Raw genomic sequence first — 70,834 nt, forward strand, 5'->3', positions numbered from 1 at the left:
TTATTTCCGGTCCCCCTGCAGCTGTCCCTCCTCCCCAGTCCGCATTAAGGATGAGGAGCTGGGGACAGTCTCCTCAGTTTCCTGCTCAGTTTCCTTGTACCAGTCTTCCCTGTTTGCCACAATGAGGCAAAAGGCCGCGACTCCCTGGGGCCTCAGTTTCTGGAAGTTCTGGAGAACCGGCCCCTCTCTAGCCCTAGGAGAAGTAAGGCCTATGGTGTCAGCTATCTTAGACTTCCTTGCCTGGAGCCTCGAGCCTGAACCGGGCTGAGAGGGAGCTGGACGAAAGTTCGAATCCCCACCTCGTCAGCTGCGCCTGGCCCATCTGACCTCGCACTCCACACACAGCAAGGACCCCTTCTTCCTCTGAGAAGGTCGCTCTGCGACGCAGCACCCCGGGCTTGAAGCGGGCCATTTTGGCCACAGCTGCTGGGCGTTTGGTGTCGGGTGAGGGTGGCTCCTAGATTTGGTTTAGTCTCCCATTCCTTCTATGTCACCTCAATGCCCAACGCCTGCGCGGGAGGTGTGCGTGACTCCTAGGGCTGGTTCACGGGGTACCACGACCCCGCCAACTCCAGCACGAAGAGTAAACGGACAGAGGCAGCGGATCCGGCTATCCGAGCTTGGGCAGAGCTCTCCTCCCCCGCTGCGAGTCACTAGCGCCGCGCCCTGCAGGACGGTGACCTCTCCACCCCTTTGAATGCCCCGCCCCCTGTCCAGTTGGTCCCCACCCCACCTCTCCATCCGCACACCCGCAGACTTGGGTTGGAGCCACACTTGTCAGTAGCCTGGTTCCTGTGCACGTTCGAGTTGCCGCCGCTTACCACAGCACCTGTAGACAGTGTGTGCCCCAACTGTTCGAGTACTCCGGGCCAAGAAGGGCCATGATTATTCCGGCTGGAATCCCCGAGCCCAACTTGCTGCGGGTTTTGTTCCTGGGACTGAGTACCCTCGGTGAGTCAAACCTCGGGCCTGGAGGGTCTTTGATCAGATAGATCCCATCCTAGATCCTAGGGAGGACTTTAGGAGTGGTTGTGAGGCGACTTTTGCTTGACATTCTTGTCTTTCTTCATCACCCTCCACTTCAGGGTGTCCCTGGTTGGTGCTACGTTTTCTCCCTTCTATGGCCAAAACAGCTCCCAGCTTTGGTGTGGGGTGCGGTGTTGGGAGGGGATGGAGGCATCTCCAGACAAGACCTCTGGGATGAGTTGGGGCAGCTATTCCGGTGTCCTCACCACCCCCACTCATCTCAGCTGGATAAGCTGAGGCACCAGATGAAACGGTGACTAAAGAGCTTAAGGACTTAATTCCACCCCCCCCCCCCATTCAAGCTGATATGAAAGATCCCTGGGGGAATGTCTGGTCCTCTGCCTTGATGCAAGTACTTCAAGTCAGTACTTTACGTCACAGCATTTCCCCCACCACATTGCTTTCTTTCCCTCCTGCTTCCTGCCCTGGAAATCAAAGGAGATGCCCCTAAAGCCTGACCATGAGGTCATTTGGACACAGGAAATTCGGGAAGAGGTCAAAAGCGGAGACTAGTAACGCAGCACATTCTCAGGTCTACCATTATCCTTATCTTTTCTCGGATGGATTGGAAGGAACAAGGAAAACAGGGAAAGGGTGCTAAAGTGTCCAAGAGGAAGGAAACTCCTGAAGCCAGAAGTGCTTGGGAGAGCTTCCTGGGCCATCTAGCAGTATTTGATGGTGACCCAGTGCTCTAGCTGGAGAGAAAAGACCCAGTAGGAACCAAGTTCACTATTAGTTATTCCCTGGGCTATTTTGCTATCTGGGTTTGGCGTCCTGGGCTTTAACACCTTTCTCAGGCTAGAGGATGCCAGAGCGAGCAAGACCTGGAAGAATGTGGAGTAAAATTTAGTTACATCGCTGGCGATCCCTTTGTTCCTGCCCACAGCCTCTCAGCCTGTGTACCAGGGGTGTTGAGGGCATGGGATCTTAAGGACCCCAGATCCATGAGTCTCATGAACTTCCACCCTCCCTAACCGTCCAAAGCTTAGAGAATTTCCTGCTCCTTCAGCTTCTCCGTTCTACTTTTGCATCTTCAACCTCAGGTTCTGTTTCTTTTCTACATTCTTTCTCAACTTGACTCTTCTGTGTTGGAAGGGGCAGTGTCAGTCTCCAAGCAAGGGAGAGAAAAAAAATCTATACTGGATGCGTGGGCATCACAGACATCCTCTGCAGGTCACTCGTGGGCCCCTCCCCCCTTTCAGCATTGAGGCTTAGTTTGTCATATCAAAGACCCAGAGCCTAAGTTGCTATATAATGTCATGGAGGCTGCCCTTCTTGGCCTCTGGAGGGTTAAATGGGCTTGCCGCTCCTAGGGAAGGCACAAGGCAACAAGGCCCTCCTGCCCCAACTGCTCCTTCGTGGCTCATAGCTGCCCCTGGAGCGTGAGAAGCCCACAAGGGGAGTTTCTCAGAGAAACAGGGAAACTAAAAATAGTAGCCCTGGGGAGCAGGGCCCATTCGCTCTGCTTAGGCCCTTCGCCTGTTCTCACTCTGGTCTCAGACTGGGCCAAATGATGCTATTCTTGAGCTGATCCAGAGTCCATCACTGGAACCCAGTAACTCCTCATTTTCCTCCATGTGGCACCCAGTTACCAAAAGGTCTGACCAATTAGGGGTCTTCCGTTCCAAGTGACGCCAGAGCAGAGGGCTGGGAAATCTCAGGACCTCGTGCACGCCTAGTTTCCCACTGAAAGAGTGTGTCCATCACTGCATCTCACTCCCGCTCCCCTACCGCCCCCCACTTTGCAAACTGCAAATGCAAAAACCTGGAGTAGGCAGATAGTGCAACTTTGGCGAGCCAAGCTCGAGTCCATCTGGGCACAGACCATTTCCCCTCGTAACTGGCCTTACAGCGAGTGTTTCTGAAAAGGCTAGGAAGAGCCATCGCCGCCAGGAGTCTTCAGGTGCGCCAGCAGGCAGTCTCTGGGGGAAGTGGAGCTTCTCAAGGCGGGGTTGTTTTTGCCTGCAGAGCCTCCGGTTTAGGGGCCCTGGCTTCATTGTCTTCTGCCTTATCGGCGGGTGCAAGTTTCCTGCTCCTACCGCAGGGACTCGCCAGGAAATGTAAGGGGTGGGGGATGCCACGAAGGACAAGGAATAGGGGTGGGGTCCTGGGTTAAGAGGAGGCCGGGAAGCGATGGGGGAGGCGCTCATCCTGGCTCGGTGGGTTCAGAGTCTCCCGAGCCTTCCGCCCGGCTCTGCCAGCACAGTCGGTGTGCGGCTTCTGAGCTATTGCCGCCCGCTCAGCTTCTCCAAGGTGGCAGCTAGTTCCGAGTGCCGACGAGTGTTCTGATCCCGGGAGAGCAGGGCCCGGGACCAGAGCCGTTCGAGTCCCCAAGCTCGGTTCTGTACTCATTCAAAGTTATTTTTCCAAAAGCTTTAACACTGCACACCCTCTCGCCCCTCCGAAGATCAAAAAGCAAGTGTTCTTGGCATTGGCGTGCCATCAGTGTTTCCCTAACTGAAGCTGACTGACACCCCTGTTCACCCGGACGCAGGATGCACTCACGGGGAGTTTTGTACTTGTGAGAAGATTGTCCTCACATCCCTCTCTGAAATTCCCTGCAACTCAGCGGCACTTGCTTTGATAGCCAAAAGTCTTCTCGAGGATTTGGCTGGGTCTCAGTCGTGCGTTTTTCTAGCGGAGCAGACTCCATGGAACTGAGCGGAGGCCTGGGATTCCCCTAGTCACCGACAGGCACGGGAGCTGGGAAGCGCAGAACTCGTGCTCACAATCGGAGGTTCAGAAGGAACCGCAGGGTTAATGAGTAACTGCTCAACCTCCCGCGCCCTGCCCCCCCCCCCCATCTGCCCTTGGAGTCTGGATGACCTAGACCAGCACGTCCTTTCTCCCTTGCTTTTCACCAAGGAGATTGGAGGAGCAAGTGTATAACATGGTGTGTGGATCAAAAGTAGATCTGCCTTCCCTTCTGGAATCGCCCCTCCCCGACATGGACTCTGCTAAGATTCTGTATCTCTGGATTAGAAAGAAGACATAGAAATGTGGTCTCATTCCCACTCTAGATGCAATACTTCAGAGTGAAGAGGAGCCAGGACCTTGGGAAACAGGTCTCCGGATACTCCTCCAGGCTTTGTTCCTCCTCGAGGGATATTACTCCCCGCCCCCCCTCCATCCCCGTCAAGCTACTGACGTTGGTCAGGACCTTTGGGCTGACCAGGGAGCTAGCCCTGGGAGATCACACCTCCTTGCTCTGTTTTCAGCTTCCATCTCACTGGCTCAGCTAGAGCTGCACGTGCCCGCCGGCCTCAACAAATTGGAGGCAGTAGAGGGAGAGGAAGTGGTGCTCCCGGTCTGGTACACGATGACGCCGGAGCAGTCTTCGTCCCACCCTTGGGAGGAGCCCCTCCTGATATGGTTCTTGGAACAAGAAGGGAAGGAACTAAACCAGGTGAGGGGAAAATCTTAGTCAATGACAACCTATGGATGTAGGGATGAGATGTTGGAGAATGAGGGTGGAAGTCAAATGTATAGGGAAGAGCAAGCGATCTCGCAGTATTAGTGTTGGTTCTCATTGTGAAATCCAGCACATAAAACCTGGTTAAAGCACAGAGGCAGGCATGCATGCGTGCGTGCGGGAGGGGGTGCGGGGGGGCGCTAGAAGGATGCAGGGTGAGTAAAACATAACTGTTTTCTTTTTGGAGACTCGGTCTTACCCAGTAGATTCAGCTGGCCTCACACACACCTCCTGCCTCTGCCTCCCTAACGCTGAGGTTAAAGGCAGGGGGCATCATGGCCTGCATCACCAATTTTAAAACTATCACATGCTGTGTGTTGATATTTTTGGGGCTTGAGATGTTGTCAAGTACAGGCCATATCTCTTCCTGAATCCACTTGCCTTCCACACATCCCCTCCCCTTTTCCCCCAAATCATCATCATCATCATCATCATCATCATCATCATCATCATCATCATGATGTTTGTCTATGTGCGGGTTTGTATGTGCCACAGTGCTAGTACGGAGGTCAGAGAACAACCTTCAGGAATCAGTTCTTTCCTTCTATCTTTATGTGAGTTCCAGGGATTGAACTCAGATCAACAGGCTCGGTGGCAAATGCTTTTATCCAATGAGACATCTTGCCTCCAAGATGCTTTTATCCAATGAGACATCTTGCCCCCAAGCTATATCTATGGAAGACAGTATGGCCTCCTTCTACCATTTGGCATCTCTGTTCATCCACTGCACAGGACTGGCACTCAGTGGCTCTTTTATCCAGTAGTTGGTGCCAGATTCTTGCTACTTGCAGGGATTCCTTGCATGGTCTTGGAAAATGTATTCAGGGAAGTCATTTGATCTTGCTATCTTGTCTTTTGTTTGTTTTTTTATGTTTTTTTGTTTGTTTGGTTGGTTTTTGATGCAAAGTCTCTCCATAGCTCTGGCTATCCTGGAACTCACCAAGTTGACCAGGCTAACCTTGAACTCCTAGAGATCCTCCTGCTTCTTCCTTCCCAAGCAGGAAGGTCATTTTTTAACCAATGACCTTCCTCCATCATTTCCCCTTTTTTTGTTTAAACAAAAAAAGGAAGGCTTTAACTTTAACATAGCAAAATTACATATAACAAAACAGTTATCAAGTAAAAATTACAATATTTACATTTATTTTATCTTTATCATAACTAAGGAAAACTATAACTATAACTAACTATTCTTCAACTCCATCAAAGACTCCAGAAAGATACAATATTACCTAAGCAAACAAAAAATAAGCAACTTTCAAACTCTAGAAATGACAGAGACATCTCGCTGCCTTGACAGTCACCCAAAGTTTCTCTGTACCGTTGGGGCATCCATCTTCGGTCTACAGGCCCATAGTTTCCAGCAGACATTTCAATGAAGCAGGAAATTTCAAAGTCAGTTCAGTCACTATCTGCTGTGTCCTGCAGAATGTCTCGCAGACTCCTTCATGAACCAGGAACCCCAAAAGGTCATCTCACCTTTAGGCAATTTCAGCAGTCCTCTCTCTGAGGGTTCTCTGTGTCCAGTTTATGAAATAGTCCAGGCAAGAACAGTTTCTTGCCCAAATGGCTATCAAACTCCATAAGGATCCTCTTCGATGCCCATCTTCCTCTTAAAGTAGATTGGTGCTGCCAGGAGCAGAGTGTCTCATTGTCATGAAAAGTCCTAAGTTATTAAAACATTAAATAGCATATTCCGTAGTCTTTGAAAGATATGAAGAATGCCTATCTAAAATATATCTATGTACATCTAGAAAATCTAACTAACATGACTACAAGCTTGACTATTATTGATAATTATCCATTAACAACCTATATACATTACATTTTTAAGTGAACTACACAATCACAATACCTTAATCAAGATCAGAAATGCATATACATAACAAAATTGACCTTAAATTTATATCAATAAACCAAGATTCATATCAATGCAAATTACTCACATCTATATCATCTCTCCCTTTAAATGTAAAAGAACATCTATAAACAATATTTGGGAATATGGATGTAGTTATTTCTCTCCAAACTGCTTCCTGCTGAATGGGGGCGCTGTTAATCAGATATTTCAGGGTATAACCTGTGTGCTAGGTTCATCTCAGCCGTCAATTGAGTGAAGTAATTTTTTGAAAATGTTCACAGCAACCTTTCAGGAGGGCGTGGTCTATCATACCATATTGGGATGGAAACAATACACAGGGTCTCATCGTCTGTGAAAACAAAAGAAGAAACTCTTTTCCAAAGTATCATATCCTTAGATCCAAATTCTGAAGTCAAGGTATTTTCAAAATATCTATGTTGGATTAGTTCAGTGACATTTATAAACAAATATCTTTTAGCATCTGTTGCTCCTTCCTCAGCATTCAAACAATTCAAAGAAAGCATAATAGCATAAAGTATCAAAATTCTCTGTGTATTTTCCATCTTTGTGCAGCTTTATTTTAACTCTATTTTGTTTATTTTTACTTTTTGAGACAGGTTTTCTGTATATCTTTGTCCTGGAATAACTCTGTAGACCAGGCTGTCCTTGAACTCTCAGAGATCCACCTGTCTCTGCCTTCCAGGCATTGGGATTAAAGGCGCGTGCTGCCACACCTTGAAGTCACAGAGGTCAATCTCCCTCTGCCTCCCAAGTGTAGTAAAGGTGTTTGCTACCACGCCTGGTCTTGCTTTGTTTTGTTTGAGATTGAGACTCACAGTCTCTGGCCTTAAACTTCCGATTCTCTGGCCTCTATCTTCCATGTGCTGGAATTAGGCTGGTATAGACCTACAGATTCCTGCACAACACATGGGTGGGGCAGGGACTCTGCCAACTTAGCTTCTCATTCAGTCCCCCATTTGTGTATGTGCCTGTTTGTATGTGCGTGCATGCTAATGTATGTACTTGTGTGTACATGCTCATGTACACAAGCATGTAAGAGTCAGACGTCAACCTTGGCATCATCCTTCAGGCACTATCTACCTTGTTTTTGAGAAAGGGTCTCACACTAGCATTGGAGTGCACCCATTGGACTAGTCCCAGAGACCACTTTTTGTGACTTTCCAGATTCAGGGTTATACGCGCTCCACTGTGCTGGGATTCTTTGGTTGTTTGCTTTGATTTTAAAGATCTTCATGGCTGTAAGACAGGCACTTCAGAAACTGAGCTATCCCTCCCAGCCATACCATTCTTCCTCCCCTCACCCTAGAGCACATAGCCCTGGCTGTCTTGGAACTCACTCACCCTGTAGACCAGGCTGTCCCTCGAACTCAGAGATCCGCCTGCCTCTGCCTCCTGAGTGCTGGGATGAAAGTCATGCATCACCTCCACCTGGACAGCCATAACTTTTAAAATTAAGAAATAAAAATCTTTTCTCCTTTTTAAAAAGATGTGTTCTTCAATGGTAGAACTTTCACATCTTAAATTTCTTTCATACACACTTCCTCTTGCATTGAATGCCCCTTCTTCTCCCATTGTGGTATTCACCTAAAAAGCCACCATACAAGCGAAAGAGATGGTCTGTACATGGGAAAGGAAAACTGCCATGTGTCGTGAGAGGGTGCGTGGGAAGATGGGTAAAAGGAGGGTGGTTCACATGAGGAAGCCGTTAGGAAGTCCATTTTGGAGGAGGGACACAGGCTGAGCCAGATGTCCTGTCCCCACTAGGTGTTGTCCTATATCAATGGGGCTGTGTCCAGTAAACCTCGAGTATCCCTTGTCCATTCTATCACCACGCGGAATGTGTCCCTGAGGCTGGAGGCCCTCCAGGAGGAAGACTCTGGAACCTACCGCTGTTCTATCAATGTGCAAGATGGTGGAAGCACAGTCATGGATCACAGAAGCAAAAGCATAGAGCTCAAAGTGCTGGGTGAGTAAGGAGGGCATATCTCTGGGTCCCTTCCCACTCCAGCACAAGGGAGGTCAGAAAGGTCTCCCTCTCAAGTGACTGAGTATAAAACCTGGGGATGAAATGTGGAATTACAAGAGATTGCTGGAGGGGAACCTGGGGGTTCTTAAGGTAAGGGTTGTAACCTATCTTCCCTTCTTTAGTTCCTCCAGCTCCTCCATCCTGTAGTTTCCAGGGTGCACCCTATGTGGGGACCAATGTGACCCTGAACTGCAAGTCCCCAAGGAGTAAGCCTACTGCACAATATCAGTGGGAGAAGCTGGCCCCATCCGCCCAGGTCTTCTTTGGACCAACTTTAGGTAAGGGGATTTCTAGAGGTCACTGACATAGTGACTACAGATGGGGAAGGACGAGAGGTCTCTCACGGACTGGGGTGACAAAGGTAGGCATTGCAGAAAAGGGCAGGAGATGTGGAAAGAGGGCGAAAAAGATGTCATATTTGGTATAGGTGCTATGCTCAATGCTTCCAAGAACTTTCGCATGTAGTGGTACTGAGGTCTGAAGCTAAACTGCTTGCTGCTTCAAATTCCAGTCCTGCCACTCAATAAACTTTGTGACTATACTCCTATTCCCTTATTTATAAAATGAGATTTATACACACCAGGTATAAAAAATATTTGGGGGAATGTGTGTGTGTGTGTGTGTGTGTGTGTGTGAGAGAGAGAGAGAGAGAGAGAGAGAGAGAGAGAGAGAGAGAGAGATGCTGGCAATTGAACTCATGATCTTGTACATAAAAGGCAGACACTCAAACACTGAGTCACACCCCAAGCTTCTTTAGTTTTTTTCACAGAGTCTTGCTATGTAGCTAAGGTTGGCCTCAAACTAATGACCCTTCTGCCTTAGCCTCTTGAGTGCTGGGATTACACTACTATGCTCAGCAACTGGAATATTTTAAGTATAAGTATTCAATAACTTTAGAAGATCATTACTAATTGCTGAGGCTTTGCAATGGTATTTTGATTGTATAAAATAACAGGGTTTCTTTCGAGACAGCATCTAGAACTCACTATGTAGACCAGACTGACCTTAAACTCCCAGAGATCTGCCTGCCTCGGCCTTCAAAGTGCTGAGGTAAAGCTGGGCATAACTGCACCCAGCTTAATGGATATTGTTTTTGAAGATATATTTTGAACTATGATTTTAAATATTTTAAAGACGTTATTAATTATCATTATTATTGTGCGTGTGTGAATGATGGGTGTGTGAGTGTTTGTGTGCAATGGCACACGATAGAGGACAACTTTGTGGAGTTGATTCTCTCTTTTCACTTTTGGGTGGGTTTCAGGGACTGAATTTAGATGGCCAGGCTTGTGTGGCAAGTGTTTTTACCCACTGAACCGTCTCATTGGCCCCAAAATATTACTTTAAAATGTCAGTGGGAGAAGAGGAAGAAATAACATAAGTAAAACAAAGTGTTAATTGCTGGGTGTAGGTCTGGGTATAAATATTTTCTTTTTTCCCCTTTTCTACTTTTCACTGAACCTATATATTTTTATTTTATTGGTGTATGGATGGAGCCCAGGGTGTTTGACACTCCAAGGATCAATTTTACTACTGAATCAAACCCCTGAGGCCCGTTTGACTTTTCTCCTCAAATAGAAATTGAGTGTGTATGCTTGAGCACGCGTGTGAAGGCCACTGTCACTTGGTGTCACTCTCAGGGGCTATCTGCCCTAGGGTTTGACACAGGGTCTCTTATTGGGATCTACCTTTACTGATTTGTCTGGCCAGCACTTTGCTGAACTATTTCCTTAGCCCCACATTTGCGCATTTAGTAAGTATATAATAATTCAGAAAGGGCTCAGTGAATAGGTAGTTTTTGTTTGATAAACTAGTACAGGTAAAGAACTCAGGCTGGACTTCAGCACAGTCAATAGTCAAATGATCAGAATGGTTAGTCTATACAATCTTCTTAACCCCACCAGGTAAGGAGCATTATCCCCACTTCACAGACAAAGAAGTGGGGACCCACAAGGCTCACATAGGGTGTTTGGGATCCCAACATTTCTAGTTCCTAGTCAAATATTTTTTTCTGCTCCCTTTCTCCCTTCACATTTGTTGCCTTTCAAAAACAGATGTCAAAACAATGCTTTGGATTTCTGTGTGGCACTTCCTGTTAAGACATCAGTCGGAAGTACCGAGTATAGAAATGGAGCAGGGGGCTGGAGAGATGGCTCAGTGGTTAAGAGCATTGCCTGCTCTTCCAAAGGTCCTGAGTTCAATTCCCAGCAACCACATGGTGGCTCACAACCATCTCTAAAGAGGTCTGGCGCCCTCTCCTGGCCTTCAGGCATACACACAGACAGAATATTGTATACATAATAAATAAACTTTAAAAAAAAAAGATTAAAAAAAAATAGAAATGGAGCAGGGGTTGAGTTAGCCTGTGCGCAGAGCCCAGAGTGTTGCCACATTCTTCCGAGTCATAAGGCCATGGATAAGCAGCGACTTTCAGAGACTCAAAGAGGGCATTCCAGAAGTAGGACACAGTGTATATGTTTTCTTAATGGAAACGTTGGCCCTTGGACTGATAGCTAAATTGTGTCCGTAGATGCCGTCCGTGGATCCTTAAAGCTCACCAACATTTCCACTTCCATGTCTGGAGTCTATGTCTGCAAGGCCCAAAACAGAGTGGGATTTTCCAAGTGCAACGTGACCCTGGAAGTGATGACAGGTCAGTGAGGGGTAAGTGTGGTGAAGAAATGTGGTCAGTGGGTGTCTTTGCAGGAAAAGAAGAAGCCTGTCTCCTGAGGCTTCTCACTGAACCATGACTGGGCATTGAACACCGTCAAAGCCAGGTCAATGTTTGGTCAGTGTCTGGCCATTTTCTACCCCCATCCTAACAGAGAAAAGGGCGAACGTAACAGTGATAGTTGAGTAGTGGAGCATGAGTGGACAAGGAATGGAAAAGTGTCCCTCCCCCTGACACTAAGGATTTTTCAGGGTCTAAGGCCGCTGTGGTTGTTGGAGCCGTTGTGGGCACTCTGGTTGGGTTGGTGCTGCTGGCTGGACTGGTCTTGTTGTACCAACGCCGAACCAAGACCCTGGAGGAGCTGGCCAATGATATCAAGTAGGTGTCCCTGATCTTTGAGGAGGTGGGAACTCTTCTGACTTTTCTCTGGAGCCTGGGATTCAGGCCTCTGCCATTTTTAATGAAAAGGTGAACGAGAACCATAGCAACATTCTTGAGAGAAGACTTAAAGGAAGAGAGAAAGGGAATTGGTGTATGTGTGTGGAGGGGCAGAAAGACAGACATATAGGAACTCTTTCCCCGTTCTCCTTTCGGCTTCTGATGTGTTGCTTCTTTGATGATCAGGGAAGATGCCATTGCTCCTCGGACCTTGCCTTGGACCAAAAGCTCAGACACCATCTCCAAGAACGGAACACTTTCCTCCGTCTCCTCAGCACGGGCTCTCCGGCCACCTAAGACTGCTCCTCCAAGACCTGGCACATTTACCCCCACACCTAGCCTCTCTAGCCAGGCCCTATCCTCACCAAGACTGCCCAGGACAGATGGACCCCCGCCTCAGACAGTATCCCTGAGCCCAGGTGGGGTTTCTTCTTCGGCCCTGAGCCGCATGGGTGCCGTGCCTGTAATGGTGCCTGCTCAGAGTCAGGCTGGGTCTCTCGTCTGATGGTCCAGGCACCCATTGACTAAATCTGACATCTCACCTTCCCGTGACACAGAGGACTGAATCTTGGGGGGACGACCATACTCTAGACCTCCAGTCCTCTGCCCCTACCTCCCTTTTATTGTTGGAAAACTGGGCGTCAGTAAGATCAAAGTCTGGGTCAAATGAGAAACAAAGGAAATGGGCCTGAGATGGGGGGTGGACTCCACCTCTTCCCTGTGAAGCCAGATGAATGTTGCTGAGACTGGCTACCCTCCAAGGGCCCTGGAGGAGACTGCCGGTCAGTGAGGCCCCTGGCTCTGTGGTCTGTAAAGACACCCTGTCGAATGCTGTCCTTTGCTTCCCACTCCAGCTCCCTGTATTAATATAACCTGTCCTGCTGGCTTGGCTGGGTTTTGTTGGAGCAGGGGATAGGGAAGGTGTTTTACAAACTAACTTGAAATCAGTGTTTTTGTTTTTATTTTGCAAATTTCAATAAAGATACTTGGCATTTTCATGGACTAGTAATCCAATCACTTTTGCTAACTAGGGCTTCACAGAACCTGAGTTGCGGGAGGCTGTGCAGTAGATCTTACCTGTTCAGGCTGTGCGTCCCGAAGACTTTATACGACCACAGGGCTTAGTGACTTTTAGTTTTTTTTAGAGTTTGTAGAAGGGTCATTCACTGTCGTATGGAAAGAGAAGGTGCCAAAAGCCCGAGGTTGAGGAGCCCCTAACATAACCTGAGCAACCGGAGGTAGGGGGGGCGTGGAGAGGTGGGAGGAAGATGAAGAACCAGGGCACTTGTTGTTAGTGCCCTGGGTACTACATTGCTTTGCTCTTTGTCTCCCGGGCTGAGGAGAGGAGCCTCACTTGCATTCTCTTTCCCATGCCTCTGCATCCATAAACAAACGCACCTTCCTACTCTTTGGGTAGCTATCCCCTTTGCCAGTTGAGGGAAGACTTAAGATGTGGTGCAGTGGGGGATCTTCAGACCTCAGTTCCTCTGTCCTACAGTGGCTCTCAGATGGAGATGTGGGTGTAGCTTCCCTGAAGAGACTCTTATTTACCCTTGTCGGTGGTGGGAAGGAAATCTCTGAAGAGTCCAGGACCCCCTTAGCTCCCAGGGATGCAAGCTTGCTGTCTATGGCCCCCAAGGTGACATCTTCGGACAGTGGGTATCAGAATGCCTTCTCTCCCTCCAAAGACACTTTCCTTGCAGAGTTCCGATTATAAATCCTTGTCTTTGCACTACCCAAACCCCGTTCCTTCTCCAGAGCCTGGAAACTTCAGAAATTAGGGGGAAATTAGGGCGGAAGAAGGATCCCAGAATCGGGCCTGGTGGAGGGAGGAGCATTTCCCTTACTTGGGGATGCCCGCCTCTGCCCTTGTTTGCTCTGAGATAGCCAGTCTCTCTCCTGCCCAGCACAAGGCGCAGCCCTTGGGCTTTCCTAGACTCTTCGGTCCTCCAGACTTACCAGGAGACAGCCGTGATCATGGCCTGCGCCCTGGTGGGGGCTTTCCTCTGTGGATCCTTGCTGGGCTTCGTGTGCCTGAGCGGTGAGGAGAGGCTGGGAGGGCTGAACCTAGGCAAGAGCGAGCTGGGGGCAGGGCGGGGCTTACCTGGCCAGCTCGGTTCATTAGGCCAGGAGCCATTGTGCCAGGCTGGGAAGGGGCCATTGAAAGCAGGGAAGGAGGAGCAGGGAGGCAAGCTGGCCGGCTAATGAATTCAGCCTCTCTCACCATCTAAGGATTTACTACCGCAGGGCCTTTTCTTGTTTCCTTTTCTGTCAATACATCCTCATACCTGGCCCAGTCTTGGACCTTTTACACACAAAAACCGGGTTGGGTCATGGGTTCCTCCTTCCCGGAAACCTCAAGTTTCAGGAGACAAGGGGTTGAATTGAAGGAGGTGTTGCGCTGTGGCAAGGGAAGCCCCAGCTTCTAAACAATCACGGTAGTGTGAGACGGACCCTCCAGATCGGTGGGATTGGGTTCCACAGTCCCAGGGCTAGCTGTGGAGGTGACCGTGCCCACTGAGCCACTGAGCATGCCCAAGGGCAAGACAGCAGAGCTGAGCTGCAGGTACAGCACGTCCGTGGGGGACAACTTCGTCTTGGAGTGGAGCTTTGTGCAGCCTGGGAAACCCATCTCTGCATCTCTTCCTGTGAGTCGAGGGCAGCTGTGTCTGCTGGGATTGGCCAGGATGAAGGGTGGGGAGGGCGTTTACCTCCTGGGGCTTTAGCTACTTTGGCCCTACATTCTCCCTTCCTTTCCACAGCTCTTGTGTTCAATTCCCCTAAGCAAGCATAACCCATTTCAGTTAACAAATTCATGGAACCCGAGGTGGTGTGGTTGATAGTATAGTATACATAGGGGACATGAACTCCTTGGACTTCTTCTTAGATCCTGTACTTCACCAATGACCACCTGTATCCCACCGGCTCTAAAGCAGATCGGGCCAGCCTTCTCCACAACCCCCCCACAGGAGGAGTGGCTACTCTGAAACTGACTGACCTCCACCCCTCAGACACTGGAACCTACCTCTGCAACGTTAACAACCCCCCAGATTTCTACACCAATGGGTTGGGGTTAATCAACCTTACTGTGCTTGGTAAGGCTCCTACCTTCTAAGTGTGCACTGACCCTGCCCAACACCCCCCCCCCCCGTCCTGATTTGAAGTCCAAGTCTAAGTACACAGCTGCACTGGGAGCCTCCAGAAAATGTTACCCCCTCCCAAGACTTTTAATCTAGATGGTTATACTCCAACTCCACCCTTAGGGCCTAGTATCAATGTGTGGGGGAGGGGAGGAGGAAGAGGGAAGGAGAGGGAGACAGAGAGAGAAAGAGAGAGAGGAGAAACACATATAGAAAGAGAGGAAAACAAAGAGAGAGAAAGAGAACCAACTATGGGGGGCTCAGCCATACTCCACTCCCACCATTCATTCAGAAACCTCATATTTGGATTCTGTCACACCCAATGTCAGTGACAAAGAAGGAAAGGGGCTATTAGAGGAACAAAGCCTCTATAACTGAGTACCATATTGTGTTCAGAGCTTCCATCTCACCCTAAGTCAGAGCCTGTTCAAAGCTGAGCAAGAAGTTTTGAGAGCAGACAGGGATGTTTATATAAAAAAGAGAAGACCTAAGATACGGTGTGTGTCCTGTATATTCAAATATCTGAAGGGACTTCATGTGGAGGAGAAACTGTAATTTCTCTATTTATGGGCCCCAGTGGCAAAACTGTAATTAATCAGCGCCTATTGTATTAACAATGTGCTTGGGCTCAGAATGAGGAAGACCTTTCTAAAACTCAGAATCCCCGGGAGTGGAAATCACTCCCAAGGAATGAACCACAATTTGGAGAAGATGTTCAAACAGAAAATGTTGACCTCATCAGGTCTGGGATGGGAGGATCACTGAGGTTCTTCTGTGAATTTTGCAGTGGCCCCCAGTGAGCCCGTATGCAGCCACAGTGGGCAAACCTCTGTGGGAGGTTCTGTCGCACTGAGATGCAGCTCCTCTGAGGGAGCGCCCAAGCCCGTGTACAACTGGGTCCGGCTTGGATCTTCTCCTACACCTCCTCCTGGTAGCATGGTTCAAGGTAAGAGTGCAGGGCATTGGGGAGATGGGGTTGGAGACCTAAGATCAGGTCTCTAAACCCCACACCCCACACCAGTTCATGACTAAGGCTCTTTCCCCCCTTCCTTGTATTCATGCCTTCCTGTCTTTCTTCCTGCTGCTGCTGCTGCTTGGGAAATACTTCTAAATATCCTGATAGCCTGGGAGAGTAGGGGGCAGGGAACTGTCTTCCAGTTCCTATCTGTCCAATCATTGGGGATTTCTTAAGGGGTCATAAATTGCTTCCAAACCCCTTAGAGGAAGGGAGAGAGTAACATGGACCACCTGTAACATTTGATAGGTTTCTCTGGAGAGGCTTAGTTTCCTTTCGTTGGTTCCAGATGTCCTGTTTCATTCTGTAGCTACCATCCCAGTAAACCCCTTTATCCAGCAAATTTCCTCCCCTAGTTCTCTGCCTTCTGAGGCAGCGGAGTTCAGAAAAGCAGTTGGGTCAGCTTACGGCTATTCTAGAAGATGGATGTTTAGTTATTAAGACTTTTGCTACTACTCAGAATCTGAGCTCATCCAGTAAACACCCCACCTTGCATTTCACCTTCCTGTACATGTAGTTTCTCCTCCCCTAAGAAAGCAGCTGTATGGGGGTGGCAAGGTTGCAGAAGCTGTACTGGCTTTGGACTTCCTCTCTGGGTCTTCTCAAATTACTCCCGTTGAGCCAGGATTCCCTCCAATCAAAGGGGTTAGACCTTTCTTGGTAGACTGTTTTAAGGACTGAATGCATTGAGCTTTTGTAGTGGTAGCATGGCCTCCTGTGAGCTGAATGCATGGTAACTCACTTCCTTCTCGTTCTCTAGATGAAGTGTCTGGCCAGCTCATTCTCACCAATCTCTCTCTGACCTCCTCTGGCACCTACCGTTGTGTGGCCAGCAACCAGATGGGCAGTGCCTCCTGCGAGCTGGACCTCTCAGTGACTGGTAGGGGATACTGTGTAGAGCCCTGTGGGAAAGGTTTGGCTTGGGAAGACTACATGACATTCTGAGAGTGGACCCAAAACTTTGGCAACTCAGAAGGTCCTGTCTCCCTAGACTCATCTGAAGGCCGAGTGGCTGGGACGCTGATTGGGGTGCTCCTGGGTGTGCTGCTGCTGTCAGTTGCTGCATTCTGCCTGATCAGGTTCCAGAAGGAGAGGAAGAAGGAGCCCAAGGAGACATACAGGGGTAGTGACCTTCGGTGAGCAGGAAAACTGGGATGGTGCCGAGGGCAATGAAAGATCTTGGGCTCAAACTAGATGCCTTTAGGCTGATGTCATTGGAAGTATTTAAGTATTTGGTGCTCAGCTCTGGCACAGGATGGAGGAATGGGTTCATAAGCTAAGATAGGAATAGCTCAGTTTGCAGGACTGCCCTGATGATCCTCCTCTTCACAATGAATTTTTTTTCTTTCTGTTCGGTTCTTTTTGTTTTATTTGTTTGTTTGTTTTCAAGACACAGTTTCTCTGTGTAGCCCTGGTTGTCTTGGAACTCACTCTGTAGACTAGGCTGGCCTCAGACTTACAGAGATTCATCTGCTTCTCAAGTGCTGGGATTAAAGACTGTGCCACTACCCCTGTTTCTTTCTGTTCTTAATGTGTATACATAGATACAGAACAGACATATACATATATATGTACATACCTCACTTAATGCTTTTAAGTATGTATGTGTATATATGTATATGTGTATGTGTGTTGACACACATACTTCCAAGTGAGACACACACACATCTCATATGGAAGTACTGAAGGGAGATGGATGGTGGATGCTGGGAGTGGCATTTGTCCTGAGATTAGTTATTCTGGGAATGGCAAACACAAAAGGCCAAAGCTCTCTTTGTTATACACTTGACACTTTAGCTGCAAGGCATGGGGTCACAACAGGCATTGGTGTAGCATTTCTTTTTCTTTCCTGAGACAGGGTCTCACTAGGTAGCCTTGGCTGACCTGCACCTCTTATGTAGATTTAGGGATGACCTCAAACTCACAGAGATCCTCATGTTTCTGTTCCCAAGTACTAGGATTAACGGTGTGCACCACCATACTTGATCATTTCTTTTTGTGTGTATGTCTGCATGTGCACAAATGTATGTGTGTATGTGATCATACAGGTAAGTGTGCATGTATGTGGCCAGAAGATAAGCTGGCCTTTTTAGGAAGGTTATTCATTGTGTGTTCATGTTGTACCTGTGGAAGGGCATATGTGCTCTGTCACCCATGTGGAAGTCAGAGGACAACTTTGCTTGATGGCAAGTGAGCCCCAGGGGTCCACCTCTCTCCATCTTTCCAGTTCTGGAATTACAAGTTCGTGCCTGACTTACTTTACAAGGATTTTGGGGTTGAACTTTAAGGTCTCCTGCTTAAAAACGAAACACCTAACTCACTGAGCCATCTCCTCAGCTCTCAGGACAGCTCTTAAAATGTGGCCCTCAGATGGCCTAGAGAAATCCACTAGAAACTTGTTTTAAACACTCAGATTTAGGCCATTTTCTGTGCCTCCTTAGGCAAAGTGTGTGTGTCAGGGGAGACAGGGCCTGGACTCTCTTAATTTTAAACAAAGTTGTGCAGATGATTCTCAGGAGAGCAAAGTTTAAATGTTCCTGGGTTAGGGAATGACAGTTGCCTGAAGGATGATGTTTCTAGCCTCAGTATGTTTTTGCTTGTATCCTTCAGGGAGGATGCCACCGCACCTGGGATTTCTGAGCAAGCTTCTAGAAGGGCCGATTTCAGCAAAGGGCTCCTGGAGAAATCCCCATCTGCCAGCATGGTGACGCCCAAGTCCAAACTCTCTATGGTTGTCTGACTTCTGATCCCTGAGGGTGGTGAGGGGTAATGTTAATAATTAAAGCCGTTGGATAACATGTTACCTCCTTTACTGGTGTGGTGAATTCCTCTCCTCTCCGCGATCCAAAGAGTACTACCAGTAAGGGGAGGAATGGATCTGAAAGTTCAGAAATGATGCTCAAGCAGGAAGTTCAGCTGGATCAAAAGGATAGGTTTCAACCTAGGTGTCTTTACACACCTTTCACCCTTCAATTCCGTTTGTTTCGACTCCCATTAGAGACTTTATGCAACCCCCCCCACTTCCCATTCCCTCCCTCCTCCCACCCTGCACCCTCTGAACACTTGGACATTCCTCTTTATTGTTCACATTCCAACCCAGAATGGTAACATGCACACGCAGAGATAAAAACCTTCCAGCCACAACCCCAGGAGCCCAAAGGGGGAGGGGCTATCTGGGGGCAGGGCCGCGGAAGACTCCTCCTACCGAGCCTCCAGGCGCACGGAGGCTTTTGCATAAACAAAGGAGAGCGGGAGGGGCTGCTCTCGGGTGCGCTCGGAAGGAAAAGTGGGTGACTGGCAGGTGTGGGATAGGACTTCCCTTCCCATCAGAGCAAGGGGCATTATCAGACACCATGAAAACCCTCTTCCCCTCTTTCCTAGCCCCAGGTTTAAGGGGTTGAGGCTAGGCTGGGGTGACGGCACAAAAACTCGGGGCGCCCCCTTTCGTTGCCACAGAACGAAAGGACTTGTGATGGTTGCTTTTCTTTTTCTTTTCTTTTTCTTTTTTGAGAGTACTTGGGCGACGCATTAGGCGCCCTCTGCAGTACGCGCAGCGAAGCGCACCGAGGCTGCGGAGGCAGAGCTGCATGCTGGGCGCAGGGACAGGTGAGTGTGAAGCAAAAGGACAATTTTGCGAATATGGGGTTTGGGATGAGAGTGGGGAGAAAAGGTGAAAGGGGGCCACGTTAGACTGGAGAGCTAACTAAAAGGGTACGGACTTGGCGACGTCGCGACGAAGCCAGCCTGGAGAGGGAGTCTCTAGGACGCGGCGGGGCGAGGTGGTGGGGAGGGCTCCTGAAGCTGGCTGGTTGGTGGGAAGGAGAGGATCACAAACACAGTAGGGAAGTCTTGTCACTGCGAAGGGGACGCGGCATCCATCTCTCCTCTGGAACTGAAGAGAGAGAAGGTCTGAGAATCCGCCCCCTGCTAGAGCCATCCCCCACCTCCCTTTCGGGGTGTGTCACCCACACGCCTTCCCCTGCTCACTGAGTTGAAATTAGCCCCGGGGCTGGTACGTGAGTGAGCCTATCCTAGTGCTTATGGCCCTCGGCTGCGCTTGTGCAGTCAAATGGGGTGACTGTGTGTCTGTGTTGGTTCATGTGTATCCCTACTGCAGCCTCAGGCGTCTCGGCATACCAGAGGGTCTGCAAAGTTATGTTCCGTGACAGGGAGGGGTTAACGGCAAGCAGAGAGAAGGACTGGGCAACAGGGTCATTTCTCCCACCCAGCATCCTCCCCTATATACTTTGCGGCTTTGGAGACGTATTAATTACCTTCTAAAACGTTCAGTTCTTCGATTCAAGGTGAGGCAGAAGAGAGGGAGGAAGAAACAAGTGAGCTCTAGTCACATTAGCATCCTTGGCCTTCTCTCACCCACCTGTCTCATTGTCCTAGGTCCCCACCCTTAACTCCCTCCACGTTCTTCTCCACCCCCCCACCCCCCATCTTAGTCTTCCCAAGCTTTTTCCGAGCAAGCACAAAAACCAAGAGCCACCGGCCCGCCATGCCCCCTAGCCAGTCTCACCTGGCCTAGTCTCCGCTGGGGCCGCCGCCCGCGCCTCCCCGGGCGCCCCCAGCTCCGCCCGGTCCCCCGGGGCCCGGTCCCTTCCGGCCGCACTCTCCGCTCTTTATCTTCTTCCTTGCCATGTGGCCTCGGAAACTCGCCTGGATTTTGGCTGCAGCGGCGTTGGCTCCCGGATCATCCAGCGGGATGTCTAGAATATCGTCGTCTGGCTTGGAGCAGGCGCTCTCCTGAGGATGGGGCAAGGGTTCTTATGGCTGTTAAGGCCCACACTCCCGAGGGGATGGAATAAATCAGTGCCCTGGAAGATTGGGAGGACTTCGAGGGCGGTGGGAGAAGCAGAGCTGGAAGCCTCTGAGGGACCGGTGAGCGCACTTCCTAGGCAGCAGCTACTAAGGAGGTTCTGGGCCAGAGGACACAGGAAGAAAGTGCATGGGAGAAGGGAGAAAGGAGAAAGCCAGCTAGCTCTACTGAAAGGAGCTTTAGTTTCAGGGTGCTGTGGAGTTGAGTGAAAAGTCTGAAAAAGCAGCCGCACTCCTAAGTGATTACCCTTTGCTCTGAGAAGATGCCTCCAGCTCAGAAGGGCTCTTCTGCGTATAGGATTCTCCAGGGAGAGAACACAAATATTTGCTACAAAGCACCCCCACCCCAGTAGTACTGCACCAGCGCTCAAGACTGGAGTTTGGGGAGGAGATGGGGGTCACTGCTCCTTGATTCAGCCAGAGGCCCGGATTCTGTGTTCCCATTGGGCTTGCCATTTTCTATTGTGCCCAGAGTTGGACTCACACACCAAAAAGAGGTAAAATAACAATAACAAAAAAGAAACAGGAGGCAAGAAGTTTTTTTTTTTTGTCAGTGTCTGCAGGAGAAGAAATGTAGCCAGCAGCTTCATTTAAGCCCTTACCTTGTCCCAGGTGCGACACTGGTGTTTGCAAAGGTATTTTTAGTTCTTCCTCAACAACAAAGCTGCCACACTCTTTCATGCTTACTTGAGTTTACCATGACAAAAGTCAATGATTAGAATGTCAAAATAAAACAAAACAAAACAAAACAAAAAACCTACCTGGAGTCCCAGACAATTATCAGCTATTGGTAGATTGGAACCTTGTACGTCAAGTTCTAGAGTTCGTTTTAATGCCTAAGAAAGGAAATGCAACCAGCTGACCAGCTTAGCTTTACTCTTTGTTGTAATGGTGTGGTTTTGGGAAGTTTATCTGAACCGTCTCAGTCTTAACTCTTCCATTTGAGAAAATCAGGATGATAATAGTCACCTCTGTGGGTTCTGGAGAACAGTAAAATCACATGGTATCCAGAAAGTTTCTGGCATAATCTAGCTGATCAGAAAACAGCAGCTATGCTATGATTATCTTGGAAAAGGTGATGTAAAATGATTGGTTATGTAAGCCCAAAGTTGTCCTATAACAGTTTGTCCTAATAATATGTCATGTGCCATGCCATGGTCCGACCAGTGATACGTCATGTATATGATGGCAGTCTCTTAGGATCATACCAACTACTGATGCCACAGCCGTCCTAGTTCCATAAATACACCCTGGAATGTTTGCACCACTGTGAAGTTTGTCTAATGACACATTTCTCAGAACATACTCCATCATTAAGGAATGTGTGATATAATTAAAGCCATCTCTATGCCCCAATGTTCCTTCCCTTCCCTTTCTTTCACTTTCTCTTACTCCTGCTGTTTCTAATCCAGGGCCTTGTGCATGATAGGCAAATGGTTACCATTTAGCTACATCCCTACGGAAGGCAGCTTGTGTCCCAGGCAAGCCTTGAACTCTCAATCTTACTGCCTCTATCCACAGAGTACTGTGGGCATGTTTTCATGTCAATTTTGGTTCCTCTGTCACCTTGCTCTATGTGAGACTAAAAAGGATGAAAATCAGACATGGTGGCAGATGCCTGTACTTTCATTACTATGGAGCTATGATGTCCGAGGAAGGAAGATCAGGAGTTTGAGGAAATTGAGGAGTTTGGGCTGCCTGGGATCCTGTCTCAGACACACACAGACACACCACCACCCCGCTGCAGACAAAATAAGAATAAAGAAAGGATGAAGAAATTGATGATATCAATTTCAGAGGCTGATCATTGTAGCATCAGTAATGACAGGGCAGGGGATGTTGCTGTGATGTCAGAAGGGCATTTTCTCTTGATCTGCCTCCTAAGGCTTCTGGAATTTTGTCTTTATTTCTTGACCAGAGTGCTCACTGTTTTCCCTGTCTCTTTCTTCTCACATCAGGTGGCCAAGACCTCATTCTGCAAGCTTCTGCCTCATCCTGGCCATCAGCTATCTATCTGATAGTTAGAAACGAGCAGGATACGAGTGAGGATTCAGTGTCCTCTGTCCTTGACAGATTTGCCCTACAAACATTTTTTAATTTTGATTTTTTACCTTTTATTATTGTTACTAATTTTGATTTTTCGAGACAGTTTTCTGTGTAGTTTTGGAGCCTGTCCTGGCACTCACTCTCTCTGTAGACCAATCTGGCCTTGAACTCCTAGAGATCTGCCTGCCTCTGCCTCCTGGGATTAAAGGCATGTGCCACCACCGCCTGGCTAATTTTGATTTATGTTTTGAGACAAGGACTCACCATGTGGCCTTAGATGACAAGCAACTTGCTGTGTAGGCCAGGCTAGTCTTGAACTTCCCACAGTTCTCCTGCCTCTTGAGTGTTGAAAATACAGGTGTGAGCTACCATACCCATCCTGTAGCTTTCTACTCCAGTAGCCCAAGCCCAAGTTTACAGATGACTCCTCCTCCTCCTCATGTTTCCCCAGCTGCTCTCATTTCCTGGGCCTCAGAGTTCCCAAGTTTGTGCTCAAGATGCTTCTCAAGGAGTTGCCAAGAGGCTAATATGAGTGAGGATGGATGGGCCTAAAACACCCTTTATCTTTCTGTCTTTCTTAGCTCTAGGGCTCTGCCTGACATCTTATTCTTCACATAAAATTCAAATCAACTCCTTTAAGTTTTCTGATTCTCTGAGTGCAAGTGTTTCTTGGAATAGTCTCAGGAAATAGGCAGGCAACTCGGAAGAGGACAACAAGCACAATAACCTATTCCAGGTCCCCTCTCCTTGGTCTTGGGAACCGTAAAGGCTGCGGACTGATGCTGAGGGGTTGAGTGCTGAAGGAGTGTTTTTCTCCAACCATCCTAACCTGACCGTATCACCACCAGAATCAAAACCTGGAAAAACAAGCAAAGACACCTCCACAGGGCTAGCACAAGGCTGCCTATGATGCTCCTCCCCTGAGTCTGCTCCCTGTCCCTCTGCCTGATTCCTTAGGACAGGATGCTCATGGCTGCCCATAGGCAGAACTGGAGGCAAAAGGGAAAGGAACCCAGGATCTGCTCACTGGTCATGGTGCTTGGGCAACTGCTTCCTAAAGTCAAGACTGATTCCAGTCTGTGCCGAGGGGCTCTGAATGAACTGGGGACATCCGGGGGTGGGGAAATGCACTTGCCAAAAAGGAGGAGCCATGGATGGGTACAACACTTTGCCTCCGAGACTCTCATTTTCTTCTGTGCCAAGCAGAGCTTAGCTCAGGTGAATGGTATCCTACAGCCCCCCAAACCCAGACAGCCTTAAGAATGATGCCCGTCTGCTGACTGTTATGTGTCGGCCTTGTGCTAAACACTTGGCATATTTTATCCCATATAATCCCCATTTTAGAAGTGAAGAAACAACCTCAGAGACATTTTCTACCTCCCCCAGGTTTGCACAGCAAATAAATAGTGAAATGATCCGGTTCAGAAGCTTGCACTGCAACCACTAGCTGGGGCAGTTGCTGTTAACTGGTATGGAGTCAACTAGACTACAAAAAAAAGAAAGGAGTGAGATATCAAAACAGATCCCTTTTCCTATTAAATGAAGGCAGAAAAATAACGTATGTTGGCTATGCCAGTCAGGCACTGGAACACTGACTAATAGCTCTGTGACAAACATTCCTTGAAAAAAGAACACAGATCTGTTTTCTTCTTCCTCACTTCTGTCTAAGCTTGCTTACCAAGGGGTGGCGGGGAGGGGAGACAAGTAAGGAAAGGCTAAATTCTTCCCAGACGTCAGGTGGGTTGGTTTGGAGCGGAGTTCCAGTGTAAAAGATAAAGAGGAACATTGCTCTCTCTACAGCATAGGGCATGGGGGTGCCTGGTGGCAGCCCTGGCCTTCTCCAGTCCCCTACCCTTCTTGCCCTGCCCCCTCTTCCTGCTCCCTCCAGCACCACAGGCTGAGACTGACATCGATCTTGTGTGGCCCTTTGGTCCAGTGGACTTGGGACATGAAAACAGAAGACTGTGTCAGGGTCCATAGGAGGAGGTGCCCAGGGTCCTGGGCATTCACTACCTCTGGGTGGGCCATCCCTCTTCTTCTCAGGGGCTACTGGGTTCAGACATGCCAACCACACCCTCAGCTACTATGTAAGAGCATCAGTTATCTGTCAGGCGACTACTACCTGCCATGTACCAGTGCTTTCCTGGGGACTCGCTGTTAGGCAGCCTTGCACCAATGGCTCCCTGGATACTCATAAGCCCTGTCCAGGACAGTCAGGGCTTGCAGGCCAGGGCCCAACATCTCACCTGCCTCACCCTGCAGATTCCTAACGAAAGAAACCCCATTCCATCCCAGGCTTCCCAGAGCCTCCACTCACTCCTGTTCCTGCTGACCGTGTCTCCTGATCCCTTTCCCCATTCTCTTGCTTTCTCAGCCTGTCCTTTCTTGCTTGGCAGTACCCTCCCTGCATTGACTCATAGCTCATAATCTGCCATCTATTTACCTTCTTACTCAATGAAACATTGCTGGGGGTGAGGGGCTCTTCCTGCATTTCTCCTTTCAGAGCCAAAAGGTGATTCCTGGGCAGAGTGTGTAGCTCAGAGGCAGAGTGTATATTTAGCACGCAGAAGGTCCAGAGTTCAATCTCCAGCACCAAGAATAAGGAAGTAAGTAAATAAATATAATAAACAAGCAAATAAACTGTTCTCTGGAGAATAACAAGCAGTTTCCCTGGAACTGTCAGTTTTCTTTGAGGGGAGGAGCTGTATGTGATTGGCATGCTTCTTTTTTATAGTTTTTCTGGTCTATACATTATCTGCCATGAGCATTTACAGTAATGGAAAACAGAATACTTCAATGAGGGGTTTTGAGAGGGCAGGCTCCAAGCTCGTCAAAGATGCCTGCCTGGGGGGAAATTACATCTCTAAATCTCCGTTTGTACAACTGTAAAAGACCTACCTCACAGAACTGGCACATCGGCTGCTGTTATGGATTTTAACAAGAGTTAAAATTTCAATCTTGGTTTGCTCCTAAGTTCTTGCTGCCTTTTGCCACCCAGACATCAGGAAGTCTCACCTCTTAAAGAAATGAGCTACTCTTTCCTTCAAAACTCATTTATTTATTTATTGCACACTGTGGGTGAAAGGTGGGGGTGCCCTCGTTTAAGTACCCTCTGGCATCTTTAGCCAGGCTGACAGAAAGAGAATGCCAGGGGTTTGGAGTCGTCTTTCTCCGCAGATAGGGGCTAAGAATAAGCACACACGTTTTATATAGGTCTGGCCACTCTACTCTTTAAACCAGCCAGGAGCCAGGTCCTGGGCTGGGCGCCGTCACACAAGTCCTCTTAACAGGATCTGCTTAGGCGTTAGGCACTTGCAGCATCCAGTTTCCGTGTGGGCGCTGACACAGACACTTCCTCCCCTCGCCAGCAGGGCTCTCTCACGGTCACTAAGCCAGCACCTTCTAAAAGAGAAGGCGTTGGGGGCCGGGCCAGCTCCTCCCTAGAACCACACTGACTAGGCTCTTTGCTGCCCATCACCTCCAAGACCAGGTGGGTTCTCCCCGCCTTAGCTATATAAAGGCTAAACGATCATCCGAGGGTCGGTAAAGCTCTTGCCACGGTCCACGACGGCAGCAATAGGGTAGGAAATCATATGGGGGCAAAATATTCCAAGGGAAAGCACTTGTGTGCACCAGCAACAATTTCCAGTATCTCCCTGGGGGAAATTCCACCTGACGTTTAACCTGCAGCTTTCCTGCAGGAAAGCTCTGCTCAGCTCTCGATCCAACCTAGATTGCCTTGGCCCCTGGGCGTTCAGACGCCCCCGCGAGCTGGGGAGCATTTCTTCCTGGGGCTTGGCTCAGATCAGTCCTTCCACCACCCAATACAAATATCGCTGCACCCTCTTTCCCCACATGGCTCCTAGGTCTTCCGTACCCACTTCCATCCCTCACTCACCCTCCAGGGCTTCTCGGGCGCCCCTTGCCCCAGACCAAGCTGAGTTCAAGCATGGACTTACCGTGCAGCAGTCCATGCCGGTGATGAGGGTCCTTGTCTGGGGTGGAGCCTGGCGCAGGACAGGGGGGTCTGTACGGTACCGGGTGGCAGCTCAGGGGCTGACAGGCACTACCCGACCAGACCAGAACCCAGACAAAATCAACCTCTCTCCTCTTGGGTCCGGTCTCCCGCGCTCAGCAACTCTTGCGAATGTAACCTGAGCACTGCGGCCTCGAAGCCAATCAGGAGGCACTTTCAGTAGGGTGGGCGGGGAGAACTGGAGCGAGGACCACTCCCCTCTCAGCGCTCTCTGCCTTGCTCGCTTTAAGGCCCCAACCCCTCCGCCTACACTTCCATCCATTCCTCCTACACACCCCATCTCCCAAATTCAATCCCTCTGCTCTAAACCACAGACTGCGAGGCAGATGTATGTCGGAGTAGGCACAAGTCTCCCAACATCCAGGGCACAAACACACATCTGGGCGCAGCACTCCTTACCGCCCATACACAGATAACCACGTAACCACCCACCTCCCTAAACTTTCACAACCCAGATTCCCAAACATTGCCCCCCACTATCTCCCCTCTCTGCAAATACAAGGTCCAGAAACTGCAAACGATTTGCCCTCACCACTCTAGCTACGGAGAAAGCTGTTGATACACAGCCCGCAGGATGGGTACACTGTGATGCTGACGCTTCAAATCTCACACATCCATATATACTCCCGGCTCAGTGAAGATGCCTATCCTTCCACATACAGACACAGCAGACCCGTCAGGCAAAAGCAACCACACAGGACTTGTACACACACCCTAAGAGGCACAAGTAAATTGCAAACTTCCTGTTTTGGAATTGGGTGCTAGCTCATAGACAAAAATGCCAGCATTCCCGCTGCTGGCAATATCTGCATTGAATTGTTTTCTAGAATTTTATTTAAATCATTGTTTTAGTATATATTAATTCTACATAATGCTTGGTTTCATTATGACTTTTTCGTATGTGTACATAATGTATTCAAATAATTTTCACCTGGTTAGCCTCTCTTTCCTTCTACTCCCGATAATTCCCACCCCTTTCCACAAGTACCCCTTTCACTATCATGTCATTTTTTTGAGGGGAGGAACCCATTGAATTTTATTAGGGTTGTTTACAGGAGCGTAGGTAGGCATCTTACCAGTGACTCACCACTGAAGAAAATGTCTCTCCCTACCCCACCAACCATTAACTGCCTATAAATCTTCTGGGAGAGATGGGACCTCATGAGTCCCTCCCCTTTCCATGACAGAGTACTGATGGGCCCAATCTTGTCCAGATCTTGAGCAGGTAACCTGGATGCTGTGAGCTCAAGAGTGCAACAGCTAAGTCGTTCCTGGAAGTCAGAGTTCCGTATCTCACCTCCTTTCTTCTTTCCACCCCTTTTCCCATGACGTTGTCTGAGCCTTGGAAGGGTTGATTTTATATACATATCCACTCTATGGCTGGGCATTCAATAGCCATTTATTTTCAGTACTTTGACTAGTTTTAAGTGTCTGAAGGCCCCACTAACCAGGTATCTGTTTTGTGTCTATCTGTGATCTGTCTACCCATCTATCCATCCTTCCACTCATCCACACCAATAAAATCACGTATGCCCAGCACCCATTTTGGATGCACTTATATGCTGGTACAGACTTTGCACACGCACCCTTCCCACACTGCACACTAGACTTCCTAACGTTTTGATTCACTGCCTCAAAATAAGACAAAAGTTAGCCACCTTCAGTCTTGCTCTTTGGAAGAAAAAAGATGCTGTCAACTCAAGCAGCATAGAGGTTATCGCCAGTGCTGACCCCCTGAGCCCATGTTGAGGGAAGAGGATGGGTTGGAGAGAGGCTGGGAAGCAGAGATGTGGAAGGGATATCTGGGATAGGCAACCTGTTCTTTTTGTGACCATTTAACTTCCCAGACTGTCAAGGTAGTATAGCTGACTGTGTCGCATGTTATGCAGGTGGTTGGGACATCTCTGTGGAAACTCAAGTCCTCCTCAGCTGAGATCGCTGGAGCTACAGGGAAGGAAGGCTACTGCTTAGAGCAGAGAGGAAGGAATCCCCTATGGTTCTGAGCAGGACAGGGAACCCTATGTAGCAGAGAGGCAATGGATCCACTGTCAGAGGCCAGCCACAACAGTGGGACTGTTGAGTGCCCATCTCACTGAGTGTTTGGGCCATGACTTTCCTTGCTAAAAGGCACATGAGTGGGAGGGATATACCAGTGTCCACTTAGGTTGGGGTCAGGATTAGCCAGCTTGGGGCTCCAAGTGGAGCTGGAGGCTGGCTAGGATTCCAGAGTTGGGGTGTAGGGGTGTCTCTCCAAGCATGTTTGGGACCCACCCACCCCTGTAACAGCAAATCTGTTCCCCAATCTGTCTCTGGCACATCTCTAGTCCCCCACCTCCACCAAATGGCAGGATGTCCTAGGAACTCGGGTCCTTGCCTAAATGACAGACACATCTGGAGCTCCTGGTTTGCCAACTTCCCCTGCGCTTTTACTCAGCATCCAGAGTCGAGAGGGAATGAGGAAACTGAGGGGCAGAAAGGATATCAGGTCTGGACTCTGCTTTTCCCAAATTAGAGCTGAGGAATCTGGGATTTGGTGAGTTTGCAGTAAAGTCTCCCGAGTTGCTAGGCAACATCGCTCTGCAGGCTGTGCTGCCTCTGGGCCCTTCTTCCTGCTGGTCAGAATTGAAAGGAGGGGTATCTTCATCCCCCTCTTCCAACTCCCACACAGCACCTCCCTCCCTTCCTCCTGTAAAACACCTTTGTGTGGGGTGAGGGTGTCTGAACACTGGCAAACCCATGGGATACCAGATACGGCAACCGTCAGTTCCATCCACAAAACAACCATTTCAGGAGCAGCCCACTTGAAGTGCCCACACAGAACTGGCCTCAGTGCTTGGCCTGGGGGATGGGCAGACTTCAAGGTGAGGAAAAGACAGAGAGGAAGGCAGAGCCTTGAATGAGAAGACAGACACACTCACAATTCAAAAACACAGAGGCAAGTGACACATAGATGCAGACTCGAAGGCACGCACCACTGGCTGCTCATATATCTTCAGAAACACCCCAAGCAGGCTGTGACACTGTGACATCCACTACTTCTTCCTGTTGGACTCCCTCACTGCCTTGAGACACACACTGAGGCTGGTAGGAATCCCCTCTTCTGGACAAGGAGCCCGAACTTTGTAATCAAGGTGAGCTGATGGGTCTGTTGCCTGTGGCTTTTTAGGTGAGCTTGGAGAAGGGACGGGTGCAGTCCGGGGCCCTTGAGTGTGGCTGCATGAGTCTGGTCTTTGGCAAAGTGGTGTCAGGTCATGCTTCCCACCATAGTCTGTTTAGCCTTAGGGCCTGGTGTCAGAAGTCAAGTTTCAGAGAACTGCTTATGAACTAATTTGACTCAGGCCATCTACTTCTTAACTCTTTCAGTTTCAACTCCCCTGCCCATTTGCCAGCTATCACGGCTGCTGCTGGAGAGGACGGTAGACCTGGAAAGAAGAAGAGTTCCAGAAAGGCCAGAGTAAGGAGGGAGCCAAGGCATGTTACAGTCCTGTGCTGGAGCCAGCAGGGATTGCGGAGGTAAAGACTAGGAGGTGAGGCAGGGGGAAGAGATGGTTAGACCAGTGAGAGGATAAACCATGAGTGTAGAGCCTCTATGGTCCAATGCGTATCCTCAGGACAGATGGAGAGGGGCTTGGAGAAGATTGGTCCTAGTCAGCAGAGGGGGAAAAAGCTGAAGTGTCACATGACAATCTATTTGCCAATACTTGTGGCTTCCCCTGCTGGGAGTGGGCCCTCTCTGAACATAACATCCCCGCTCAAGCCCACAGAGAGACTCCATAATAAGAAGGGGTGGGAAAACTGGAGGCTTGTGCCTTCGGCAGAGCTGTGCTAGGGCTTCTAAGGTCAGGGTTTTACCCATTTGAGTGGAGGGAGTGGGGGTAGCAGGAAATTCAGTTTTCTCTGCAAATATTTCAGCTTTTGCTGTAGCCGTATTTTTAGCAACCTGGTTGGCAGAGGAAGAGCCTGGGTACATTTTTAAAGGGGCCTGTGCCAGACTGGAGGGCTCTTTACACCCTTAACCCACATGTCAGAAAGAAGGGGGAACAGGAGGGCACATGGCGTAAGGGACGTGTTCAAACTTAAAATTCGGGGTTGCTGGACTGTAGGTGACCATGAAGTCATCTTTATCAGCAGTCATTGCTCATCACCAGCAGCCTTACGGTCTACAACACCATCAAGAAGAACTTGTGCCGAACTTGCCCTGTGAAGAACGCTATAGGGACACAGTCTAAAACTGTATAATATGTAGTTCACACTCCAAGTCTTTGGGTCTGAAGGTATGGACTCAGCTAAGTGCAGCCTGCAAATATTCGGGAAAAATAAACTCATCTATACCGTTCAGACTTCCTTTCTTGTCATCATTCCATAATACAGTATAAGAATCATTTGCATAGCATTTACATTGAATTAAGTCTTATGCATAAGCTAGAGAAAGTTTAAAATATACAGAAGGATCTGCATAGACTGCATGAATACATGCCATTTTAAAGGACTTCTAAATTATTTAAATTTTTTATGTGTGTATGTATATGTCTCTGTGTGGGTATGTGCAAGTGAATGCAGGTGCCCATGGAGACCAGAAGAGGGTGTTAGATCCCCCTGCAGCTGGATAGGCAATTGTGAGTCAGTCACCTGATAGGAATGCTGGGAGCCAAACTTAGGTTCTCTGTAAAAGCAGTACCTGCTCTTAATGGCTGAGCCATCTTCCCAGCCCCAAATATGCCATTTTGTAGTAGAGACTTGAGCCTCTGGGAGGGAGTCCTCCTATGGATATTCAGGACAGGCTCAGAGAAAGAACCAACAGTGATGGGTGGATGCTAAGCTAAATCCATATAGTGTGTTGAGAGCGCTTCCACGGGCATCATTCAGTGTGGCACTTTAAAGAACACGCTAGCGTTTTAAATTCCCTTCTTGGGGCCAAGGCAACGTGAAATGCCCTACTTTTTTTTTTTTTTTTTTTTTTGGTTTTTCGAGACAGGGTTTCTCTGTGGTGTTTTTTAGAGCCTGTCCTGGAACTAGCTCTTGTAGACCAGACTGGTCTCGAACTCACAGAGATCCGCCTGCCTCTGCCTCCCAAGTGCTGGGATTAAAGGCGTGCGCCACCACCGCCCGGCTAATGCCCTACTTTTTGTGCAATATCAGGTCTCCAGTGTGACTCAGGACTAGGACTGCAGCGTATTGACTTTCTTCCCCAGAACACCTTATGGGACTAGGGAGAGGATGCCGGACATGCAAACACAAGGGCTTGTTTGGATCTCAGCCTTACTGTAAAAGCTGGGTGCTGGGGAGGGGAGAGATAGGTAAACGCCTTGGACTTATTGTCCAGTTAACCTACCTAGTCAGTGAGTTCCAGGTTTAGTGAGTGACCCTGTCTCAAAAATGAGTTAGAAAATCACTGAGGAAGACACGTGTTAATAAATCTCTACAAGCATACAACTCTCACACATGCGTGCATAACCCTCCCCACCCCCACCCCCCTGCACACACACAACCTCTCATATCGTATTGGGTTTGGTGTGGTAGTTGGATATGATTAAAAAATTAGTTCTGTTCACTTCTCTCTGACTTATTGTGCATAAAATAAAGGTAATAAATGACAGGAGTCAAATGAATGCCACAGACAGTAACCATCATGGGAGTTGAGAATGTGGATGATCACAGAGACTTTCTGGATGCAGCTTGCCTGGAGCAAGGTTTAAACTCACAAAAGTGAAGAGAGAGGCCTGACAGTGGGCAGTGGAGGTAGGGCAAATGTTGTGAGCCACCATGTTCATTTCATGTCACTGAACTCACGCCATCTCTTCCTCTGGCTGGAGGAACCCTGATGATGGAAGTCTTGATCTCCTTCCCTATGCTCTGGGATTTTATGTTTGAAGTTCAGTGTCTCAGTGCCATTTATGGTGACATATTGGAGCATGTTTAGACCATGAGGAGCATTACCTCGGTACTCAGCCTTACTGTTCTTTAGAGAGTTCCTCTTCCCTTCCTTCAGTTAGCTTCCTGCTTATTGCATGAGCAAAAGCTTCTGCTGCCTCACCAGTGTGTGTACCTGCCGGGCTAACATATCTTCCTGGAATGTTTACCCAATGTGAGCATTTTAATAGCTAATGTTATTTGAATAGTAAACTTCAGAACCAACCTAAAAATAACCTTGTCAGTCAGAGGTCCAGACACATGTCTGTTGTGACTGTTTTTTCTTTCTTTCTTTCTTTCTTTCTTTCTTTCTTTCTTTCTTTCTTTCTTTCTTTCTTTCTTTCGTTCGTTCTTTCGTTCTTTCTTTCTTTCTTTCTTTCTTTCTTTCTTTCTTTCTTTCTTTCTTTCTTTCTTTCTTTTTTTTTTAAAGACATAGTCTCCTGTATATAAACTTGGCTGGCCTCAAATTTGCTATATATAGCCAAGGATCTCGAACTGCTGGGCCTTCTGCCTTCACTTCCTGAGTGCTGGGTTTGCAGGCATGTGCTACCACATCTGATTTATGTGGCACTGCAAACGGAACCCACGGATTTGTGCTTGCTAGGAAAGCACTTGGTCTACTGGGTTGCATTCATAGCAGTGTTTTAATTGAAATTAAAGCTTTTACAGAAAGACTTGCTGATCTGTAATTTTTATATTATTCTATAATCCATTTAAGGACCTTTGTTTCTTTTGTCACTTAGCTTGATAAGTTAAAAAAAACAAACAAACAACCAATTCTTGATTTGAGCAGTAGTGAGTCTACTTACCCAAATGAGGGTTCTGAGCACTCACCCAGGAGATGAAGGTCCTCTGAAAATCATCCAGAGTGACCATCTCCTGGCCTGTGTGTATGTGGTCAGTGTTGCATGCCTGAACTTCACCACTGTGATGACCTCTGCAAGCTTGGAGTGGTTGTTCGGATCATACATACTTATTTTTAAAACTTGTAGTCAATCATTATAAACCAAGCCAGGGGTACAAACATGGCTTCTACCTGGTTTGCAGGCCCTAACATTCTTTCTCTGCCATGCTCCCATGAAGCAACCACCTCAGTGAGGACATCTGAGAAACTCATCTTCATGTCTCAGCTCATCAGAATGGAAGCCTGAGACCAGACTGCAGAGCCATGAAAATCTGTCTCTCTCAAGAAGACTTGCCTTCTTATTTCTTTTGTTTGTTTGTTTTGGTTTTGGTTTGTTTTTTGAGACAGGGTTTCTCTATGTAACCCTGGCTGTCCTGAAACTCATTCTGTAGACCAGGCTAGCCTCATACTCTGTAGGACTACCTGCCTCTGCCTCCTGAGTGCTGGGATTAAAGGCATGTACCACCACCGCCTGGCCCTTATTTCAGCTTTTAAAAATATTTACTTTGATCTTGTATCCTGTCATGCTTCTAAAGGTGTTTATCAGCTGTAGGAGTTCTTTGGTGGAGTTTTTGGGGTCGCTTATGTACTCTATCATATCATCTGCAAATAATGAAAGTTTAACTTCTTCCTTTCCAATTCGAATCCCTTTGATCCCCTTATGTTGTTTTATTGCTGTTGCTAGAACTTCAAGCACTATATTGAAGAGGTATGGAGAGAGTGGACAGTCTTGTCGCGTTCCTGATTTTAGTGGGATGGCTTTGAGTTTCTCTCCGTTTAATTTGATGTTAGCTGTCAGCTTGCTATAAATAGCTTTTATTATATTTAGGTATGACCCTTGTATCCCTAATCTCTCCAAGACTTTTATCATAAAGGGATGTTGAATTTTGTCAAATGCTTTTCCAGCATCTAATGAAACGATCATATGGTTTTTTTCTTTCAGTTTATTTATATGATGGATTACATTGATAGATTTTCGTATGTTGAACCAGCCCTGCATCCCTGGGATGAAACCAAAATAAGACAGTCAGTTTGATAGCTGTGAGTCTAAGCAGGTACCGCAAGAGAAACTTGCCTCAGAGTTTGAAGTCTTAGCACTTTCTCAGTTTGAGAGTCTCTTTTTAGTGATAATTTCAGAAAACTTTACTTTTATTTTTTAAAAAGTCAGGACATTTCTCTGATGGGATAGTGAGATGTTATTGATCCTATATTCCTTGAGTAAGTTCATATGCTAATGAGTGTCTAGTTTGCTCTGTTACTATGATACGCACCAATACCGAAAGGCAATCTGGGATGGAAGGAGCTTATTTCATCTCATGGCTTACTGCCATCTATCACTGAGGGAAGGCAGGAACCAGAAGGCAGGAACTGAAGCAGAACTGGGAGGGAGGGGTGCTGCTTACTGTCTTGCTCCCCACGGCTTGTCCAGACTGCTTCCTTTTTAAAAAAATTTTATTTTATTGATATTTATTGAGTTCTACATTTTTCTCTGCTCCCCTCCCTGCCTCTCCCCTCCCCCTTTTAATCCTCCCCCAAGGTCCCCATGCTCCCAATTTACTCAGGAGATCTTGTCTCTTTTCTACTTTCTACTTCCCATGTAGATTATATCTATGTAAGTCTCTCTTAGTGTCCACATTATTGTCTAAGTTCTCTGGGATTGTGGTTTATAGGCTGGCTTTCTTTGCTTTATGTTTAAAAACCACCTATGAGTGAGTAATGTGATAATTGTCTTTCTGTGTCTGGGTTACCTCACTCAAAATAATGTTTTCTAGATCGATTCATTTTCCTGCAAAATTCAAGCTGTCGTTATTTTTTTCTGCTGTGTAGTACTCCATTGTGTAAATGTACCACATTTTTCTTATCCATTCTTCGATCAAGGGGCATTTAGTTGTTTCCAGGTTCTGGCTATGACAAACAATGCAGCTATGAATATGAACATAGTTGAGCACATGTTCTTGTGGCACCATTGAGCATCCTTTGGATATATACCTAAAAGTGGTATTATTGGGTCTTGAGGAAGGTTGTTTCCTAATTTTCTGAGATATTGCCACACTGACATCCGAAGTGGTTGTACCAGCTTGCATTACCACCAGCAGTGCAGGAGTGTTCCCTTTTCCCCACAACCTCTTTATCATAAGTTATGTTCAGTGTTTTTGATCTTGGCCATTCTTACAGGCATAAGATGGAATCTCAGTTTTGATTTGCATTTCTCTGATGACTAAGGATGTTGAGCATTTCCTTAAGTGTCTTTCAGCCATTTTAGATTCCTCTGTTGAGAGTTCTTTGTTTAAGTCTGTACTCCATTTTTTTTATTGGATTATATGATCATTTGGTGTCCAATTTCTTGAGTTCTTTGTATATTTTGGAGATCAGACCTCTGTCTGATGTGGAATTAGTGAAGATCCTTTCCCATTCTGTAGGCTGTCATTTTGCCTTGTTGACTGTGTACTTTGCTGTACAGAAGCATTTCAGTTTCAGGAGGTCCCATTTATTAATTGTTTCTCTCAGTGTCTGTGCTGCTGGGGTTATATTTAAGAAGTGGTTCCCTGTGCCAGTGTGTTCAAGTGTACTTCCCACTTTCTCTTCTATAAGGTTCAGCGTGGCTGGCTTTATGTTGAGGTTTTTGATCCATTTGAACTTGAGTTTTGTGCATGGTGATAGATATGGGTATATTTTAATTTTTCTACATGTTGATATCCAGTTATGCCAGCACCACTTGTCAAATATTCTTTCTTTTGCTTTTCCAAATGAAGTTGGGTACCATTCTTTTGAGGTCCTTGAAGAAGTTTGCTGGGATTTTGATGAGCCAGACTGCTTTCTTATAGAACTGAGGACTACCTGGTGCCTGAGGGTGGCTCCACCCACAGTGGACTTTGCCCTCCCATATCAATAATTAATCAAGAAAATTTCCCAGAGAATGTCCCACAGGCCAATCTGAGGGAGGCAATTCCCTATTTAGTTGAGGGTTCCTCTACTCAGGGGGCTCTAGTTTGTGTCAAGTTAAGCCTTACAATGGCTTCTGCCTACTAAGGCAAGCCAGTATCCTGTTGGGTGCAAAGGTTGAAGAGTGACTACTGACTCTAAGGTGTTAAGGGTCTAGCACCTACCAGCAATGGCTTTAAACCTATAGGAATCATCTGAAATATCACAGGTGCTTCTCACAGTGAACCTGTCAGTATAGAAACGTCTCTTAGCCTTGATCTGCAGGAGGAAGGACATATTAACAGAATTGTTTGCCTCAGCTGCCGTGTAATATGGTCATGACAGAGGCGAACAACTAGAACTCAGTCACCGTAGCTTCCTTATGGGCACTACTCGGGATGAAAGGCATTTTACACAGCCTTGGGATGGGATCAGAGTAGGAATTTGGTTATTTGGGCCAATGTATTTCCATATGTAAAAATAAGAATACTTTTATCTAGATAACATACCCTTCCTGCACAACCCTGGGGAGTGAATTTGTTTTCTTGATCTCTATTTTGTGTAAGTTTTGGTCAGGCTAGAGCCCTGAAAAACAAGAGATTGTTAAAACTTAAGCTTTTGTTATTCAGCAGTTCATGCGGAACATTGAAGAGTATGCACTCATATTGTTTGGGTTGATGTATTTGTGTTATTTCTGCTTTGCCTTTACTGGATTGTGTGTTGGAGTGGGGTGAGTGGGAGGAGAGCTGAACATGACTTGTTTCTGGATTGGGTTGTTAGTGGGAATGTTCCTGCTGCACAGAGAGGACATACTAGGTAAAACCATGTTTCCTTCTGACCCTTGGGCGTCAAGAAATTTCACTTTAGTCTTTGTATGACTGGGTTTACACAGTCTTATACAGTATATGCTCTTCAAAAGAGAAAGAATGCCAAGTTTGGTCCTTAAAAAGGACGCAAAACATCCTGTTCCACTAGGTAGAAGGCAAGAGTGTAGCCCTGATACTGCAGTGGCTAAGAGGGTGTCAGATCATGACAATACACCGATTGTTTTGCAGGTTACTTCTAGGGATTCTTTGATGATGGTCTCAGAAAATTCCAGGAACAACTAGCAATTCAGTTCATGCAACCTCATGCAACCTTGCTCTCTTAATTGGTTGTTCAAGTTTAGTTTTGCTTTGTTGAAGGAACCATTATAGAATTTGGGGTGACCATTCAAAAGCCTTGTCTCTTAGTGCCTCATTATTCCTGTAGCGTCTATAGCTTTTCCCAGATGTTCTGTGTCTGGGGCACAAGCTTGCTACAATTAGAATTACTAGTAATTAAGGAGGTGGCCGTTAATAGAAAGATGAGAACTAAGTGACTTTGAACGTTTTCTCTCTAACCAGTTAACAGGTTGGTCGGCTACTTCTTTAAATAAAAGCAAAGCCTTTTTAAGGTTAGCTCTGAAAGGAGACCTATGAAAGGGAGAAAGGGAGAGGGATGTTCGTTTATCTCACCTTTGCAGTTCCTCAGGCAACGAGAGTAGTTGATAACCCATACACATCTACCAATCTGACTATTCCAGTATTAGGAAGGGGCAATTAAACTCCCCAATGATAAAGACTCACTACATATTTTTCAGCAAATGTGGGCTTGTTTCCTTTGAAATGGACCTTTAACTACTAGGTAGGACTGACTTGTACTGGTGATCTGAGACCTCTGGGATACTGGGAAAGGGGTGGTGGTGGTCTTTTTTGGTTCTTTGTTATTCATTATTATTATTGTCACCATCATTATTGTTATTATAAGCCAGCATGCACCCTGCATGCATGCATGTGCACATGGGCTTCTGAGTTTATCTTAAGTTAAAGCATAGAATCTGTGAGTGTGGAAGGTCTCAAATGATTTTTGGGAGCACTTTCTGGGCCAAATATTTATTACGAGCATTTATTTTTAAATTACTATTTTTTTAAGTAATTAGTTACTTTTTAATTAATTAATTAATTAATTTTGGTTTTTCATGACAGTGTTTCTCTGTGTAACAGCTCTAGCTGTCCTGGAACTCATTTTGTAGGCCAGGGCTGGCTTCGAACTCACAGAGATCCACTTGCCTTATTATGAACATTTATTACATTCCATCTGTCTGATACCAAGCGCACCCATGCTGTATTCATCAAGACTCTTTTGGGTAGAAGGGATACAAATCCAACTTACCTTAGCATAAGAATTGATTCACTGGTGGGGCCCAGGGTTTCATGAGTAATCCAGTTACCGTGAGGTAAATTGAGCCCTTTTGCTGCACACTTCTACGTGAAGTGTGGCATCACCAGTAGCCTAAAGCAACAGGAGCAAGCAAGCATGAGCTGGAGCCTCTGAAACTGTGAGCCAGAAAACTTTCTTCAATACAATCGACTGTTCCTGCTGTTCTGTCATAATAATGGAAAGCTGGCTAGCGAAATGGGTAAATGCTCAGAGACCAAAATTTCACATATATATGTGTGTGCGTACACACATATATACATATAATTGTATATATAATATAGTTATATTATATCATGTAATGTATACTATGTAGATAAATAATATAGAAATATCATTTTTAAATGATTTAAAATTGCTTTTCTTTGTGTGTGTGTGAGTGTTTTGTTTGCACATATATATGCACACCATGTACATGCCTGGTGTACATCAGGGCATCGAACTCTGTAGAACTTTAAGCCTCCATGTAGGTGGCTGTGTGGGTTTTGGGAATCAAGCCCAGAGCCTCTGGAAGAGCAAGTGCTCTTAATCACTGAGATATCTCTTCAATCCTAACAAAAGGATCTCTTGTTTTGTCTTGTTTTTGAGACACGGTTTCTCTGTGTAGCCCTGTCTGTTCTGGAACTTGCTTTGTAGACCAGAGGTCCATCCACCTGCTTTGGATTTCCTCGAGCTGGGAGAATAAAGGAGAGCGTTGTCATGCCCAGCAGGAGAAAGGGACTTTGTTATATGACACATGTGAATGGGTTGGAGAACAACCTGCTAGAGCAGGTTCAGGCCTTCTACCCTGTGGGGAGTAATCAGGGTCCTACCCAAGGGTGTAATTCAGGACAATTCAGCAGGTGTGGTGGCAAGCGCCTTTGCCTGCTGAGCCATCACACCAATGCACTGTCCTTTGCTTTGAAGGATTTGGCATGCCGGGAGCCTCCTTTGCTACGCCGTGGAAGATGGAGAAGGAACAACTAGTCCAGCAGTGCACAACTCCATCACTACCTCCTTCTCTCTGACTGTCATCTTTGCTTTCCTCTGCCGCCAGCACCAACCCTGGACCTCTGACAATTGGCCACTTTGAACCAAAGCCATTATAAACTTGTGATCCAAGAGGCAATATTACCCTTCAATCCTAATTTCATCAATAAAAATTTAAAAATTCTTGGCGCGGTCTCTCAGGTCTAGACGGGGACCCTTGTTTCGCTTACACCCATCCTTGTGGTAATGGAGAGGGAATGTTATAATTGAACTAGCCCATGTGGCCAGACGGATTGTTTTATCCGTGGTATCTTCCAGAAGCTTTTGGTTGGAGTTGGAACGAGAGCAGTGTTCCACAGAGGACAGGTGTGCTTGACAGTGACTAGGGACTGTCTGCTCATCTTAGTATATCAGGTCATGTCATGCTCAAGATAATCCAACGGAACACATATATTCATAGGTAAGGCCCTCAAGGGGAAGCAATGGCTAAGTAGATGGAGCCAGGGCCTACAGGTGATAGGCAGCAAACTTAGGGTTCCCTTTAATTCCAGCCACTACACTATTTGGTCATCTCTACTGCTTTGAAAATTTCTCCTCCCTCTGTACATTATAGCATCAGAAATCCATCTACACAGCAAGAAACCATTTCCAACTTCTTGTTCCCCTGTAGGAGAGGCCACCTTGCCATCAAACACACTTTGAAGTGTGTGCTTCCTTCTAGAGCAATGGTTCTCAACCTGTGGGCCGCAATCTCCTGGGATCACAGCTCAGATCTCCTGCATATCAGATATTTACATTATATTTCATGACAGTTGCAAAATTACAAGAAGCAACAAAATAATTTTTTAGTTGGGGGTCACCATGACATAAAGAACTGTATTTAAAGGGTCCCAGCAGCAGGAAGGTTGAGAAGCACTGTCCTAGCCTAAACAAAACCAGGTATTAATTAGGATGCTCAGCTTGAATGGGATGGCTGGACCCAGGGCTCGGAAAGATGTGGGGTCTTTTATTTTTCTCCCTATCATTCAGCAAGGGTTCCCTCAGAGACTTTCTGCGGGCTATGCCCTCAGGTAGGTATGCTATTAGACAGATAGTTGCTGACATTCTAAATCTTGAAAAGAAAAGAGATTATGTTTCTGTGTACCCATGTATCTTGTGAAGGACTCTAAGCACTCCTTGGACATTTGCCCATCATGTTAGCCAGCTTTCCATCACTATGACGAAGTGCCTGAGACAGTCAGTCGTAAGGAGGAACAGTTTTCATTTTTTTTCAATATTTATTTATTTTTATGTATATAATATTCTTTCTGCGTGTATGCCTGAAGGCCAGAAGAAGGCACCAGACCTCATTACTGATGGTTGTGAGCCACCATGTGGTTGCTGGGAATTGAACTCAGAACCTTTGGAAGAGCAGGCAATGCTCTTAACCTCGGAGCCATCTCTCCAGCCCCAGCAGCTCACAGCTTTGGAGGTTTCAGTCCATGTTTGCTTGGTGCTGTTGCCTTGGGTCTGTGGTGAGGCAGTACACTGTGGTGGGAGTTGTGTGGTGGAAGAGCCTATTCACTTCAGAAAGAGGAAAGGGTCAGGCTCCCAATAATCCCGCCAAAAGGGTGCTTCCAGAGACCTGGCTTCCTCTCACTAGGAAGAAACTCCTGACCTCTCAGATATGCCCCTGCTAGAGATCAAACCTTTAATGCGCATGGACTTTGGAGAGCATTCAGCATCCAAATTACAGTACTCATCACACTGACAGAAACTTCAGGGTGACGTGGGGTCACTGAGATGGCAGGCCAAACCTGGGAAAGGATGGCCAATTAAAATCATTTCCATCAATTTCTAGCAAGGTGAAATGATTAGGACACAGCAACCGCCATTCCTTTGGTTCCCAGTGTCCCCTGGCTCCTCATTTGTAACACTGTGTGCTCATTGTACCTTCTTTTCTTCCCCATGGCGGCTGTCAGTGCCTGCAGAAGCAGAATTTGGCCTTTCATTTTGACACCCCAGCATTTAGCATAGTGCCTGACATATGGTAGGAGTTCAATAAATATTTATTGAATGAATGTCATACACTGCTATGGTTTATATAGTTTACAATTCTGTAGTTAAAAATATAAGCATTCTCCAAAGGTCTGTCTAGTGAGTACTGCAATAATAAAAACTGGAACTCAAAAGTATCTGTATAATTTATCGGTAAATTATAAAGTCTTTGCCAAAGATTTCATGTGTGCACCTCATTGCAAATCAGACATCATGAAAATTTATGTGCCACATGTTGCAAGCCTTGCACTCAGCTGGGTGCAGAGGAGGTGAGGGAGGCTGCAGGAGTGAGGGTGGAGGTGCAGCCTATGTAGGGCCTCTGATCTTGTGGAGAGACAGGATAACCATGGCAATTAGTGAAGCTCTCCAGGACGACCTGTAATAAGTTTCTCCATTTAAGCTCTGGTGCTCCCTGGGGGAAGTCTAGGGTCTCTTCGGGTTCCCAGGAGGAATATGGGGACATATTCCGAGGCAGGGTTAGAGGAGCAACAAGGAGAAAAGTTGGGAAAAAAAATGACACGTGGAAAGGTTAAAGATTTCGGATGACTCAGATTGGGGAAGAGAAGGCTGAGAGGAAACTGAATCATTTTCTTCAAGACAAAGAAGGGCTCTGGCTGGGGGATGATGGCCAGCTGTCCTCCATTGCCTCTGCATGCAGAGCAAAGGGAACTGGGCTTAGACCGGAGGCAGGGCTAAGATTAGAGAGCAGGAGAGAACTTGGCAGTGAAGGATGTTGTATAACCTACTTTTTGAGACAACTTGAGGACTGAAGAGACTCCCACACTCCTGGTCTGGGCCCAGTGGACAAGTGCGCAGGGCTGATCTGGCTGGCTGGTTGCAAACGGAGGAGGTGGTCCTGTGGCTGCCTCTCCGTGTCCTCGATTTCCCCGTTGGAAGTTTAAGTTCCCAAATTTTGGAGCTGGCAAGGCAGCACCTCCCCCACCCACCACGCACTCACTGCACCAGTGTTCCTGGGCTGGGTAATAATGCCTGTCATTTCCTCTCCCGGGGGAGTGGGGCTGCAACCGCCCTGACAGCCCCGAGGGATTGAAGGCAACTAAAAATAGTGCATTAAATATAATCTGTCGAGGGGCACATTTGCATTGCTTTTCTTCCCCCTGCCTATCCATCCTTACTGGTGTGCCAGGCCCTGGTCTAGCTCTGGGCATTGAAGACAGGTTCTGGGTACCAGCTGTTCTCACTTAGTGGTAGAAGGATTGGCACTCTGAGAGACCTGGGGGAGGAATCCACCAAAAGTACAATTAAGGGTCCTCAGGGTGCTCCTGGTACTCCTTGTCACTTTCTCCTGGGCCTCTGGGTCCTTCAGAGCCCTTCCATGCAAGAAGAGGAGCTGGAAGTGGGGGAGGCAGTGTTGACAAGGAGAGCCAGCCAGGGCTTTGTTCTCCCATCAGCCACTTCCGTCTGCTACACAATCTCTCTGAGGTTAAATATTAATTAAGAGCAGAATGACAGTGAGAACTGAACAGTGTCACTTTCTGTCCCAACATAAATGCTAATTTCCTTACAGGTATAAAGTAACTCTGGGGTGGGACTGGCAGCCCAGAGAGAAGAGCTAGAGAAGGAAGGGAAGCAGGAGACGGTGGTGAGGGTGGGGGTCCTTGTAACTGCTAAAATGGTCACGAGACAGGGATGGTTTGAAAGGAAGGCCGGGGCTTTGCTGATGACAGAGTACATGGTTCCAGTGTGGCTCTGGGCTCTCTCCTTCTAACAACAGGGATCTGAGAGGTCAGGGAAGTAGTGGCTCCTTTCATGCCTATAAAACAGGGTTCTTTATTTTTTTCTTTATACAATGCTCTTATGATTAAAAAAAAATCTAGCATACACCCAGGCTTGATACCTCAGGCCCATAATCCAACTACTTGGGCAGGGGGATTATATAGGTTCAAGCTGCCTTCGTTAGCTTTGTGAGATTCTGTATCAAAATAAAGTAAAAAAAAAATGGTGGATATTGCTCAGTGGTAAAGAACTTGTTTAGCATGCAAGAGGCCCCAGGTTAATGCCCAGTATAGAAAACCCCACAGAAACAGCAGAATAATTAACAAAGCAGTGGGAATGTAACAAATTATGCAAACGGTCGATAGTTAACACTGAGCTTCCTCTTGCAGTAGATCAGGGACATCTGCCAGTGTGCCCAGGTGAGTCCTGTGAGCCAGTGTGCTCATTCCTGTAACCTGTGTGCTCTGGAGTAAGGCGAGGCGCTGAGCCTGCCCTTCATGCATGTGATGGTTTATCAGAGTCCCGGAACAAGTGCGCACAGGCAGGTATCTGGAGACAGAGTGGTGGGTTTCTAGCAGGACTGGTGGATTTACAGTACCACTGTCATCACATGCTATGTATCGGTAGAGGCACGCCATGCTTAAGATGACTGCTACAGCTCTGAGTGGAACGAATGTATTCTAGGCAGGAAGAGGAAGTAGAGATGGGTCAGAGAATCAGGTAAATGGGTTAATGAGTTTCCCTAGAAATGTGCTTCTAACTTACTGGTGGAAGTAACAGAAACCCTCAAGAGAGACTGGAAAATATAATCTTCTAGCTGACTACACGTAGCTCCACACAAAACCAGTGTTTTTGTTAATGATGAGCAAAGAAGAACAAATGGTAGATGACCAGGAGTTTCTGTTATTCTCTGCCTCAGAAAAGATAAGAATATCTGATACTAGGGAGAGAAGTGTTAGAAAGATTCCAAGTCCAAGCCGGGCGGTGGTGGCGCACACCTTTAATCCCAGCACTCGGGAGGCAGAGGCAGGCGGATCTCTGGGAGTTTGAGGCCAGCCTGGTCTACAAGAGCTAGTTCCGGAACAGGCACCAAAGCTACAGAGAAACCCTGTCTCGAAAAAAAAAAGAAAAAAAAAGATTCCAAGTCCAAATCCCAGATAAAACTAATGGAAGCGTCAGGTGGTGGTGGTGCACGCCTTTAATCCCAGCACTCCAGAGGCAGAGGCAGGTGGATCTCTGTGAGTTAGAGTTGGAGGCCAGCCTGGTCTACAGAGCTACTTCCAGGACCATTAGGACGGTTACACAGAGAAAACCTGTCTCGCATACCTCCAAAACAACAACAACAGCAAGACAAAACAACAACAACAAAACTGATGGAAGGCACTTTGCCTGAAATGGGTGCTTTGGCTTCTCCTAAGCTCACAACTGGGCTTCTGAAGCTGGTTGTCCTAACTGAGGCTGGCAGAGCTAGTCTTTGACCAGGGCCCAGTTATTTCAAAGGAGGCTTACAAAGGAGATGCTTGTTTTACTCAGCTATGAACCTTGGAAACTACATCATCAACCGGCCAGGCCAGATATGCCCCCTGATGCAACAGTGGTCTGTCTGCTATAGGATATAATCGACTGCTTTCTTAAATTAGATCTGAGGCCTCCTCCCTAGAAGGGAACTCATACCTACTACATTAAATCTGTTCCAAAGTCCAGGGCTGAGGAGGTCATAGGTCCTAGCAGGCAACCTAGGATTGTTGTTTTGCTAAATGGATACGATGTCAAGTCACTTCCCAACTGTTTTCATTTGTACCTATAGATGAGTGCTGCTGTCTGCCTTGGCCAGAGTAGCTTCTGATTGAAGTCAACAATGGTCACTGTAGAGAGTCATAACTGATAGAGGTCCCGAGACTAAGCGACTGTTGAGAGCGTTGTCCTAAACAGGACATCTATATAACCCCAAATCCCAAGCCTTGGGGGACATCCTAAGGGGATGGAAAGAATGTAAGAGGGTGCAGAGGGGTGCTGCGGAGAGGGGTGCTGCGGAAGCACTGTCCTCTGGCCTCTGTGCTCATGAACCCACAGCACCTGTGGCCTGTGCAAGATCTGTACAAGATGGAAACTGTCAACCTCCCATCATGGATAGGAGAGGGACTCACGGGGCCCTACCTCCAGCCAGGAGCCCTTATCAAATGCTGTGGGAGGAGGAGTCATCTTCTGCCTTGGTGCAGCAATTAGTAAATTACCCATATTTAGTAAATAACCCCTCATTCGCACTCACGGAAGCAGCCCTAATTAATCTCAGTGGGTCACACATGAAAAAGAACAATGAAAGGCCACGGGGATAGAAGGACTTGTTGGGAAGAGGAAGGGGCTCAGTGGGAGTGGGAGAGGGATGGAAGAATATAATGGGGAGCTTGGAAGTGAATGGAATACATTATACATGTACGAAACTGCCAAATAATAATGGCGATGATATCCATAAGAATACGAGAGGCTCTTGTTTCACCGAGGAGCACAGGTCGGCAGGGGACTTTGCGGTGTGTATCTGGGAATGACTGATTGGTCCCTGATAATTATCATCATCCTAACAGCATGTTGCTCCCTACATCTGGAACAGATGGACAAAAGAAGAGAAGCCATTTCTTCCTCCTTGAGAAAGCTACAATTGGGAAAGACGTAGGAGGGTGAATTGAAAGTCTGTGTGGTTAGGATCACAGGGAGGGGGTGTTATTTCTCTTAGGTTTTTGCACCTTGGTATAAGCTGATTTGTCTGACTTCAGCGGACATCTCTAGTGGACTCTCAATCCTTCTCCAAGGGTCTGCTCTAAGAAGCCGGCCTTAGTTACTCTCTCCCATTCTCTTCACCACAAGCCTGTCCTAGGAACCTTCTCGCAACTCTCTTATGGTCTCATGACCTTCATTACCATGTTCATCATGTTGTGTAAAGTCTCTTCCTCCCCAGGCCTTAGTTACTCTCTCCCATTCTCTTCACCACAAGCCTGTCCTAGGAACCTTCTCGCAACTCTCTGATGGTCTCATGTCTTCATTACCATGTTCATCATGTTGTTTAAAGTCTCTTCCTCCCCAAGGATAGAGCTCTCTGGTGGTAGAGGAGGTTTCATGGCATATACTTCTTTGTGGGGATCAGTATGTGCCTGGTGGGGTAAAGTTTTCTAATTTATTTATTCATCTATCTATCTATCTATCTATCTATCTATCTATCTATCTATTTATTTTTAGGGAGGGTTTCTCTGTGTAGCCTTGGCTGTCCTGCAACTCACCCTGTAGACCAGTCTGGCCTTGGAGTCAGAGGTCCTCTGGCCTCTGCCTCCTGAGTGTTGGTATTAAAGGTGTGAACCACCACCACTTTAGTTTTCTTGAAAGTAGTAGGCTCTTTTCTAACATAACATCTGACTGCAGTTCCGCTCCTTCTACACCGCCCAGTTCCTCCCCTCCTCCCTGCCCATCCAGGTCCACTCCATTTCTGTTTCTCATTAGGAAACAACAGTCTTCTAAGAAATAATATTAAAATATAACATAATAAAAAATAATAAGATGGCTGCAGTGGAGGCGCACGCCTTTAACCCCACTACTTGGAAGGCAGAGGCAGGTGGATCTCTGTGAGTTTGAGGCTAGCCTGGTCTACAAAGAGAGTCCCAGGACAACCAGGGTTGTTCCACAGAGAAACCTAGTCTTGAAAAACCATATATATATGTATACATATACATATATATATGGTTCATATATGATATTTTACATATATATGATAAAACAAAAACTATCACATTGAAGTTTTTTTTCTTTTTTTCTTTTCTTTTTTTTTTTTTTTTCCGAGACAGGGTTTCTCTGTGGTTTTGGAGCCTGCCCTGGAACTAGCTCTTGTAGACCAGGCTGGTCTTGAACTCACAGAGATCCGCCTGCCTCTGCCTCCCACGTGCTGGGATTAAAGGCATACGCCACCACCGCCCGGCTTTCACATTGAAGTTTAAAGGTTATTTTTAAGGAGCACCTATTATTACAAAAGCAAGAGAGGAGCTAGCATTAAAATGACTTAGACATCATCTTCTAGAAGCACAGAGATAGAAGACTCAACTGTTGGACTCATGAAAAGGCCTGGGAATTTAGAAGAGAAGGTAACTCAGGTTTCTGTGATGACTGGCAGGAAAAATCCCACATGTGTCTGAGAGACCTGGGAGAGAATGAACCAGAGGAAAGGAGAAAGCCGGAGTGCGTCTGGACACCAGGTGTTTGGGATCTCAAAGTGTTTCTATATTTCTAACAAGAGGAAACCAGTGCTGTGTGTGTTAGGTTGATTTCGAGGTTTGACCTCTGCCTTTCCTGGAAGAAAACTGTGCTGTCATGTTCCCATGTGACTGGAAGGTGCTGGTGAAGGTGTCAGAACTGCTCTGGGATGGGGGAAGAGGAGGCAAGAAGCTGGCTGCGTTGGAGTCTGGCGTGGTTATCACTTTGGCCCATGTATTTGGGGGGGGGGGGGCTTGAGAAAGAGGGCTCGCCTTGGGTTCTCCCCTCACCCTTTCTTTTTCTGTCTCTCTTAAAATACCCCGTGTTCTTGCAGCAGTGTGGCTGCTCATCTAAAATAAAAACAGCAGGAAATGTAAATGGTCAGGTTCTCCTAGCAACAGGAGCCAGCCTACGCAGGGCGTGTGGAGCAGAGCAAAACTGTCCTGTGTCTCAGATGCGGGTGGTTCGGGTGAGGAGCAAGTTTCCTCTTCCAGCTGGCCTCCTCCAATTTCTGGGAGGGACTGATTCGTAGGCAGCCACCTGCTGGGCCAAAGGCACCTCCTATAGGCTGGATTGGCAGAGGACCAAGTGTGGAGAGGAGGTGCAGGCTAAAGAAGAGGGGTCAGAGAGGAATGCCCTAGGGCGATACCCCTCCCTAGTGGGGTAGCTGGAGCCCAATCTCTCAGAGAACTTACTGGAAGAGGGCTAACTCAGTGAGAGGCTAGATGGTTGCTGGGAAAGGCCTTGGGTTTACGAGCTTGCTTATGTGGTCCATTGCAACCAACCCACGGGGCTTTGTCATTTCTCAAATTTCGGAAAGAAGGAAGATGCAAGGTAGTTCAGGTTCCTAAGTAAAGGGATCAACATCAGGAAAGTGCGAAGACTCTCTAAGACATCTGGTTTAACCCCCTGCTATGAAGGAAGAAACTGAGGTCAAGAGAGGTAAGTGAATTTCCCAGGACACAGAAGTAATTAGTAGCGGAGGAGGAATTGGAAAACAGGGTTCCAGGCTGAGACATTTCATCTTAAGTAGAAGCTGCTGACAACCCTCCTCTGCGCACAGCTTGATAATTAGAAGCCATGATAACCTTGCTGGGCCCCCGGGGGGGAAAACCAGTCATTTTAGGCGCTTCCAAAAAGGCTGAAGACGCTTGAGCGACAAACTAGGGTTGGGCACGAGCCCAGAGAGGCGCCATGTAAAAGTGAGAATGTGAAAGTCAAAGAGGCCTTAGCTGGGAGGCTCAGCAGGAGCACCCCTGGGTTCTTGGCCTGCCTTGGGGGCTTCTCTCCTGGAGAAAAAGAAGGAAGAACACTTCTGTGTTCAGAAAACTGGAGAAGGTGACGATGGCTTGCTCCAGAGGATTGACCCAAATGTGCGTGAACGTGAGACAGAAACTTGGAAAAGATTCTGGCTCTGCTTCCCAGAGAGGTCCACATACCCTAGATGGTGTGGATCTCTCTTACATAAGCAGTTCCTTCATTACTCACACCCTGGCTTGCTGCTGCAGCCCTCCTACAGCATCTCACCTAGAACACACCAGGGAGAACAGGGTTTAGTTCCAGCTGGATACTGGAGACTCGGGGGACACGGTTGCTCCTACGGGTTCCAAGGGTGGATAAAACAAATGCATCAGGAACACTATTGTATCCAGAGCTTGATTTCGGAGCCACTGGCCCTCTGTGACCTCTCAGTGCCTATCTGCATGCTTCACTTCCCAATGAACATCCCCACAGCACCCGAGTGTCTTTAGTTCTTCTTCTCCTATGCTTCCTCATCCTTTCTGGCCAAAGCTCCAAATGGAGGTGGTCAGCTGATGACTAGAAGGAACATGGACTTTAGTGTCTGTAGCCCGACTCAAATTTGAGGTTGTTGAATCCGTGATCTTAGTCTACACTTCCCTAGCTCCTGAGGGTTGGCTTCTTCAACTGTAAAATGAGAGCGACGAATCTGTTTCAAAGATCTATGTGAAGAACTGGTATAGCCAGACATACAATAGGCACTCAATAAATATTGCTTTCTACACTTCTTACTTGTGGTAGCAGTTGCTCAGAGACCAGGTGGAGATTCAACTGCTGTTGCCAAGGCAGAGAATGCTATTTTCCAGGTAGCCCAAGATGGAGCTGTGGTTTCAATTCTTCATCACAAAAAAAAAAAAAAAAAAAAAAAAAAAAAAAAAAAAAAGCCTTTGCTTTCGTAATTGGCAGAATCAGCTTTGATGGGTTGGTCTGGGCATGCCATTTCTCTGCTTTGCTTTTCATCATTGTATCCCCAGCACAGCAAGTATACAATAGACATTTGCTGTAGTTGTTTACATGCCAAAGGATACATCAAATTATGGGTAGTCAATTGACAAAAGGATATATAAAGCAGTAAGTGGATGTTTGGTATGCTTCAGGGTTCTCGCTGAGGCCGGGAAGTCAGCCTATCAAGAGCTAGCCTACTCTGGACAGTGCCTTTACTAGATCAAGACAACAGAGTCATAGGGATTTTTATAAGTAGATTTTGAAGAGGTAGGAGTGCGCGTGCATGTGTGCGTGCATGCTTGCGTGCATGTGTGTGTGTGTTCCAGCAGCACAGATGAAGACACATTTCACTGAATTCTCTTCCAAGGAATTTGTTCTTTTCTCTTAGTTATGACTCCACACCCCTTCCACCTCAGTTTCTGCCTGACTTTCTCTCTCTCGTACACAGAACTGTGAGTTTGGATTTTGATCCTGCCATTTGAACTCCAGTTTCTATTCCTGTGAGCAGTACTGGCTTGTTCATTGGTTCCTTGTTGCTGGAGTTGTAAAAATCAATGTCCCATTGCCGAGATGGTGGCTCCTGTGTCTAAAGGGGCATGCATTGGACTTCTGGGAAATCCCAGAGACAACCTACCAATGGGCTCAGGTAGTGAGACCCCCAGAGAATTCCAACCCACCCCTCCTGGGAAAAGTACACCTGCTGAGCTCATCACATCTCCTGGAGTCTCAGAAGCCCCGAAGCTTGGATTCCTTTCTCCTTACCTCCTGCACAAACACATTCGACTCGGGCACCAGGGATTATAACCCCAGACTTCCATAGTGAGAAACAAGGTGTCTGACTTTTCCTTTCTGAAATAAATAAAGGTCCCAGCTCCCAGGAATAAAGCTGCCTGACATCATTTATCTATGAAACTGGTGGAAAGCAAGAAAATCATATTTCTCTTCATGGGTGGGAAATCAGGTCAGGCTCTGCCAAGGTATAGCAAACTCCCTCAGGCTGTAGAGAACATGTTCTGGTTTCTGCCCAGAAAAACTATAGAGGCAAACTGTGGCTGCCTACTACTGAGTATCAGGGGAAAAGCAGAGATATTTTTAACATACGGAATATCAGTGAACAGAATGCTAAGGAACTAGGAAACTTATTCCAATAAATACGAAGCATATGCTCTGCTCAAAGCAAACCCAGCTTTTGCTATATACAAATTTCACAAAGGAAAAATATGTCGGAAATTGCATTATCTGATGGAAAGTGGGATACTATACCACTGTCTGCAGGAGACCCGCAAGATAGAGTGGGAAGAGTGGCTAAGTGGGCCAATGTGCTGGAGTCTTCAGCAATCTTGTCTTGTGGGTGCGGGCTAGCTGTGGGCCCTTTGGCACAGAAGACACCCACTCCAACACCCTCATTTGCGATGGCAGGGGACTCCAGCAGCCACCGGACCGTAATCTCTAGCTTCTCTATTCTGAATTGTCAGGCATACAAAATGCCTGTCTTGGTGGCAGAGATTCTCAGGTTTAGAAAAAAGCAAAACAAATAAAACATGGCACTTTGGATTTTATGTGACAGGTTCTTCTTCTTGCAACTAAGGAAGGCAATTTGTATTCATCTCATTAGCGAGGCTCTAGTAATTGGGGGATATTAATTTTATTGCTAAACCTGACAAATACTTTACTCTCTCCTGTAGTGGGTAATTGCATCCCCAACAGCCTCTCTTTTGTGCCGCCAGATGGAAAGGATGTGTGTTTGCCATTTTCATTAATACAATTAGTACCTCAGCAGCCCGTCTGCCCCCTCTCTAGCTGTGCACTGCCTGGGTCCTGGAGGAGGGTGCGTAGGAGGAGGGAGAGGAGGAGGAGGAAGAGGTGGAGGCCATCCTGCCTGGGACTTAGGTGCTGGGGAGGCTGTGCCCAGGGGTTGGCAGAGAGCTGCTGAGAATTGCTGTTGAGAGCCAGCGAGCACAGCACCTGGAGGCTGCCAAGCGCCAAACCACAACAATAACACCACTGCTGCCACCACTGACAACTCTGTGGTTAGGGAGCAACAAATCATTATGCTGCCTAGAACTCCCCAGTTCCAGAAGGGCGTGCACTCGCGTGTGGGCGCCTCAACCACTTTGGCTCCGGGGACTGCCTGACTGTTGATGCCCCTGATGCAGTTGGCTTCTGCTTGCTCGCTGCACTCTTCTGTCCATGCAACTCTGCAAGGAGGGGATGGGAACATGGTTCCCTGACCTCCCTCCTTTGGGAAATGGTGCAAATGTTATGCTCTTGCTGCCTGGGCCTCCACACTCCTTCTTGCTTTCCTTCTCCAAAGGCTGCTAACTGTTCCAAAGTTTTACTGTGCTCCTTGCTTCTCAGCCACTGCAGGCTCAGCTGGTCAGAGAATCACTGTTAATGTGTTTCTTGGAGAGATGGAGAGGATGGCTGAAGCCATAGCGCACAAGGACTTCAAACTGTGTGTCAAGTCATAGGATGCCAAAGAAAAAGGCCAGTGCCTTGTGTGGATCAGCCTACCTCTAGTTGTTGGTCAGGGGTATCCTGGAGAACCAGCCCCTCCCCCCAAATATTACAGGCTATTGTTATTGCTTTTGGTTGCTCACCTGAGCCAGTGGTAAGAGCTTGCTGCTGAAGACACCATAAAATATGACCCGAAGACTGTAGGAAGCTTTGTTGTCAGTGGCCAGCTTACAAATAATGACATGGAGACTTCTTAATTATGAAAGCTAGGCCTTACCTTGTCCCACTAGCTCTTATAACTTAAACCGACCCGTTTATATTAATCTACATTTTGCCTTGCGGCTTTTTACCTTTCTTTCATTCTGTATGTCCGATTCCCACCATGTCTCATTGACATCCCCTTTGCCCCTTGATTATCTTCTTCTTCTTCCTCTCTCAGCCTGGAAGTCCCACCTATACCTCCTGACTAGCTATTGGCCTTTCAGATCTTTATTAAACCAATCACAACAATATATCTCCACACAGAGTACAAATTTTCCACAACCCAGGACAATGAGAAATCAAGTTGATGCTGACCAGGAAACTTCCCCCCGAAGCAGCTTTGCAGGCTATTGGATGGAGTGCAATAGTCTTACCCAGTTATGAATTATGGCAAGATACTCTGGAACGCAATAGTGGCATGCATGATATGGGGCTAACCAGCTGATTTGTGATTAGATTTAAGGCCTTACACTTCAGGGGGAAATGTGTGCCTGATACTGTAAATCTGCCAAGGAATCCAGGGCTGGTATCCTGTGGCAAAACTACTACTATTATTTTGCTGAGTGGTCATAGTATCAAACTACCATCTAGTTTGCATCTCTGTATCAATAGAATGATTACTGCAGTTTCTTTGTGCAATGAATGAACATTAGTGCAAAAACTCACAACTGTTCAAAATGTAGAGAATAGAGTCTGTGGAGCGCTCAGTCACAAATGAGATGTCTAGCTCACCCTTTCTGTTCCTGAGGCTCAGAGACCATTGTGGAAGAGGAGGCAGAAAGATTGTAGGTGGTAAAAGACTGAGCCGATGCCTTTTGGGTGCGACAGGACTGCTGCAGTGTTGAACTCAGAGCAGTTGTAGCTGCCTGTGCAAGACCTGCCCAAAACCGAGCTGGTCAATACTCCAGCATGGAGGGGGTAAGAACTGATAAGCCCCTACCTTTGGCTGAGAAGCTACTGACAGTTCGTGGCTTCTGCAGCAGGGATGGTAAATTTTATTTAATGGTCTCTGATAGGTCAACCATGTTCCAGTGTGTGGCTCTACATTCACAGGTATATGAGTAACACAAGTTGGAACCAGTAGGCTACAGAAGAAGAAGAAGAAGAAGAAGAAGAAGAAGAAGAAGAAGAAGAAGAAGAAGAAGAAGAAGAAGAAGAGGAAGAGGAAGAGGAGGAGGAGGAGGAGGAGGAGGAGGAGGAGGAGGAGGAGGAGGAGGAAGAGGAAGAGAAGAGAAGAAGAAGAAGAAGAAGAAGAAGAAGAAGAAGAAGAAGAAGAAGAAGAAGAAGAAGAAGAAGAAGAAGAAGAAGAAGAAGAAGAAGAAGAAGAAGAAGAAATGCAGGGGGCAAGAGTAGGGGGAGTGTATCTGAGTCTGAGTGGAGGCATATCCAGGAGAGGAGGGATATGACCAAATGCATTGCATGCTTGTCTGAAATTCTCAAACAATTAAAAAATTAATAAACGTATACTTACTTTAGAAACAAGAAAAAAACCAAAAAGATTTCCAAGAAAGCATGCTCATAATCTGCTGTCTATTAGCTAGAGCTGCCTGTAGTTATCACTGTTACACTGGAGACTGATGGCTTAAATGATGAATGTTTATGTCTCAGTTCTGGAGGTTCAAAGACCAAGATCCAGGCGCTGGCTAATCCAGTGTTCCTGGAGAAGGCTGTCTTCCTGGTCTACAGACACCAGTCTTCTCTGTGTTCCCTCCCACGATGGAGACGGAGACAGAGGCGAAGCCAGCTCTGTCTGCTTTTGTTTTTTTGAGACAAGGTGTCACTATGAAGACCACACTAGCCTGAAACTCCCTACTTAGCCCAGGTTGACCTTAAACTTATAAGTGATCCTCCTGCTCTGCTTCCCAGTGTTGGGATGACAGGCATGGGTTACTAATCTCACCATGAGGGAATCACCCTCAGGGCTGAACTGCCTCTAAAGACCCCATGTTAAAAGACCATCTCATGTGGAATAGGGTTCAGTACATAGGGGGTGGGAGACATACATGGGTGTTCCCATCTGTTCACAAATATCAGGAAGATGGGTACGTGGTGGTGCCACTTATTTTTAACCTGGCCATACCCAGAGGTCAGGCATCTGTCCCTCCCCTTTCTCTGGCTTCTCAGTGCAATTTGGGGACCAATAAAAAGGAGTCACAGGGGCCTGGAAAGATGGCTCAGCGGTTAAGAGAACTGACTGCTCTTCCAGAGGACCTAGGTTTGATTCCCAGCATTCACAAGATGGCTCACAACTGTTTGTAGCTCCAATGTCAGGGGATCCATCTGACACCCTCTTCTGGCCTCTTCTCAGGCATGTGTATACTCCATATACACACATATACATAAAACACACAAACAAATAAATATTAAAGGAAAAAGATTCTCAGAAGCTTGCTCTAGACATCCAAGTCCTGCTCCTACAAAGAAGTCCGTCTTCCAGGGAACCGTAGCTGTTTTAGAGTAGGAAATGCTTTTTAAAGATGTTAGTTTTACATCATATTGAGTGCTGTGACCCAGACCCAGAAAGACAAACACCAGATGTACTCATTCATAAGTGGCTTTTAGACATACAGCAAAGAAAACCAGCCTACAGTTTACAATTCCAGAGAACCCAGACAACAATGAGGACCCTAAGAGACACATGTGGATCTAATCTACATGGATAGCAGAAAAAGACAAGATCTCCTGAGTAAAGTGGGAGCATGGGGACCATGGGGGATGGTAGAAGGTGAGGGGGAGGAAGGAAGGGGAGTGGAGAAAAAGATATATCTCAATAAAAACAATTTAAAAAAGATTAGTTTTAAACAGGGCAGTGGTGGTGCATACCTTTAATCCCAGCACCTGAGAGGCAGAAGCAGGTAGATCTCTGAGTTAGAGGCCAGCCTGGTCTATAAAGTCCCAGGACAGCCAAGGCTACACAGTGAAACCCTATCTTGAAAAACCAAAAGTAAAACCAAACCAAAATACACCCCCCCCAAAAAATACTAGTTTTAAATGTTGTCATCATAGATGTTTTGTGTTTGAGATCAATGTTTATTCTGATTTAAACATTATACTATGCTTACATATATTAAAAATTTACATTATAACCCATAAATATGTACAATTTTATGTTTTTAGGGATAACTAAAAATAAATTAAAATAGTTGGGCATTGTGGCTCACACCTAAAATCCTAGCGGTTGGGAGGCTGAGGCAGGAGAATTGCCATGAGTTTAAGGCTAGCCTGTGAAATCCTGTCTCAAAAAACCAAAACAAGTTTTTAAAACATAAAATAAATGATCCTCAGATATATCATGTAACAGCAGTCACAGCTATTACGCTGTGCAAATGTTTCCCTGGGGACCTTGAGCCCCTTTTTCTCAGGTTATTGTCTGATGTTATTTCAGCCACTTGCTTCCTTCCAGCTTATGGTCTTCCACTCAGAAGCCTTCCTTCACTGTGGCTGTGCAGAGCAACCATTGCAGAGACTGCCCTGCCTGTCCTGATCTCTGACCGTGTAAACGGTGTTGTCTGCTACACTTAAGGGTGGGCAGGAGAGCTTGCCTGGATGGTTGGCAAAAATTTCCTTATTCTGAACTTGAAACTGGCAGCACCATGGGAGTTTCCAGAGCAAAGGGTGAAAGCAAATTTTGACATGTGGCACTTGTCACTTTGCTTCCAATGTGTGCAGAGACCACCCACTCATCTAGCCTTTTCCTTTTTCTTTTGATAGATAGAACCACTTACCCCTTCTCCCCCCCCCCAATAAAGTCTATTTAAAGTGCATAATTTTTATTAGAGTTTAAAGGAGAGACCCTAGGGCAGGCAAGCCATAAATCACAGCAGCTACCTGGAGAAGGAGGAGGAGGAGAAGGAGAAGGAGGAGGAGGAGGAGGAGGAGGAGGAGGAGGAGGAGGAGGAGGAGGAGAAAAGCCCATGCAATTTGGGTTACTCTGGCATGAAGGTCAGATACATGACGGACAGGCAGACGTATGGTGAGCAATCATTTGCTCTTTACGTTAGAAACTGGATCACGACATGAACCATGATCTTTCGGATCTTCACTGGTGTGGGAAGTCTTTGAGAATTCTGTCACATTACTAAGAAATAAAGTAACTCAGTGTTTTCTAGCATTTTGAGTCACCCAGGGTATCTCTAGACCAGCTTAGGGTAGGCTGAGGTATGAAGGGTAGCATACCTCTCTCTTTGCTACAAGAAGTTAAGTTGCCTCTGATTATCTTTGGCGATGGGACTGGTATGAAAAAGATTTTGTTAAGCTACTTTCCACAGACCAGTTCCCAAGGGCTGCACTGTTTAGCTCCGCCAAGTTACTGCATCCAGAATCAGTCATGAATGATACCACCCGTGAGTGCGTCTTCCGGTCTGTGGAGCCACTAAGGAAACTAAGCAGATGTGATTGGAATCACAACTCTGCCTGTGTGTCATCACCAGTAAGTAGGATAGTCTGGGGTCCCCCAGGACGGGGGCCTTGACTTATTAGCTTAGTAAGGGACACTGGGTTGGGCTGAGTTGATTCTAGGAGCTTCTATTTGCTACTTGGAACTTGCTTCAGGCTATGGTAGATTCCACTTTAAGAATCAGGGAATCTAAATAGGATTCTCCCAGCTACTAAACATTGACTCAAAATATTCATTCTGAGGCCAGAAATCAGAAAATACCACTGATCTTAGATAAATCTTGAACTGTTTTTTTTTTTTTTTTTTTTTTTTTTTTGAGACAGGGTTTCTCTGTGTAGCCCTGGCTATCCTGAAACTCACTCAGAGATCTACTGGTCTCAAACTCAGAGATCTACTTGCCTCTACCTCCCGATATCTGGGATTAAAGGTGCATGCCACTGCTGCCTGGTGGGAACCTGTTGTTAAGAAGGATACTTTCATCATTAGTAAACCAAGATGGCATTTTAGGTTTTATTATTAGAATCAGTTCAATTTCTTTTTTCGTTGTTTTCTTATTTTTAAGCATGTGTGTCTTCTTTTCTCCCTTTTTACTGAAAAAAGTTTTCCCCTGAATAATATATTCTGATTATGGTTTCTACTTTCTCTACTTATCCCCACGTGTCCTATCCAGAACCACTTCCTTCCTGTCTCTAATTAGAAAACAGCCAGGCGGTGATGGCACGCTCCTTTAATCCCAGCACTCGGGAGGCAGAGGCACGTGGATCTCTGTGACTTTGAGACCAGCCTGGTCTACAAGAGCTAGTTCCAGGACAGGCTCCAAAACCACAGAGAAACCCTGTCTTGAAAAAACAACAAAACAAAACAAAAAACAATAACAACAGGCTTCTAAGGTATAATAATAAAATAAAATAAAATACAGTAAGATAAAACAAAAACTAAAACATCAGAATTGAACACAACAAACAAGCAAAAAGAAAAAAAAAGAACCCAAGAGAAGGTGCAAGAAGCAGAGACCTACCTGTTAGAACACTCAGGGATCCTGTACAAGCACTAAACCGGAAACCATAATATATACGCAAAGGACCTGGTGCAGACTAGTACAGGGTCTGCGCATGCTACCTCTGTCTCGTGAGTCCATGTGAGCTTTTTTAATTTAAAGGGTCTTATTTTCCTGGTGTCTTCCATCCCCTCTGGCTCTTACACTCTTTCTACCTCCTCTTCATCAGGGTTCCCTGAGATCTGAGGGGAGAGATTTTTATGGAGACATTCCGCTTAGGGCTGAGTATTCTCATACTATCTGTCTGTGGGTCACTGTATTTGTTGCCATCAGCTGCAGGAGGAAGCTTCTCTGATGATGGCTGATCAAAAGACACTGGTTTATGTATATGGTAGAATGTCATTAGGAGTCATTTTATTGCTGTGTTTTGAACAGCAGTAGTATTTGGTTTTTACCCTTAATGCCCTAAGCTATCCATCTAGTCTCTGGTTATTGGTCACCCAAGCACTGTCAAGTATGGGTTCTTTCTTGTGGAGTGGGCCTTAAGTCAAATCAGATATTGATTGGTTCCACTCCTACAAGCCTTGTGCCATCATTGCCCTAGCATAATTTACAGGCAGGACACCTTTGTAGATCAAAGAGTTTATGACTGGATTGGTGTTTATGTTTCTCTTTCGGTAGCATTCAAAGTACCTTCTGCACCAAATATGCTAGAACGTAGGAGTGAAGGCTCCATGCAGGTACCAGCTTGACCTTCCCACTTTTAATGAGTTGTTAGTGTTGTCTTCAGTGATGAAGCCTTGCTGTCAGTTTGTGGAGAGCAACCTATAGTGTTGGTAACAGGCCAGGTTGTTTGGGGATTCTTATGGGACCCCTTTGACCAATAACTCAATTAGATGTAACCCAATCCTGGGACTGGGTTCATTTGGTGACAGGAGATGTACAGTTGGGCTCTGTCTCTCCCATTATTTGGTTATTTCATTTAGATCTCCTTCATATGTATTATATTTTAGGAAGATTCTACTGTATTAGGTTTCAATGCTAGCCCTCAAATGGTCATTAATTTTCTCCCAGTCTTCCCTTCCTTGCCCTCCTCTTCCCTTCCCCTTCTTACTTGATCCTTCTGTTCTAGCCCACCTCATCTTCCATAACTATCTATTCTTTTCCCTTTCCTAACAAGATATCTCTGTCACCCTTGTCCCTTACCGTATGCTTAAACTCTGTGGTTTTAACAGATTGTAGCTTATCATTGACTTAACAGCTAATATTCACATATAAGCAGATACATACCATATTTGGCTTTCTAGATCTGGGATATCTCATTTAGAATGTTTTTTTAATTCCATCCATTTACTTATGAATTTTATGATTTTATTTTTCAAATAGATGAGTAATACCGCATTGTGTAAATACACCATATTTTCTTTATCCATATTTCTGTTGAGGGGTATCTAGGTTGTTTCCAATTTCTGTCTATTATGAATGTCGAGTAATGAACATGGTTGAAAAGTATCTCTTTGATAGGATACAGAATCCTTTGGATATATGCCCAAGAATGGTATAGCTGGATCTTGAGGTAGATTGATTCCCATCTTCCTGAAGAACTGCCACCCTGATTTCCATAGTGGCTGTACAAGTTTCCGCTCTCACCAGCAATGGATGAGTGCTCCCTTACCCCACATCTTCACCAGCATGAGCTGTTACTTGTTTTGTTGATCTTAGCCACTCTAACAGGTGTAAGATGAAATCTCAAAGTAGTTTAATTTGCATTTTCCAGATGCCTAAGAATGTTGATGAAAGCACATATGGTATATCTAGTTTACTTTCCCCGTCCTTTAGCATTTTAACCACTTACCATGTCTGCTAGGTTCCGGGGAAGTTATGATGTCTCAGCTTTGCTACCTGTCACTTTTGGACAGCTTAGCTGACTCCATGCTGCTTCCTCAGATCATGTGAGTAAACTCCAATTCTCCGTCGTGCCTCCACGTCAGCACATTCATCCTCATCAAATCTTGCTGTATCTACTTGGCCTACTGACTATGGAACCCACTTGAACACATGATACCCAGACTCCTGATTTAAGGTTTTGAATTTCTGCTCTTCTTTAGATAGAAACTTCATCTCCTCTTAGGTTTTACACTTTCATCATCTGGACTGTGTTGGTATTTAATTCTCTTTGAGGGATTAGAAGTAATGGAAGATCATGGAAATAGATATTTAGGAAAATCACATTTCATTGTATGGCTCCTTTCCAAGGTATGGTCTTCAGAATTTTTAATTCTTTGCAAATGAGCAGCTATAATCCTCCTGTTGGAGGTTTAGGGTGATTTTCAGCTCGGATTCTGGTCTCACTTGAACCTGTATAACTCTCTCCATCATCTCAAGGTTTCATTAGCTTTCCATTAGTACAATTAACTTGTAGTGGGAGATGGAAGCTGGAGAGTTTGAGGTATTTCTCCCCAATAGTAAGAATCCAGAACCTTCCATATGCTAACTAAGTGCCCAATCACTTACTTGTTATACTGTTTGCAGAATTATTAGGCCCAAGCCTGAGTCTGTCAGATTATATATTATACACACACACACACACACACACACACACACACACACACACACATATATATATATATATATATATATTTCTACACTTTTCTCTGCTCCCCTCCCTGCCTCTCTCCTCCCCTTCAACCCTTTCCCAAGGTCCCCATGCTCCCAATTTACTCAGGAGATCTTGTCTTTTTCTACTTCCCCTGTCAGATCTTATAAATAAGCCAGGTTTGGCCCTTTGTTCTCAACAGACCAATTAAACAAACAAATAATCTAGAAAAGCAGAAAAAGGAAACCTATATAATTTATACATGGGGAAGAGGGACAAAGATGACCGACAGTCCTCCTAGTCTGTCTTCAGGGCCCTGGCAGGTTTAAGTCGTGGAGCCAAGGTGTGAATAGTTAAGTAGCCCCAGTCAAGATATTCCAGAACAATTTAAAATCTATTTCTCTTCTAGGAGACAATTTCTTCCTGTGTCTGGCATTAGGCATCAGTCTTCGCCCAGCATGAGATTCCTGAGAAAATTGTAGTTTCTTGAGGATATTGTTTTTGTAGTCTGAATGCCAAAGCGAGGGACACAAGTATCTCTTTAGATTCTTTCTTATAAACTGGCCTCCACAGTCAGTCTGTGTGTGTGTGTGTGTGTGTTTGTGTGTGTGTGTGTGTGCGCGCTTTACCAACAACTTTCCAGATATCAGTACTTACTTGTTTTCTTTAAAAAAAAATTTAACCCTGTAACTATTAAAATAACTTTTAGTTTTGGTCCTGGTTTGTATTAGTTCAATGATCAAAGGAGATGGACTCTTTTAAAGATGCCACAGAGACTCTGACTTCCCATTAGATTCTGAGTTGGATATTTAAGTCACTTGATATTTTTTTCCTTGTTTACCATTCTTAGAGCCATCAGAAGCCATCAGCTGACTATAGTCTCTACAAGCACTACCGTTACCATGGCAACTAAGTACCCCAGTCACTTTATTTCTATTGCCCTCCACCTGAATCCACTTCATGCTGCCACCATGAAGGTTGCCCCTGTTATTTCACCGAACACCTTGGGTTGCCAGCGTTCTTCTTTCTCCTGGTGAGGAGGGTGGTTGTGTACTTCTCAAATACATGAGAGCAACAAAATATCAGATTACTATTTTGAGAGTGTGTTTTCTTGAGCCCCTCCTGGTACCTATCCCTGCATCTATCTGCAGCCAGGAAGGCAACATATGGCACACTCAAATGGGGGCAATTGAGATGGATTTAATAAAGGAAATATTTATATAGATGTAAGCAGGGGTGGCAGATTGAGTAATGAACTTTGTTTTCTTTAAAGATTAATTTTATGTGTACAGGTATTTTGCAAGTATGTATATGTATTGCATATATGTACCTGTGCTCTTGGAGGCCAGAAGAGGACATCATATTTCCTGTAACTGGAGTTATAGACAGTTTTAAGCCACCGTGTTGGAAATAAACCTGGGTCCTCTGTAAGAGCAGTGAATGCTTTTAATCACTGAACTATCTCTTCAATTCCAACTTAATTAAAATATTTTGTTTTATTTTTATTTCTCTGTGTGTGAGAAAGAGAAAAAGAAGGAGAGAGAGGGAGACTGTGGAGGTCGGAAGAGGGCATTGAATCCCCTGTAGCTGGAGTCACATATTGAAAGTTTACTCTATATCAAGTAAATGGATCACAGTGATGAGAAAGAAAACTCATATAGCCCCTTCTGTATAACTGTTTGACGGTGTGGAAGTGATACAGATTCAGCAGCAATTTCTCTTTTCCCAGGCTAGATTTTTGTGAAACAGTACAGCAGTGAGCTGCAGCTTCCAGTTGGTTACAAGATGGTAGCGTGATCAGCAACTAAGTCTCTGTAGCACACTGTGTTGCTTACATTTTAATTTTTGTTATGACAACAATTTGTGTGAGATATCCAGCCTTTGATCACAGAGCAAGTTTTCTGCTGATGTTTTGCCCAGCTTTAGGCTAATATGAGTGTTCTGAGCACATTTAAGGTAGGTGAGTTGAACTGTGATGTTCAGTAGTCTAGAAGTATGAGGGTCATTCCATTTATGGTGTTCAACTTTGATGGGGCTATTGGATGCAATCCATTGTAGGTCGAGCAGCGTCTGTACTCGTTTGTGCTTACAAGACGCTGCCACAGCCATTAAAGAACCATGGCTGCTAAGAAGGATGAAAGACATGGGAACAGAGTAGCTCCGAGCACACTTTATGTACAGTATGAAACGCTCTTGCTCTAGGTGCTAAATCGTGAAGTAGTGATGTCTAGCTGAGCTCATCTGTCTCAAGCAAGATCTAGTGGATCTGGACCTGGAGATTAGAGAAACACATGGTGGCTTTGCAGCATTAGTGTCACGGTAACCTGATGCACTGGCGTAAACAAAGGGATGGGACAGATGGGACAGATGGAGCCTAAAAGACGGTGGGAAAGAAGTTACTAGGACCTAGAGAGAGTAGACAGGAAAGAATGCTTGGCTAGAGCTGTGGCATTTGGTGATGGATGCAGGGATCCATAGAAACCAGAGTGGTAGCCAAAGAAAATAACCGGCATCACCTTGCTGTCTCCTGCTCTCCAAGGACTGTATTAGTACAGCTCACTTCTTCATAGTAACTGAAGCAGGATGAAGATTTGGAAGGAGATAGGATTCCTGGCTTGAGATGATTCTTTGCAGAAATATGAAAAAGTTTCCAGTGGACTAGGGAGATGTTGTCAATTCTTCAGCTCTCTTTTTTGTTTTTTGTTTTTTTCCAAGACAAGGTTTCTCTATGTAGGCCCTGTTGTCCTGGGACAGCTCTTTAGACCAGGATGGCCTAGAACTCAGAGATCTGCCTGCCTCTGCCTCCCAAATGCTGGAATTAAAGGCATGCTCAACCACCATCTGACTATTTATTTATTTACATATTTTTTTTGAGACAGGATTTTTCTGTGTAGCAGCCCTAGCTCTCCTGGAAATAGCTCTGAAGACCAGGTTGGCCTCAAGCTCACAGAGATCCGCCTGTCTCTGCCTCCTGAGTGCTGGGACTGAAGGCGTGCGCCATCACCACCCTGCCTTCTTCAGCACTCTTAACTTTTGTGTGTGAGCCATTAATTTTTATTCATCTCTGGAAACCAGTAGGATTTTCTTTGTCCTCAGTCAGATTTCACTACTTGTTAGCGTGTTGCTTGCACTGGATCTGCCTTTTGTACATTATTCTAGACAATTTACAGACTCTTTTGACTCTGCAACTATTTCCTGAATTATTCATTTAAAGATCACACTTCTCCTTGTCGTGCTTGTGTGTTATGTATGGCATGTATATGCCATGACGTGCATGTGGAGGTCAAAGGAACATTTGAGTCAATTCTCTCCTTCCACCATACTGGTCACTGGGGTTGAACTCAGGTTGTTAGCTTCATGGCCAGTGCCTTTACCTACTGAGCCATCTCACCAGCCCTCCATAATTTAGCCTCTGCTGTTACTCTGTTCTTTTAAAATCAAATTTCTTTTTTATTGTTAAAACCTTAGTGATTTGGTTTTACTGTGTGTGTGTGGGGGGGGGGCGTACTTACTAATAGAGGTGCCCATGGAGGCCAGAAGTGTTGAATTCCCCTGAAGCTAGAGTTCCAGGTGATAGTGAGCATCCTGATATGGGTGCTGGGAACTAAACTAGGGTCCCCTGGAAAAGCATCAGAACACTCTTGGCCACGGAACCATCTCTTATTCCCCCCCTTTTTTTTCTATTTTCTTTTTCTCTGCTCCTTTCTTTCCTCCCCCATTCTCTTTTCTTCCTCATTTTTATCCCTTTCTTCTTCCTCTTTCTCCTTCCTCTCTGCTGGAAACAGGGCCTTGTGTTACCTAGTGGGGCCAGATGGTCCTCCTGCTGATTGACCTGTTTTCTGAGAGCCAGCATACATTCTGGGAAAGAGTGCAGGAAAAGGGTCAGCAAAGGAAATAAGGCAAACAGGAGGGTATCTTGGTTCAAGAAAGGTGCCAGCCTGCTTCATCTAAAGATGCTCACTTGTGTGAGAACCACAGAGGAGGAGGCTGAGCTGCTGAATTCCCTGTGTTCATGGTATAAGAGATGAAAAGCCAAGAAAACAAACAAAACCCCTTCAGTTGTAAAAATAACAAATCTCCCCTCATCTACCCTCATTTTCTGTATCAGAAGCTACCTGGCATGTCTCATAGTCCTTGGCTGTTTAATAGTGATTTTTATCCAACATGCAGAACCAGAAAGCCAACTGCATCATGATCTTGATCATGTGAGTTTCTAACAGAATTTACACCTAACTAATTTGATGGTGTATTTGCTGAAATCTCCTAATACCACTTAGCCTTAGATCAGCTTTTCCAGAAAGGACCTTATAACATTGCTCTCTCTCTCTCTCTCTCTCTCTCTCTCTCTCTCTCTCTCTCTCTCTCTCTCTCTCTCTCTCTCTGTGTGTGTAATGTATGTACCCGTAAGTGTCAATGGGGCCTAGAAAAGGGCAAAGGATCTCTGGAAGCTGGAATTACAGGTGGTTGTGAGCCACTTAAACTAGGTGCTGAGAACCAAACTCTGGTCCTCTACAGAAGAACAAGTGGCCTTTTACCACACTGTGCCATCTCTCCAACCCCAGGGACACTGCACTCTCTCCTCTGGGAAGAAAAGGAGTTGGGAAGCCTTTGTACTCATGGTGTAGTATGCTATTGGGTTAGTCTACTCTCTCTGGGTGTGGTGGTTTGAATGAAAATGGCCTCCATAGGCTCATAGGGACTGACATTATTTGACAGGATTAGGATCTTTGGCCTTGTTGGAGAAAGCAAGTGTGTCACTGGGAATGGACTTTGAGGTTTCATGCACCAAAGTCTAGCTCTCTCTTCCTGCTGCCTGCAGATTGGCATATAGAACTCTGAGCTATGAAAGTGTGTCTGCCTGCACACTGTCATGCTTCCTGCCATGACAACAATGGAATAAACCACTGAACTGTAAGTCAGCCACAATTAAATGTTTTCCTTTATAAGAGTTGCTGTGGTCATGGTGTCTCTTCACAGCAATAGAAACCCTAGCTAAGACACTGGGCATGGCATCCCGAGTTTATAAGAACTGCTTCTATCTCCCAGTTCAGAGGTCATGCTACTCTCAGGACTATAAGCCTCAGTTATCTGTCAGAGCAAGGAATGAACATAGAAAAAAAGAGTTAAGGGACAGGACTGACTTTTCAACAGGTTTTATTGTCCTTTTTTTTTTTCTTAAATGCGCATTCCCTTACCTGTCTTTTACATCCACATCTGGCACCTGAAACCCACTAGTCCTTACATCCACATCTGGTACCTGACACCCACTAGTCCTTAAGTCCACATCTGGTACCTGACACCCACTAGTCCTTACGTCCACATCTGGTACCTGACACCCACTAGTCCTTACGTCCACATCTGGTACCTGACACCCACTAGTCCTTAAGTCCACATCTGGCACCTGACACCCACTAGTCCTTACGTCCACATCTGGCACCTGACACCCACTAGTCCTTACGTCCACATCTGGTACCTGACACCCACTAGTCCTTACGTTCACATCTGGTACCTGACACCCACTAGTCCTTACGTCCACATCTGGTACCTGACACCCACTAGTCCTTACGTTCACATCTGGTACCTGACACCCACTAGTCCTTACGTCCACATCTGGTACCTGACACCCACTAGTCCTTATGTTCACATCTGATACCTGACACCCACTAGTCCTTTATCTTTTGTGGATTTCATGGCACAAACTGCTTCTCAGACTTCCTCACCGAGGATCTGGGATTCAGACGTCCTGTTTTACTAGGTAAATTAAATTTCTAGCTTTCATAAAGTTTTGGTGGTGTTCTCTTTCTGTTGTACACACCAGGATTAGCTTCTAAAATAACAGCATTTCCAGAGGATAAAGAATTAGGTACATGTGTTCAATTTTCTATCTCAATCTACAAATTTCTAAGTCAATCAAAATCTGGTATTTTGAGTTTCATTTAAATTAATCACGGTCTTATTGGGACTCAGAAGCTGCTATACTTTATAGAATTTAATGTTAAGAATTACAAGTCAGGTGCACGGAATTGTTGCCATATGACTGAAAATGCTTTAAAGACAATAGCTGTTACAGAGACAAACACAACTAGAAGCAGCTACTTGCCAATTCTTGGTCTAAAAAGACAATGAGAAGTTGGAATTACTAAAACTTTCTTAGGAAAGTGGTCTCCTGGAGATAATACTCGAACAACTGAGGAGCCTGGTGGGTGGCTGAGTGCTGAATACTGGATGTACGTGCTTCTGGGCTGAGCTGCTGCTCTGGGGCCAGGAAGTCACACTTTTGGTGGCACTATCAGGAATAGGGAGCAAACAGGAAGCAGATAGGAGGGGTACCTTCCTCTTATGGCCTTGAAGTCTCTCCTGAGACACTCGGTGTATACAGAACAGCCCTGCATCGCAGAGCCAGTTCCAGTGCCCTTGAAGGAGAAAGGACAGCTTACTAACTACTCGGGATCTTCACGCCTTTTGCCTTCCTACAAAGTCAATTCTCATACTCTCCCCCTACCCCTGCAAGAAAAGGAGACACAAAGCCCAGTGACATTAGTACTCACATAGGGGAATGGAGTCTAACAATCTAGTACTAGGAAATACTGATGACATGTCAAATCCAGTTGAAGTCCCATCTAAACATTTTGTTTCTCTACATCTTATGGGCCAGAGAACTCTCGGCTCAGTAGGTAAGGGCACTTGCCACCAAGCCTGATGACTTGAGTTCAATGTCTGGAACTCTATATTGTGGAAGGAGAAAACTGACTCCTGTAAGTTGTCCTCTGACCCTCTGATCCCCACTCAGTAGTGTGAGACACCCCCTACCCCCCACCCCCCACAGCTTTTTACAAAGTGAAAAATAAAAAGAGCTTGTCTTAGTCACGTTTCTATTGCTGTGACAAAACACCACGACCAAACAACTTAATTTGGGGTTCATGGTTCCAGAGGGTTAGAATTCATGACCCTCTTCTGTGGGAAAATGGTCTTCTACCCTGTAAAGATTTGTCACTTGTATTGCTTTAATAAAACACTGATTGGCCAGTAGCAAGGCAGGAAGTATATGCAGAGCAACCAGACAGGAAGTATAGACAGGGCGACCAGAACAGGAAAATTCTGAAAAGAGGAAAGGTTCAGCCTACAGTTGTCACCCAGATGCAAAGGAAACAAGATAAAAATGCCTCACTGATAGAGGTACCAAGCCACATGGCTAACACGGACAAAAATTATGGGTAAAAATTAGTTAATAAGAAAGCCTTAGCTAATAGGCCAACCAGTTTATAATTAATGTAGGCCTCTGTGTGTTTCTTTGAGACTGAACAACTATGGCACCAGGCAGGACAGAAACCCTCATGGTAGGGAACATGGCAGCAGGTGGGTGAGAGCTCACATCTTGATCCACAAGTATGAGGCAGAGAGAGCTAACTGGGAATGGTGTGGGCTCAAAGCCTGTTCCCAGTGACACACCTCCTCCAACAAGGCCACACCTCCTAATCCTTCCCAAACATTTCCGTCAACTGGGGGCCAAGCCTATAAGGGCCATTCTCATTCAAACCACGACAGGGCTATACATCATCTTTTGAATTGTTTCCTCCTCAGCTGGTTCAGGGTAGGACTGGGAAGAGAGGTGATATTTTGGTGTGGCAGTTTGAATAAGAAAGGTTCCCATAGGCTCATATATTTGACTGCTTAGCCATCAGAAAATGGCACTATTTGAGGGGGATTAGAAAGTGTGGCCTTGTTGGAGAAATTGTGTTACTAGGGGGTGAGTTTTGAGGTTTCACAAGCCTATGACAGGCCCAGTCTTTCTGTCTTTTTGTTTGTGGATCAGATTGTATCTCTCAGCTACTTTGCCAGTACCATACCTGCCTGCTGCCATAATGATAATGGACTAAACCTCTGAAACTGTAAGCAAACGCCCAATTAAAGGCTTCCTTTATGAGTTTTCTTGGTCATTGGTATCCTCACAGCAATAGAACAGTGACTAACATAGTTGACTTCCTTCCTTCCTTCCTTCCTTCCTTCCTTCCTTCCTTCCTTCCTGCCTGCCTGCCTTCCTTCCTTCCTTCCTTCCTTCCTTCCTTCCTTCCTTTCTTTCTTTCTTCTTTTATTTTTGGTTTTTCAAGACAGGGTTTCTCTGTAGCTTTGGAGCCTGTCCTAGAACTAGCTCTTATAGACTCGGATGGCCTTGAACTCACAGAGATCTGCCTGCCTCTACCTCCCAGGTGCTGAGATTAAAAGCGTGTGCCACCACTGCCTGGCTCACAGCTGGCTTTCTAAAAGCCCCCATAGTATTATCATTATAAATTTTATGGCAACTCTCATTCCAAAGAGCAGAATAAATGGGTTCTGGTTCATGACATCAATTTATGGGAAATTAAAAAATTTTGCCTGGCTGTACATGAAAATTTGTATGGCACCTCTCTGCTGTGGGATTGTCTTTTTTGTATACTGTGAAACTGTGTCTCTGCCAAGGCACCTTCTGATTGGTTTAATAAAGAGCGGAATGGCCAATAGGTAGCTAGGCAGGAAAGGATAGGTGGGACTTCTGGGAAGAAGAAAGGTGGGGTTCATCAGCAAGATGCAGAGCAGGTGAGATGTACAGATGTAGGTAATGAGCCAGGTAGCAGAACATAGATTAATATAAACATGTGAATTTAAGTTTTAGGAACTAATTGGCTCCTAAATAATAAGGCTAAACTAAAGCTAAGCTTTCATACTTCATAAGAAGTCTCTGTGTTATTATTTGGGAGTTGGTGTTCTGAAGAAAGTCTGGTTACACCTCTCCCTTCCCCTTCACCCTTTCCCTCTTTCTCTCTTCTTTGGAAGCATAGTTTATCAAGTATATTACAAGGGAGTTTTGGTTGGTATCCTCCTTTTTGATAGTGCATTTATTTTTTTTAAAAAGTCTATCTTTATGTGTATGAATCTTTTGTTTGCCTGAATGTATGTCCACCATGTTCATGCTTGTCCACAGAAGCCAGAAGAGGCTATCAGAGGCCCTCAAAATGGAGGTACAAATGGTTGTGGGCTGTCATATGGGTACTGAAAATCAAATCTGGGTCCTTTGCAAGAGCACAAAGTTCTCTTAACCACTGAGTCACCGCAAGATTGTGTTTCACTTAGCTGAGGTTAGTCTTGAACTTACCATATAACCAAGGATAATCATGCCTTAGCTTTCCCAGTTCTGGATCACAGGTGTGTCTCACTATATCTGGCTGAAGTGATTTTCTTTGTTAGAGAGCCTTAACATCATTTTTCCATATGCTCACTAGATTTAGGTCTTCTTTCTCTGTTCTTTCATTTCACTTTTTTATTTTTTCTTCTTATTAATTTGTAAGCATTCTTACAGTTTTTTCCTGAAACATATTTGAAGTATGTAGATAAGAACGGAAGTTATGACAAGTCATGTTCCCACCACCCAGCCTCAGTATTGCTCAGCACCATTTTAGTCAGTCAGCTTGTCCTCCAATTCGGTCTACCTGCCTCCATCTTTGTGAGTGCTGGAAACACAGGTGTATGACACTGTAACCAGTTTATCTCATTTTTAAAAGAAGAAATGAAACAGGGGCTAGAGAGGCAACTCAGCCTGTGAGAGCAAGTATTTCTCTTGCTGAAGACCAGAGCTAGATTCCTAGCTCTCACTTTGGGTGGGTCACAACTGCCTATATATCTCCAGATCCAGGGGGAGCTGGCAGATGCCTCTAGTCTCTGTAGGCACCTACACTTATGTGCACATACCCCTCACCCATACATACAAAAAATTAAAAATAATAAATCTTTTTAAAAAAGAGAAACAAAACACTTCATATACGTGCTTCTGTGGCCTGCCCCATCCTGATTTCTCTTTGTTCCTCTCCTACCATAATCAGTATCACAAGTTTAGTATCTACTCTTCCCTTGCAGTCGTTATACTGAGTAGGAGTTTGTATTCTGTACACTAGTTTTTCCCTGAAAATATCTCTTCTCAGTCTGTTGTTGTTTTTTACCTTGCTTATGGTGTTTTCTTTTTTTTTTTTAATATATAAAAGTCAAATTTGAATGTGACCACATTTATCAAATGTTTCTGTATGTCTTGTGCTTTTTTTCTGTCTCCTTCAGCCCTGTTTCTTTTTGTTGTACTCATTTTGTGAATGCCTGTCTCATCTTTTAGGGAATGTCTATGTTTCCTTGAGGAAATGTCCTGACTTAATGTATCTCCTTCATCCTCTACAAACTTCAGTGCAGTGTTTCCCAGTTGGTAATTGCAGGTGGGCTGTGTGACTGTGTGCCTATGCACACTCAGATCTATCTGCTGCGTTTGTGTGGCTGTGCATATCCAGATATACCTGCTGTCTTTGTGTGGCTGTGTGACTATGCACACTCAGATCTACCT

At 46.0% G+C, this 70,834-nt stretch overlaps 3 protein-coding genes across 3 annotated transcripts; 2 read left to right on the plus strand and 1 right to left on the minus strand.

The window, feature by feature from the left end:
• The first annotated feature begins 755 nt into the window (after window positions 1-755).
• Window positions 756-12,517, plus strand: Esam (endothelial cell adhesion molecule). Its single transcript, XM_057766203.1, has 7 exons — window positions 756-951; window positions 4,245-4,432; window positions 8,145-8,346; window positions 8,529-8,684; window positions 10,937-11,059; window positions 11,329-11,455; window positions 11,702-12,517. The coding sequence occupies exons 1-7, from the start codon at window positions 882-884 to the stop codon at window positions 12,018-12,020; spliced, it is 1,185 nt and encodes a 394-aa protein (XP_057622186.1). The 5' UTR covers window positions 756-881; the 3' UTR covers window positions 12,021-12,517.
• Window positions 12,518-13,445: 928 nt separating this feature from the next.
• Window positions 13,446-18,672, plus strand: Vsig2 (V-set and immunoglobulin domain containing 2). The gene is made up of 7 exons (XM_057768050.1): window positions 13,446-13,556; window positions 14,006-14,163; window positions 14,403-14,610; window positions 15,443-15,601; window positions 16,431-16,550; window positions 16,662-16,806; window positions 18,281-18,672. The coding sequence occupies exons 1-7, from the start codon at window positions 13,493-13,495 to the stop codon at window positions 18,408-18,410; spliced, it is 984 nt and encodes a 327-aa protein (XP_057624033.1). The 5' UTR covers window positions 13,446-13,492; the 3' UTR covers window positions 18,411-18,672.
• A 58-nt stretch (window positions 18,673-18,730) lies between these two features.
• Nrgn (neurogranin) lies at window positions 18,731-26,714 on the minus strand. Its single transcript, XM_057769020.1, has 4 exons — window positions 26,500-26,714; window positions 20,196-20,422; window positions 19,945-19,962; window positions 18,731-19,562 (listed from the first exon to the last, which is right to left on the minus strand). Exons 1-2 carry the CDS (start codon window positions 26,512-26,514, stop codon window positions 20,201-20,203), a joined length of 237 nt encoding a protein of 78 aa, XP_057625003.1. The 5' UTR covers window positions 26,515-26,714; the 3' UTR covers window positions 18,731-19,562; window positions 19,945-19,962; window positions 20,196-20,200.
• Between the last annotated feature and the right edge of the window lie 44,120 nt (window positions 26,715-70,834).

This window comes from Chionomys nivalis, chromosome 4 (genome assembly GCF_950005125.1).
Source record: "Chionomys nivalis chromosome 4, mChiNiv1.1, whole genome shotgun sequence".
Taxonomy (NCBI): Eukaryota; Metazoa; Chordata; class Mammalia; order Rodentia; family Cricetidae; genus Chionomys; species Chionomys nivalis.

Coding starts and splice junctions, on each gene's coding strand:
- Esam (XM_057766203.1), top strand. CDS start 882: ATGATTATTCCGGCTGGAATCCCCGAGCCCAACTTGCTGCGGGTTTTG. Junction 952..4,244: donor CCTGGGACTGAGTACCCTCG/GTGAGTCAAACC, acceptor CTCTGTTTTCAG/CTTCCATCTCACTGGCTCAG. Junction 4,433..8,144: donor AAGGGAAGGAACTAAACCAG/GTGAGGGGAAAA, acceptor TGTCCCCACTAG/GTGTTGTCCTATATCAATGG.
- Vsig2 (XM_057768050.1), top strand. CDS start 13,493: ATGGCCTGCGCCCTGGTGGGGGCTTTCCTCTGTGGATCCTTGCTGGGC. Junction 14,611..15,442: donor AATCAACCTTACTGTGCTTG/GTAAGGCTCCTA, acceptor TGAATTTTGCAG/TGGCCCCCAGTGAGCCCGTA. Junction 16,807..18,280: donor TACAGGGGTAGTGACCTTCG/GTGAGCAGGAAA, acceptor TGTATCCTTCAG/GGAGGATGCCACCGCACCTG.